General features: G+C 43.6%; 5 protein-coding genes across 8 annotated transcripts in view; 1 reads left to right on the top strand and 4 right to left on the bottom strand.

Moving 5' to 3' along the window:
- LOC110485406 (polymeric immunoglobulin receptor) overlaps positions 1 to 299 on the bottom strand; it is a 6,688-nt gene extending 6,389 nt beyond the window's left edge. Inside the window, exons 1-2 of the mRNA XM_036948975.1 lie at positions 166 to 299; positions 1 to 59 (exon numbers count right to left, since the gene is read on the bottom strand). The exon at positions 1 to 59 is cut by the window's left edge and continues 265 nt beyond it. Coding sequence (XP_036804870.1) covers positions 1 to 59; positions 166 to 208 — 102 coding nt within the window. The 5' untranslated portion in view covers positions 209 to 299. The remainder of the gene's footprint in view (positions 60 to 165) is intronic.
- Positions 300 to 5,467: 5,168 nt separating this feature from the next.
- Positions 5,468 to 10,979, bottom strand: LOC118940279 (CMRF35-like molecule 5). Of its 2 annotated transcripts, XM_036948976.1 has the most exons (6): positions 10,804 to 10,979; positions 10,150 to 10,485; positions 9,325 to 9,432; positions 7,477 to 7,521; positions 6,092 to 6,199; positions 5,468 to 5,993 (listed from the first exon to the last, which is right to left on the bottom strand). In XM_036948976.1, the coding sequence occupies exons 1-6, from the start codon at positions 10,841 to 10,843 to the stop codon at positions 5,749 to 5,751; spliced, it is 882 nt and encodes a 293-aa protein (XP_036804871.1). In that variant the 5' UTR covers positions 10,844 to 10,979; the 3' UTR covers positions 5,468 to 5,748. The 2 variants fall into 2 exon arrangements, 1 of the variants encoding a protein (XP_036804871.1); XR_005036816.1 differs by having other exon boundaries at positions 5,977 to 5,993; positions 6,092 to 7,521.
- Positions 10,980 to 23,360: 12,381 nt separating this feature from the next.
- LOC110485394 (mucin-5AC) lies at positions 23,361 to 29,390 on the bottom strand. The gene is made up of 5 exons (XM_036948974.1): positions 29,073 to 29,390; positions 28,742 to 28,960; positions 25,034 to 25,191; positions 24,337 to 24,550; positions 23,361 to 23,967 (listed from the first exon to the last, which is right to left on the bottom strand). The coding sequence occupies exons 1-5, from the start codon at positions 29,332 to 29,334 to the stop codon at positions 23,654 to 23,656; spliced, it is 1,167 nt and encodes a 388-aa protein (XP_036804869.1). The 5' UTR covers positions 29,335 to 29,390; the 3' UTR covers positions 23,361 to 23,653.
- A 17,064-nt stretch (positions 29,391 to 46,454) lies between these two features.
- Positions 46,455 to 51,011, bottom strand: dnajb1b (DnaJ heat shock protein family (Hsp40) member B1b). The gene is made up of 4 exons (XM_036948969.1): positions 50,483 to 51,011; positions 48,520 to 48,854; positions 48,116 to 48,385; positions 46,455 to 47,889 (listed from the first exon to the last, which is right to left on the bottom strand). The coding sequence occupies exons 1-4, from the start codon at positions 50,700 to 50,702 to the stop codon at positions 47,659 to 47,661; spliced, it is 1,056 nt and encodes a 351-aa protein (XP_036804864.1). The 5' UTR covers positions 50,703 to 51,011; the 3' UTR covers positions 46,455 to 47,658.
- Positions 51,012 to 51,736: 725 nt separating this feature from the next.
- Positions 51,737 to 66,054, top strand: part of tecrb (trans-2,3-enoyl-CoA reductase b) — a 37,354-nt gene continuing 23,036 nt past the window's right edge. For 2 of the 3 annotated variants that reach the window (XM_036948972.1, XM_036948971.1), the window contains exon 1: positions 61,430 to 61,820. In XM_036948972.1, the coding sequence (XP_036804867.1) occupies positions 61,641 to 61,820 (180 nt within the window). In that variant the 5' untranslated portion in view covers positions 61,430 to 61,640. Of the gene's footprint in view, positions 51,871 to 61,429; positions 61,821 to 66,054 lie in introns of those variants that run through there. The other variant, XM_036948973.1, reaches the window with a different exon arrangement.

Raw genomic sequence — 66,054 nt, 5'->3', positions numbered from 1 at the left:
ACAGTAGATGATGACAGTTCCTCCAGAGTATCCTGTCACTGTAAAGGAGCTCAAACAACCTGTCAATCAGACAAGAGAAAGTATATTATCTGTAGTAGCAGCCTTTATAAGAAAACTAACTGGATGTTATTACATTGTTATAGAGAGTTATAACAAGCGTATTACCTGTCATGAAGGAGAGGAGGATGACTATCAGCAGGATCCTCATCTTGATGTGTTCTCTCCAGGTTGGTCCAGGTGTCTATAGGTCCTGATATAATGTTGTGTTCTCTCCAGGTGTCTATAGGTCCTGATATAATGTTGTGTTCTCTCCAGGTGTCTATAGGTCCTGATATAATGTTGTGTTCTCTCCAGGTGTCTATAGGTCCTGATATAATGTTGTGTTCTCTCCAGGTTGGTCCAGGTGTCTATAGGTCCTGATATAATGTTGTGTTCTCTCCAGGTTGGTCCAGGTGTCTATAGGTCCTGATATAATGTTGTGTTCTCTCCAGGTTGGTCCAGGTGTCTATAGGTCCTGATATAATGCTGTGTTCTCTCCAGGTGTCTATAGGTCCTGATATAATGTTGTGTTCTCTCCAGGTGTCTATAGGTCCTGATATAATGTTGTGTTCTCTCCAGGTGTCTATAGGTCCTGATATAATGTTGTGTTCAAGTCTGCAACTCTCTTCTTCTCTACTTTTAATAACTTAAAAATAAACTTTATGTACTTTATGTACTCTCTCTGTCCCTCTCTCTTTCTCTCACTCACTCTATGCACTCTTACTACAATGTACTTCCTATTTCTGCATCTCTCTCTCTCTCTACTAGTTCAAACCCCCCTACCACATGTTATTTCTGACAGCCCCTCCCCCTTCCTCCATAACCAATCACATCCTTGTTTCACAGTAGAGAGAAAGAAAGAAAGAAAGAAAGAAAGAAAGAAAGAAAGAAAGAAAGAAAGAAAGAAAGAAAGAAAGAAAGAAAGAAGAGGGAGGGTGATAGAGAGAGACGAGGGAGAGAGACGAGGGAGAGAGACGAGGGAGAGAGAGGCCTCGATGGATCATGGCACAGAAACACATTCATACGCTCTCATGCTGAATGGAGACTGTCTACAGAGGAGAGAAACAGAGTTATTCTGTCTACAGAGGAGAGAAACAGAGTTATTCTGTCTACAGAGGAGAGAAACAGAGTTATTCTGTCTACAGAGGAGAGAAACAGAGTTATTCTGTCTACAGAGGAGAGAAACAGAGTTATTCTGTCTACAGAGGAGAGAAACAGAGTTATTCTGTCTACAGAGAGAAACAGAGTTATTCTGTCTACAGAGGAGAGAAACAGAGTTATTCTGTCTACAGAGGAGAGAAACAGAGTTATTCTGTCTACAGAGGAGAGAAACAGAGTTATTCTGTCTACAGAGAGAAACAGAGTTATTCTGTCTACAGAGGAGAGAAACAGAGTTATTCAGTCTACAGAGGAGAGAAACAGAGTTATTCTGTCTACAGAGGAGAGAAACAGAGTTATTCTGTCTACAGAGGAGAGAAACAGAGTTATTCTGTCTACAGAGAGAAACAGAGTTATTCTGTCTACAGAGGAGAGAAACAGAGTTATTCTGTCTACAGAGGAGAGAAACAGAGTTATTCTGTCTACAGAGGAGAGAAACAGAGTTATTCTGTCTACAGAGGAGAGAAACATAGTTATTCTGTCTACAGAGGAGAGAAACAGAGTTATTCTGTCTACAGAGGAGAGAAACAGAGTTATTCTGTCTACAGAGGAGAGAAACAGAGTTATTCTGTCTACAGAGGAGAGAAACAGAGTTATTCTGTCTACAGAGGAGAGAAACAGAGTTATTCTGTCTACAGAGGAGAGAAACAGAGTTATTCTGTCTACAGAGGAGAGAAACAGAGTTATTCTGTCTACAGAGGAGAGAAACAGAGTTATTCTGTCTACAGAGGAGAGAAACAGAGTTATTCTGTCTACACAGGAGAGAAACAGAGTTATTCTGTCTACAGAGGAGAGAAACAGAGTTATTCTGTCTACAGAGGAGAGAAACAGAGTTATTCTACCACTGGAGGGCGCTCCCCCCTTTCTCTCTCCTTCCAACTCAGTCTCCATCTCTCTCTCCCTTCATCTGTCCCTCCATCTCAGCTCTGTGTGTCTAGTGACAGTGGTACATGCTGATGAGACAGGTACTGAGTTTACTGACAGCATCAGTGGAGGCTGGTGAGGGGAGGACTACTTATAGTAATGTCTAGAATGGAAGGTATCAAACACATATAAATATATTGGTGCTTTATTGATAAATACACAGAGTCTCATTTCCCATCAAGTGGAGTAAAAAACACAGAATAATCAAAGGTTCCTAAAAGCTACAAACTGTCTCTGTTTGTTCAAGTCAGTGTTACATTCACAGTAGAAACAATGAATGAATGGATGGACGGATGTACAGACGTAACGACCCACAAACAAACAAAATAATGATGTAATGATAATGATGAACAGATGATTGAACTAACGAATGATGAATGAACGAGCAAACAAATAAATGAATGAATATAGGAACAAATAAACAATGAAAATGTTGAATAAAAATGTGAATGAATGAATGAACGAACAAATTAATAAATGATTAAATGAATATATGGACAAATTAAAAAATTATTGATCAAATAAATGAATGAATTAAAAACACAAATTAATGACTAAATGACAACATGAAAACATGAAGACATGAAAACATGAAGATGTGCCATACAGATCAGTGACAGTAACATAGTGGAGACAGGCTGGATCTCTGGGGAAGTTGACAGTAACATAGTGGAGACAGGCTGGATCTCTGGGGAAGTTGACAGTAGCACAGTGGAGACAGGCTGAATCTCTGGGGAAGTTGACAGTAGCATAGTGGAGACAGGCTGGATCTCTGGAGAAGTTGACAGTAGCATAGAGGAGTCAGGCTGGATCTCAGGGGAAGTTGACAGTAACATAGTGGAGACAGGCTGGATCTCTGGGGAAGTTGACAATAGTATAATGGAGACAGGCTGGATCTCTGGGGAAGTTGGCAGTAGCATAGTGGAGACAGGCTGGATCTCTGGGGAAGTTGACAGTAGCATAGTGGAGTCAGGCTGGATCTCTGGTGAAGTTGACAGTAGCATAGTGGAGACAGGCTGGATCTCTGGAGAAGTTGACAGTAGTATAGTGGAGACAGGCTGGATCTCTGGTGAAGTTGACAGTAGCATAGAGGAGTCAGGCTGGATCTCTGGGGAAGTTGACAGTAGCATAGTGGAGACAGGCTGGATCTCAGGGGAAGTTGACAGTAGCATAGAGGAGTCAGGCTGGATCTCAGGGGAAGTTGACAGTAACATAGTGGAGTCAGGCTGGATCTCTGGGGAAGTTGACAGTAACATAGTGGAGACATGCTGGATCTCTGGGGAAGTTGACAGTAACATAGTGGAGACAGGCTGGATCTCTGGGGAAGTTGACAGTAACATAGTGGAGTCAGGCTGGATCTCTGGGGAAGTTGACAGTATCATAGTGGAGACAGGCTGGATCTCTGGGGAAGTTGACAGTAGCAAAGTGGAGTCAGGCTGGATCTCTGGGGAAGTTGACAGTAGCATAGTGGAGACAGGCTGGATCTCAGGGGAAGTTGACAGTAACATAGTGGAGACAGGCTGGATCTCTGGGGAAGTTGACAGTAGCATAGTGGAGACAGGCTGGGTCACGGGTGAAGTTGACAGTAACATAGTGGAGTCAGGCTGGATCTCTGGGGAAGTTGACAGTATCATAGTGGAGACAGGCTGGATCTCTGGGGAAGTTGACAGTAGCAAAGTGGAGTCAGGCTGGATCTCTGGGGAAGTTGACAGTAGCATAGTGGAGACAGGCTGGATCTCAGGGGAAGTTGACAGTAACATAGTGGAGACAGGCTGGATCTCTGGGGAAGTTGACAGTAGCATAGTGGAGACAGGCTGGGTCTCGGGTGAAGTTGACAGTAACATAGTGGAGACAGGCTGGATCTCTGGGGAAGTTGACAGTCGTATAGTGGAGACAGGATGGATCTCTGGGGAAGTTGACAGTAGCATAGTGGAGACAGGATGGATCTCTGGGGAAGTTGACAGTAGCATAGTGGAGACAGGCTGGATCTCAGGGGAAGTTGACAGTAGCATAGTGGAGACAGGCTGGTTCTCTGGGGAAGTTGACAGTAGTATAGTGGAGACAGGCTGGATCTCTGGGGAAGTTAACAGTAGTATAGTGGAGACAGGCTGGGTCTCTGGGGAAGTTGACAGTAGTATAGTGGAGACAGGCTGGATCTCTGGGGAAGTTGACAGTAGCATAGTGGAGACAGGCTGGGTCTCGGGTGAAGTTGACAGTAACATAGTGGAGTCAGGCTGGATCTCTGGGGAAGTTGACAGTATCATAGTGGAGACAGGCTGGATCTCTGGGGAAGTTGACAGTAGCAAAGTGGAGTCAGGCTGGATCTCTGGGGAAGTTGACAGTAGCATAGTGGAGACAGGCTGGATCTCAGGGGAAGTTGACAGTAACATAGTGGAGACAGGCTGGATCTCTGGGGAAGTTGACAGTAGCATAGTGGAGACAGGCTGGGTCTCGGGTGAAGTTGACAGTAACATAGTGGAGACAGGCTGGATCTCTGGGGAAGTTGACAGTAGTATAGTGGAATCAGGCTGGATCTCTGGAGAAGTTGACAGTAGTATAGTGGAATCAGGCTGGATCTCTGGGGAAGTTGACAGTAGTATAGTGGAATCAGGCTGGATCTCTGGGGAAGTTGACAGTAGTATAGTGGAGACAGGCTGGATCTCTGGGGAAGTTGACAGTAGTATAGTGGAGACAGGCTGGATCTCTGGGGAAGTTGACAGTAGCATAGTGGAGACAGGCTGGAACTCTGGGGAAGTTGACAGTCGTATAGGGGAGACAGGCTGGATCTCTGAGGAAGTTGACAGTAGTATAGTGGAGACAGGCTGGATCTCTGAGGAAGTTGACAGTAACATAGTGGAGACAGGCTGGATCTCTGGGGAAGTTGACAATAGTATAGTGGAGACAGGCTGGATCTCTGAGGAAGTTGACAGTAACATAGTGGAGACAGGCTGGATCTCTGAGGAAGTTGACAGTAGTATAGTGGAGACAGGCTGGATCTCTGGGGAAGTTGACAGTAGCATAGTGGAGACAGGATGGATCTCTGGGGAAGTTGACAGTGGCAGAGTGGAGACAGGCTGGATCTCTGAGGAAGTTGACAGTAGTATAGTGGAGACAGGCTGGATCTCTGGGGAAGTTGACAGTAGCATAGTGGAGACAGGCTGGATCTCTGGGGTAGTTGACAGTAGCATAGTGGAGACAGGATGGATCTCTGGGGAAGTTGACAGTAGTATAATGGAGACAGGCTGGATCTCTGGGGAAGTTGACAGTAGTATAATGGAGACAGGCTGGATCTCTGGGGAAGTTGGCAGTAGCATAGTGGAGACAGGCTGGATCTCTGGGGAAGTTGACAGTAGCATAGTGGAGTCAGGCTGGATCTCTGGTGAAGTTGACAGTAGCATAGTGGAGACAGGCTGGATCTCTGGAGAAGTTGACAGTAGTATAGTGGAGACAGGCTGGATCTCTGGTGAAGTTGACAGTATCATAGTGGAGTCAGGCTGGATCTCTGGGGAAGTTGTCAGTAGTATAGTGGAGACAGGCTGGATCTCTGGGGAAGTTGACAGTAGCATAGTGGAGACATGCTGGATCTCTGGGGAAGTTGACAGTAGTATAGTGGAGACAGGCTGGATCTCAGGGGAAGTTGTCAGTAGTATAGGTCACATTGTCTGAAACCTCTGTAGACGGACCAACTTTGAAGTGGATGTCATCTCGACGAGGATTGGTTGCGTTGGTATAGATGGTGGTGATGTCACAGGCTGTATCTGGGTTCTGATTGGTTGCTGTGGCGTAGATGGGGTTAGTGATGGTTCCTGTGTCTGGATCTTGGTTGGTTGTCATGGAGTCAGACACCAACAGTCTGGCAGAGTGTTTGGATGCTGAAGAGGGAAACAAAGATGTTATTTAGAAAAATCTATATTTATTTTTTACATATGTTAATTTTTTTAATAATGATTGTGTGTGACAACTAGTGTACCTGTTGGTCTCCTGTCTCTGTCTCTCCTCTGTATGAAGAACATGAACAGCAGCAGACCCAGCAGTAGTAGAACAACACCCAGAACAACACCAGAGAACATCACAACACCTAGAACACCCAGAACAACACCAGAGAACATCACAACACCTAGAACACCCAGAACAACACCAGAGAACTTCACATCTCCTAGAACACCCAGAGACAGTACTCAGGCATAATGTAACAGTGATGCTACATTTAGCTTGTCTCTACTGTACTGTACCTCTGGGTTTCTACCATTTCAGACGGAGGGAGGAGGGAAGACAACATTAGACAGAGAAACAGGTGGTGTTGAGGAGAGCAGAACATAGAGAGGAAATGTCAATGAGATATCAATAGTCACAGTCAGATCATTCAATCTAATATCAAGTATCAGGCAAAGTCAATGTGTTGTTAATGTGGTTCAATGTTATTCACTGTCTGGAGGTGGAAGATGTCATGACTAGTTTCCACCACAAGGCGGTGTATCTTTAGATTCATATTTGTAGTTTATGAGGACAGGATGCTTGGTAGTTGTAGTCCATGTTACCGTACGGTATTTTTTTAAATGTTACAATATGATTCTTGGTAGTTGTAGTTTATATCTCAGGGTCATGTGGTGCTGAGGGTTCATTATGTTACCGTGATGCTGTTGTTACCTTGTGTTCTAGTCATGTCTGTGGTGGTGATGCTGTTGTTACCTTGTGTTCTAGTCATGTCTGTGGTGGTGATGCTGTTGTTACCTAGTGTTCTAGTCATGTCTGTGGTGGTGATGCTGTTGTTACCTTGTGTTCTAGTCATGTCTGTGGTGGTGATGCTGTTGTTACCTTGTGTTCTAGCCATGTCTGTGGTGGTGATTCTGTTGTTACCTTGTGTTCTAGTCATGTCTGTGGTGATGCTGTTGTTACCTAGTGTTCTAGTCATGTCTGTGGTGGTGATGCTGTTGTTACCTTGTGTTCTAGTCATGTCTGTGGTGGTGATGCTGTTGTTACCTTGTGTTCTAGTCATGTCTGTGGTGATGCTGTTGTTACCTAGTGTTCTAGTCATGTCTGTGGTGGTGATGCTGCTGTTACCTAGTGTTCTAGTCATGTCTGTGGTGGTGATGCTGTTGTTACCTTGTGTTCTAGTCATGTCTGTGGTGGTGATGCTGTTGTTACCTAGTGTTCTAGTCATGTATGTGGTGGTGATGCTGTTGTTACCTTGTGTTCTAGTCATGTCTGTGGTGGTGATGCTGTTGTTACCTTGTGTTCTAGTCATGTCTGTGGTGGTGATGCTGTTGTTACCTAGTGTTCTAGTCATGTCTGTGGTGGTGATGCTGTTGTTACCTTGTGGTCTAGTCATGTCTGTGGTGGTGATGCTGTTGTTACCTTGTGTTCTAGTCATGTCTGTGGATACTGTTCCATTGGTCCTATCTGTTGGAACATAATGAGTCAAATAAATAAGGTAGAGAGAGAGAGAGAGAGAGAGAGAGAGAGAGAGAGAGAGAGAGAGAGAGAGAGAGAGAGAGAGAGAGAGAGAGAGAGAGAGAGAGAGAGAGAGAGAGAGAGAGAGAGAGAGAGAGAGAGAGAGAGAGAGAGAGAGAGAGAGAGAGAGAGAGAGAGAGAGAGAGAGAGAGAGAGAGAGAGAGAGAGAATGCGCCTGCGTACTCGTTTACGTGTGTGGTTTGGGGTGGGTGTTTCTGAGACTGAAAGTAGTACCCACTCTGTGTGTTTCAGAGGAAGTGGTGTGAACCTTGACCTACAATGACTGTAACTACTAGTCTCTCAATACAGAACCTCTCTGAGTAGTTACAATACTAAAGATAATGACTATAACTACTAGTCTCTCAATACAGCACCTCTCTGAGTTCTGTTACAATACTAAAGATAATGACTATAACTACTAGTGTCTCAATACAGAACCTCTCTGAGTATTTACAATACTAAAGATAATGACTATAACTACTAGTCTCTCAATACAGCACCTCTCTGAGTTCTGTTACAATACTAAAGATAATGACTATAACTACTAGTGTCTCAATACAGAACCTCTCTGAGTTCTGTTACAACACTAAAGATAATGACTATAACTACTAGTCTCTCAATACAGAACCTCTCTGAGTAGTTACAATACTAAAGATAATGACTATAACTACTAGTCTCTCAATACAGCACCTCTCTGAGTTCTGTTACAACACTAAAGATAATGACTATAACTACTAGTCTCTCAATACAGAACCTGTCTGAGTAGTTACAATACTAAAGATAATGACTATAACTACTAGTCTCTCAATACAGCACCTTTCTGAGTAGTTACAACACTAAAGATAATGACTATTACTACTAGTCTCTCAATACAGAACCTCTCTTAGTAGTTACAATACTAAAGATAATGACTATAACTACTAGTCTCTCAATACAGCACCTTTCTGAGTAGTTACAACACTAAAGATAATGACTATAACTACTAGTCTCTCAATACAGCACCTTTCTGAGTAGTTACAACACTAAAGATAATAACTATAACTACTAGTGTCTCAATACAGCACCTTTCTGAGTAGTTACAACACTAAAGATAATGACTATAACTACTAGTCTCTCAAAACAGAACCTCTCTTAGTAGTTACAATACTAAAGATAATGACTGAACAGGTTATAGGGACTAAATGACAAGGGTTAATATTAGTGACTTGGGGAGAGGGCGGTGTGGAGATGAGATGTGATAGGGGGAGAGGAGAGGAGGAGGCGTGAGAGGGAGATGTGAGGGGGGGGGGAGAGGGCGGTGTGGAGATGAGATGTGATAGGGGGAGAGGAGAGGAGGAGGCGTGAGAGGGAGATGGGAGAGGGGGGTGTGGAGATGAGATGTGATAGGGGGAGAGGAGAGGAGGAGGCGTGAGAGGGAGATGTGAGGGGTGGAGAGGGCGGTGTGGAGATGAGATGTGATAGGGGGAGAGGAGAGGAGGAGGCGTGAGAGAGGGATGTGAGGGGGGAGAGGGCGGTGTGGAGATGAGATGTGAGGGGGGGAGAGGAGGAGGCGTGAGAGGGAGATGTGAGGGGGGGAGAGGGGGAGAGGAGAAGAGGCGACCTGAGAGGGAGAGGAGGAGATGTGAGGTGGGAGAACAAAAGGAAGACAGTAAGAGAGAGAGACGGAGGAGAGGAGAGGAGGGACAAAGATAAATGGAGAGAGAGAGATAAGCGTGTAGGCTTTAGAGAGCAGTTCTACTGAGGGTAATTTACCTGCTGTGGAGTTTGAGGAGTCAGTTGTCATGGTGATGTGTGTTGATGGGTGTGTCGTGGAGAGGAGAGGTCTGGAGGTGATGGAGCCAGGGTTTGGAGGAACAGTAGCTGTAGAGAGAGATAGAGAGTCATGGAGAGAGAGAGAGTGAGAAAAAGAGAGAGAGAACGAAAGAAAAAGAGAAAGAGAGTGAGGGAGAAAGATAGAGAGTGAGGGAGAAAGGTAGAGAGAGAGTGAGTGAGGGAGAAAGGTAGAGAGTGAGGGAGAAAGGTAGAGAGAGAGTGAGTGAGGGAGAAAGGTAGAGAGAGAGAGTGAGTGAGAAAGATAGAGTGAGTGAGGGAGAAAGGTAGAGAGAGAGTGAGTGAGGGAGAAAGGTAGAGAGTGAGGGAGAAAGGTAGAGAGAGAGTGAGTGAGGGAGAAAGGTAGAGAGAGAGAGTGAGTGAGAAAGATAGAGTGAGTGAGGGAGAAAGGTAGAGAGAGAGTGAGTGAGGGAGAAAGGTAGAGAGAGAGAGTGAGTGAGAAAGATAGAGAGAGAGGGAGAAAGATAGAGAGAGTGAGTGAGGGAGAAAGATAGAGAGAGAGGGAGAAAGATAGAGAGAGTGAGTGAGGGAGAAAGATAGAGAGAGAGGGAGAAAGATAGAGAGAGTGAGTGAGGGAGAAAGATAGAGTGAGAGAGTGAGTGAGAAAGATAGAGTGAGTGAGGGAGAAAGGTAGAGAGAGAGAGCGTGAGGGAGAGACACAGAGATATAATGCATCAACACTAATATATAATGTGTAAAATGTAATACTCCACATAAACACACTGATAGAACATCTTCGACACCAACCTCTGTCCACAGTGATCCTGAATTCAGTCTTGTGATACCACCACCATGTGTTTATTTCACACCAGTAGGTCCCTGAATCCTCTAGGACCAGGTTAGTGATGGTCACAGTGAAGACTCTTCTCTCTGTGTCGTCATACAGAGAGAATCTCCCTTTATGAGTCACCGCTGGGTGCTGATGGGTTTGGGTTTTGATCACATCAACCCGGTAGGCCCAGATCCCTTTAGAGAGGTACTTCTGGTGTGTCTCAAACCCCCGGGCATAAGGACACTGAATGATATCATTTCCTCCTTCTGTCCCTCTCTTTGTGATCACTCCTGACACCACACAGATCACAGCTATGAAACAACCAAAGAAACACATTCACATCATCTCTACAATAACAGTTGCCATAGTCATCATGTTTCACAGACAGTCAGGTAAGGGAGATAGTTGAGTGACAGATAGAGAATGTTAAATAATCTGGGACTGAGTGGTACAGTACATTTATGTGTTCAGGACTACAGCAAAACAGTAAAACAGTGTTGAAGGATAAAGTACAGTATTGATCACTGTAGCGTACAATGATACATGCCAAGAATTATGTGCTGTGTTCAGTGAGTTACACAGTTCAATATGGGGTGTGTATTAATGTAATATATTCTAATAGTACTCACCACAGAGGAGGCTGATGTTGACAGACATCATATTCCTCATTCTTCTCTCTGGCTTCCCTCCTATGTTGTACAAATTATACTGTTCTCCACTCACTCAGACTCTCTCCCAGTCCCTCCTAGTAGCTATGAACACAACTCTAACCATGTTTAAGAGTTCTGGTAGCTGTTTAGTCCAGTCTCTCCCTCTCTCCCTCCCTCCCTCCCTCCCTCCCTCCCTCCCTCCCTCGATTGTAATCGTCAGTTCCTCTTTCTCTACTGTATGTTGATATCTGGGGTTTTCTTTCATGTCAGTGTTTTTTTTAGACAAACATTCTCACACACACTTATATTTGGGTGTTTGTTTGAATAAATATACATGAATATGGACACTTGGTTAAGTTTATCTTAAATTATACAATGGGTGGGTATAATCCTTGATGCTGATTGGTTAAAACCTCATTCCAGCCGGTGTCTATTTCACAAGTTACCACCAGCTAAAGCTCTGATGTTGAAATGCCTATTTACGCTCTTCCGTCTCACTGCGCAATTCACTATCTCATCAGCCCAGCCAGGCAATTTATAAACTTGACCTCCACTGTAAAAAGCATCTAGACATTATTTCACATTTGTTTTAGACTAGCAATTGGTTTTCAACAGTGGAGATGTGCATAAACCTTGCTGTCTGTCTCTCTGACATTTCCAACATTGTTTCAATATTGAAATTCGATCTCCAGCTGTAACGATCTGGGTGTAGTGGGTGCGAAGTCAGGCGCAGGAAACAGAGAGTTCAGTAGTAGTGCTATTTAATGCACAAACGGCAAACATAAGCCACCCCACGAAAACACAGGGCGCACACAAAAACAAATGCCCCAAACACGGGGACTAAAACAGTCCAGCAAAACCCACGAACAGGAAACACGTTCACCTCAAACGTGCACAAATGTCACCCAAACAATCCCGCACAAAGAGCAGGCGGGCCGGCTGGCTAATAAAACCCAACTAATCACCACATAAACAACAGGTGTAACCAATAAACACATAAGGAGGGGGAGGAAAGAATCAGTGGCAGCTAGTAGGCCGGTGACGACAACCGCCGAGCGCCACCCGAACGGGAAGGGGAGCCACCTTCGGTAGGCGTCGTGACACCAGCTGTCACATCATAATGAACGTGTAGCAGTTGGGAGTCGGGACAAGACAGGCAGGCGGGCATCTATTCTCAGACGGTCAAAATCATGAATTTGCATCATGTTCATGGATATTTACAAATAAATGTCAATAGAAAACTGGTCAAAAGAAATACAGATCGTTTGCAGTCTTTCCAGCTTCAGTTTGAAGTGATTGTGTTATCTGTGTGGTTGGCTAGCCCCTCTGAACAACAGTGTCCTGATGAGAGAGCACATGTTCTATGCCAGGAGAAATCCTGCCTCATTAGATCATTGTTATGGATGTATCCAAATAAATGTCACTAGAAAACAGCTTAAACAAATGCAGCTACTCTGCTGCTATTCTGGCTGCACTGCTCGACGTGACTGTAGTTGGCTAGCTACCAAGTTGGCTAGCTACCAAGCAACCATAGTTGGCTAGCTACCAAGGAAGGGATCAGAACGTTACCAGCCAGTATGGCAATAGAACATTTAGAACCAATGACTGGGTCACGTCCATAGATACAGAACAAGAACACTGAATGACTGGGTCGCGTCCATAGATAAAGAACAAGAACACTGAATGACTGGGTCGCGTCCATAGATAAAGAACAAGAACACTGAATGACTGGGTCGCGTCCATAGATAAAGAACAAGAACACTGAACGACTGTGTCGCGTCCATAGATACAGAGCAAGAACACTGAACGACTGTGTCGTGTCAATAGATACAGAACATAAAGACTGAACGACTGGGTCAAACGACCGATAGAACAAACGACCAGCTGGCTTGGGTAGCAACCCTAGATTTGTGTCTGGACTATTATCTTGAGGAAGGATGAAATAGTATAAATTAATTCATCAAAATAATTTTTTTAATTAAACCATGTAAATCATTATTTGTTTAACAACACCCATGGCAGTATATCCTCAGACCTAACAACACCCATGGCAGTATATCCTCAGACCAAACAACACCCATGGCAGTATATCCTCAGACCAAACAACACCCATGGCAGTATATCCTCAGACCTAACAACACCCATGGCAGTATATCCTCAGACCAAACAACACCCATGGCAGTATATCCTCAGATCTAACAACACCCATGGCAGTATATCCTCAGACCTAACAACACCCATGGCAGTATATCCTCAGACCTAACAACACCCATGGCAGTATATCCTCAGACCAAACAACACCCATGGCAGTATACCCTCAGACCAAACAACACCCATGGCAGTATATCCTCAGACCAAACAACACCCATGGCAGTATATCCTCAGACCTAACAACACCCATGGCAGTATATCCACAGACCAAACAACACCCATGGCAGTATATCCTCAGACCAAACAACACCCATGGCAGTATATCCTCAGACCAAACAACACCCATGGCAGTATATCCTCAGACCTAACAACACCCATGGCAGTATATCCTCAGACCAAACAACACCCATGGCAGTATATCCTCAGACCAAACAACACCCATGGCAGTATATCCTCAGACCAAACAACACCCATGGCAGTATATCATCAGACCAAACAACACCCATGGCAGTATATCCTCAGACCAAACAACACCCATGGCAGTATATCCTCAGACCAAACAACACCCATGGCAGTATATCCTCAGACCAAACAACACCCATGGCAGTATATCCTCAGACCAAACAACACCCATGGCAGTATATCCTCAGACCAAACAACACCCATGGCAGTATATCCTCAGACCTAACAACACCCATGGCAGTATATTCTCAGACCTAACAACACCCATGGCAGTATATCCTCAGACCTAACAACACCCATGGCAGTATATCCTCAGACCAAACAACACCCATGGCAGAATATCCTCAGACCAAAAAACACCCATGGTAGTATATCCTCAGACCTAACAACACCCATGGCAGTATATCCTCAGACCTAACAACACCCATGGCAGTATATCCTCAGACCTAACAACACCCATGGCAGCATATCCTCAGACCAAACAACACACATGGCAGTATATCCTCAGACCAAACAACACCCATGACAGTATATCCTCAGACCAAACAACACCCATGACAGTATATCCTCAGACCAAACAACACCCATGGCAGTATATCCTCAGACCAAAGAACACCCATGGCAGTATATCCTCAGACCTAACAACACCCATGGCAGTATATCCTCAGACCAAACAACACCCATGACAGTATATCCTCAGACCTAACAACACCCATGGCAGTATATCCTCATGACATCCTCCAAACACCGGCTACTCGGGCATTATCAATTAAAAAGTGTGAGCGCGCAAACACACACACACACAGACACACACACACACACACACACACACACACACAGACACACAACCACACAGACACAGACACACACAGACACACACACAGACACACACAGACACACACAGACACACAGACACACACAGACACACACACACAGACACACACAGACACACACACACACACACTCACACACAGACACACACACACACACAGACACACACACACACACACACACACACAAACTGGGGAGGTTGCTAACAATGGAGTATATAACAGAGTCTGGGGGGTTACTAACACTGAAGTATATAACAGAGTCTGGGGGGGTTACTAACACTGGAGTGTATAATAGAGTCTGGGGGGGGGGTTACTAACACTGGAGTATATAACAGGGTCTGGAGGGGTTACTAATACTGGAGTATATAACAGAGTCTGGGGGGGTTACTAACACTGGAGTATATAACAGAGTCTGGGGGAGTTACTAACACTGGAGTATATAACAGAGTCTGGGGGGGGTACTAACACTGGAGTATATAACAGAGTCTGGGGGGGTTACTAACACTGGAGTATATACCAGAGTCTGGGGGGGTTACTAACACTGGAGTATATAACAGAGTCTGGGGGGGTTACTAACACTGGAGTATATACCAGAGTCTGGGGGGGTTACTAACACTGGAGTATATAACAGAGTCTGGGGGGGTACTAACACTGGAGTATATAACAGAGTCTGGGGGGGTTACTAACACTGGAGTATATAACAGAGTCTGGGGGGGGTTACTAACACTGGAGTATATAACAGAGTCTGGGAGGGTTACTAACACTGGAGTATATAACAGAGTCTGGGGGGGGTTACTAACACTGGAGTATATAACATAGTCTGGGGGGTTACTAACACTGGAGTATATAACAGAGTCTGGGGGGTGGGGGGGGGTTACTAACACTGGAGTATATAACAGAGTCTGGGGGGGGTTACTAACACTGGAGTATATAACAGAGTCTGGGGGGTTACTAACACTGGAGTATATAACAGAGTCTGGGGGGTGGGGGGGGTTACTAACACTGGAGTATATAACAGAGTCTGGGGGGGGTTACTAACACTGGAGTATATAACAGAGTCTGGGGGGGGTTACTAACACTGGAGTATATAACAGAGTCTGGGGGGTTACTAACACTGGAGAATATAACAGAGTCTGGGGGGTGGGGGGGTTACTAACACTGGAGTATATAACAGAGTCTGGGGGGGGTTACTAACACTGGAGTATATAACAGAGTCTGGGGGGGGTTACTAACACTGGAGTATATTACAGAGTTTGAGGGGGGGGGGTTACTAACACTGGAGTATATAACAGAGTCTGGGGGGGGTTACTAACACTGGAGTATATAACAGAGTCTGGGGGGGGTTACTAACACTGGAGTATATAACAGAGTCTGGGGGGGGGGGGGGTTACTAACACTGGAGTATATATCAGAGTCTGGGGGGGTTACTAACACTGGAGTATATATCGGAGTCTGGGGGGGTTACTAACACTGGAGTATATAACAGAGTCTGGGGGGGTTACTAACACTGGAGTATATATCGGAGTCTGGGGGGGTTACTAACACTGGAGTATATAACAGAGTCTGGGGGGGTTACTAACACTGGAGTATATAACAGAGTCTGGGGGGGGTAATAACACTGGAGTATATATCGGAGTCTGGGGGGGGGGGGGGGGTTACTAACATTGGAGTATATAACAGAGTCTGGGGGGGTTACTAACATTGGAGTATATAACAGAGTCTGGGGGGGTTACTAACATTGGAGTATATAACAGAGTCTGTGGGGGGGGGGGGGGTTACTAACATTGGAGTATATAACAGAGTCTGGGGGGGTTACTAACATTGGAGTATATAACAGAGTCTGGGGGGGTTACTAACATTGGAGTATATAACAGAGGCTGTGGGGGGGGGGGGGGGGGGGGGTTACTAACACTGGAGTATATAACAGAGTCTGGGGGGGTTACTAATACTGGAGTATATAACAGAGTCTGGGGGGTGGGGGGGGGGTTACTAACACTGGAGTATATAACAGAGTCTGGGGGGGGGGGGGTTACTAACACTGGAGTATATAACAGAGTCTGGGGGGGGTACTAACACTGGAGTATATATCAGAGTCTGGGGGGGGGGGGGTTACTAACACTGGAGTATATACCAGAGTCTGGGGGGGTTACTAACACTGGAGTATATACCAGAGTCTGGGGGGGTTACTAACACTGGAGTATATACCAGAGTCTGGGGGGGGTTACTAACACTGGAGTATATAACAGAGTCTGGGGGGGGGGGGGGTTACTAACACTGGAGTATATACCAGAGTCTGGCGGGTTACTAACACTGGAGTATATAACAGAGTCTGGGGGGGGGTTACTAACACTGGAGTATATAACAGAGTCTGTGGGGGGGGGGGGGTTACTAACACTGGAGTATATAACAGAGTCTGGCGGGTTACTAACACTGGAGTATATAACAGAGTCTGGGGGGGGGTTACTAACACTGGAGTATATAACAGAGTCTGGTGGGGTTACTAACACTGGAGTATATAACAGAGTCTGGGTGGTTACTAACACTGGAGTATATAACAGAGTCTGGGTGGTTACTAACACTGGAGTATATAACAGAGTCTGGGTGGTTACTAACACTGGAGTATATATCAGAGTCTGGGTGGTTACTAACACTGGAGTATATAACAGAGTCTGGGGGGGGGGTTACTAACACTGGAGTATATAACAGAGTCTGTGGGGGGGGGGGGGGGTTACTAACACTGGAGTATATAACAGAGTCTGTGGGGGGGGGGGGGGTTACTAACACTGGAGTATATAACAGAGTCTGTGGGGGGTTACTAACACTGGAGTATATAACAGAGTCTGTGGGGGGGGGGGGGGGTTACTAACACTGGAGTATATAACAGAGTCTGTGGGGTTACTAACACTGGAGTATATAACAGAGTCTGTGGGGGGGGGGGGGGGTTACTAACACTGGAGTATATAACAGAGTCTGTGGGGGGGGGGGGGGTTACTAACACTGGAGTATATAACAGAGTCTGTGGGGGGTTACTAACACTGGAGTATATAACAGAGTCTGTGGGGGGTTACTAACACTGGAGTATATAACAGAGTCTGTGGGGGGGGGGGGGGGTTACTAACACTGGAGTATATAACAGAGTCTGTGGGGGGGGGGGGGGGGTTACTAACATTGGAGTATATAACAGAGTCTGTGGGGGGGGGGGGGGTTACTAACACTGGAGTATATAACAGAGTCTGTGGGGGGGGGGGGTTACTAACACTGGAGTATATAACAGAGTCTGGGGGGTTACTAACACTGGAGTATATAACAGAGTCTGGGGGTTTACTAACATTGGAGTATATAACAGAGTCTGTGGGGGGGGTACTAACACTGGAGTATATAACAGAGTCTGTGGGGGGGGGGGGGTTACTAACACTGGAGTATATAACAGAGTCTGGGGGGTTACTAACACTGGAGTATATAACAGAGTCTGGGGGGTTACTAACATTGGAGTATATAACAGAGTCTGTGGGGGGGGTACTAACACTGGAGTATATAACAGAGTCTGTGGGGGGGGGGGGGTTACTAACATTGGAGTATGTAACAGAGTCTGGGGGGTTACTAACACTGGAGTATATAACAGAGTCTGGGGGGGTTACTAACACTGGAGTATATAACAGAGTCTGGGGGGGTTACTAACACTGGAGTATATAACAGAGTCTGGGGGGGGTTACTAACACTGGAGTATATAACAGAGTCTGGGGGGGTTACTAACACTGGAGTATATAACAGAGTCTGGGGGGGTTACTAACACTGGAGTATATAACAGAGTCTGGGGGGGGTTACTAACACTGGAGTATATAACAGAGTCTGTGGGGGGGGGGGGGGGGGGGGGGTTACTATCACTGGAGTATATAACAGAGTCTGGGGGGGGGGGGGGGTTACTAACACTGGAGTATATAACAGAGTCTGGGGGGGGGTTACTAACACTGGAGTATATAACAGAGTCTGGGGGGGTTACTAACACTGGAGTATATAACAGAGTCTGTGGGGGGGGGGGGGGGTTACTATCACTGGAGTATATATCAGAGTCTGGGGGGGGGGGGGGGGGTACTAACACTGGAGTATATACCCACACACTTTCCCTCACACACACACTCTCGCTCTCTCTGTTTCTCTCTGTCTCACACACATACACACTCTCTTTCTGTTTCTCTCTGTCTCACACACATACACACACACTCTCCCTCACACACACTCTCTCTCTCTCTCTGTCACGCTCTCCCTCACACACACACTCTCTCTCTCTCTGTCTCTCTCTGTCTCACACACATACACACACACTCTCCTTCACACACACATACTCTCTCTCTCTGTTTCTCTCTGTCTCACACACATACACACACACTCTCCTTCACACTGTGGCAAAATGCAAAAAATATCGGACCCCTCCCTCAGTGGCCGGTCCAGTTCCAGGGCCACATTCATGGACTCTAAGGCCATCTGTTGACTGGGGGATAAAATAAGACATCGCCACAACAGCAGGTGACCAGCAGAGGGAGCCAAATGCATGTGAAATACAAGTACTGGGAATTAAACAAGAACCAACCTATAGGAAGACTGAGGAGGCGTGTTATGAACCGACCAACCAAGACGACGCCCCAATCAGTGCTAGAGGACCTAACTTTGGACTAAGTGCAACCATACGTAATGCAATGGCACTCTGTGTTGAGATGCACTCCCGAACATCTTTCCCCAAACTGAGTGTCTAGAAGAGGTATAAAAGGAGGAGAGATCAGTGCCTAGGCATGATCCTCTACCCATGTGATTTGGACATCATAGAGAATCATCAGACCAGGTAAATTACTTTTACTATACTCTGTTTGTATTGACTACTTTGAACTCAAGGCGCGAGCATACTATAGACTGGTATTTCTTAAAGAATTGTGTTGTACTACGCATCTCGATAAAAATAATAAGTGAACAAGATTGTGCACGAGAGAACTTCGCCCCTCAACAATGCGAGGTGAGGAGAACTCTTGATAGCAACAACGTTCCATCTCTGGTGTGTCAGTAACAATCGCAGTTCGGCAAGAGTGAAAAAGCCCAGGAATAGTTAAAGCCTCGTAGCAGCCAAAGGTCGATAAGAAGGAATCAATATCTAAACAGTAGGCAGTAAAAACCGTAGGACATTCAGACTAAATAAGAAGATTATAGTAGTATAAACAGCAGAAGGCTGCAGAAATATTACTACTCTTATAGAGACCAGTGGAAGGACCGAGGGAATAGAGCGTCAAGGTAAATATTACTAGTCTTATAGAGACCAGTTCCGGGAAGGACCGAGGGAATAGAGCGTCAAGGTAAATATATGGGTGTTTGCTTTGCTTAAAGAGTCAGAAAGAAGTGTGTTGAGCTTTTTAAAAATATGACGTGGCATAGCATAGCGCATTAAGGATTGATTGAGCATTATTGATGTATTGGGACTGTAGAACCATTGAATTGTAATATTGTGTATAAAGACCAAAAAAGATTGACTTAATAAAAGCTTGAGACTTTGACAACTAGGCCAGATTAACGGTCTGGAGAGCAAACGCCTTTGACACTCTCACGGAACAGAAAGTGACCCTGGTTATAGGTTAAAGTGATTGCACTAAAGAATATTTCATTGTGTGGACAATAATATATCTTTGGACAAGTCAATGCATATAACAATACTAGTTTCCCAGTGACTACTAGCTGACGAGCATAATAACTAACAGAAGATTAGTTATTAGGTATTGATATATAAAGAGAAGAGGACCCAGGGTTAGGGAGTATAGGAAGAGTCTATAAACATAAAGTAATAAAGTCCTCATCTATCCAAGACCCCACACTAGACCGGGAAATAAGGGAGTGACAACGTGAACGAAGGAACAAACCCAACTCACGCGAAGGGCCATTACGAATACATAGAAGAGTTGGTGGGGCCGCTGTTACACCGAAGTGACTAAAATCCTAAAGTACTCTGCCCAGCCAAAGGCCCCTGTTACACCGAAGTGACTAAAATCCTAAAGTACTCTGCCCAGCCAGAGGCCCCTGTTACACCGAAGTGACTAAAATCCTAAAGTACTCTGCCCAGCCAGAGGCCCCTGTTACACCGAAGTGACTAAAATCCTAAAGTACTCTGCCCAGCCAGAGGCCCCTGTTACACCGAAGTGACTAAAATCCTAAAGTACTCTGCCCAGCCAGAGGCCCCTGTTACACCGAAGTGACTAAAATCCTAAAGTACTCTGCCCAGCCAGAGGCCCCTGTTACACCGAAGTGACTAAAATCCTAAAGTACTCTGCCCAGCCAGAGGCCCCTGTTACACCGAAGTGACTAAAATCCTAAAGTACTCTGCCCAGCCAGAGGCCCCTGTTACACCGAAGTGACTAAAATCCTAAAGTACTCTGCCCAGCCAAAGGCCCCTGTTACACCGAAGTGACTAAAATCCTAAAGTACTCTGCCCAGCCAGAGGCCCCTGTTACACCGAAGTGACTAAAATCCTAAAGTACTCTGCCCAGCCAAAGGCCCCTGTTACACCGAAGTGACTAAAATCCTAAAGTACTCTGCCCAGCCAGAGGCCCCTGTTACACCGAAGTGACTAAAATCCTAAAGTACTCTGCCCAGCCAGAGGCCCCTGTTACACCGAAGTGACTAAAATCCTAAAGTACTCTGCCCAGCCAGAGGCCCCTGTTACACCGAAGTGACTAAAATCCTAAAGTACTCTGCCCAGCCAGAGGCCCCTGTTACACCGAAGTGACTAAAATCCTAAAGTACTCTGCCCAGCCAGAGGCCCCTGTTACACCGAAGTGACTAAAATCCTAAAGTACTCTGCCCAGCCAGAGGCCCCTGTTACACCGAAGTGACTAAAATCCTAAAGTACTCTGCCCAGCCAGAGGCCCCTGTTACACCGAAGTGACTAAAATCCTAAAGTACTCTGCCCAGCCAGAGGACGGGATAGAGGCTTTTGCTGCAGGTGACGGGCAAAAGTCAGCACCGTGACAACACTCACTCTCTCTGTTTCTCTCTGTCTCACACATATAGGAATTATGAAATTCCCGTGACAAGTACCTTCACTACACCCTACACTGCTCCTGTTACAGTACCTTCCCTACACCCTACACTGCTCCTGTTACAGTACCTTCACTACACCCTACACTACTCCTGTTACAGTACCTTCACTACACCCTAACCTACTCCTGTTACAGTACCTTCCCTACACCGTACAGTACTGCTGTCACACTACGAGTCTGCTCTCTCTGTGGTGTGTCAGTCTGGCGGTTCAAGTCTAGAAGACTCTTCCTCTTTCTTTACATGTGCACAAACACACTGACAAACACACACTACAAACACACACTACAAACACAATACAAACACACACTACAAACACACTACAAACACACACTACGAACACACACACACACATAAACACGCACTTTACTATTTTGATAAAATGCACAGTGTACAGTGCCTTGCGAAAGTATTCGGCCCCCTTGAACTTTGCGACCTTTTGCCACATTTCAGGCTTCAAACATAAAGATATAAAACTGTATTTGTGAAGAATCAACAACAAGTGGGACACAATCATGAAGTGGAACGACATTTCTTGGATATTTCAAACTTTTTTAACAAATCAAAAACTGAAAAATTGGGCGTGCAAAATTATTCAGCCCCTTTACTTTCAGTGCAGCAAACTCTCTCCAGAAGTTCAGTGAGGATCTCTGAATGATCCAATGTTGACCTAAATGACTAATGATGATAAATACAATCCACCTGTGTGTAATCAAGTCTCCGTATAAATGCACCTGCACTGTGATAGTCTCAGAGGTCCGTTAAAAGCGCAGAGAGCATCATGAAGAACAAGGAACACACCAGGCAGGTCCGAGATACTGTTGTGAAGAAGTTTAAAGCCGGATTTGGATACAAAAAGATTTCCCAAGCTTTAAACATCCCAAGGAGCACTGTGCAAGCGATAATATTGAAATGGATGGAGTATCAGACCACTGCAAATCTACCAAGACCTGGCTGTCCCTCTAAACTTTCAGCTCATACAAGGAGAAGACTGATCAGAGATGCAGCCAAGAGGCCCATGATCACTCTGGATGAACTGCAGAGATCTACAGCTGAGGTGGGAGACTCTGTCCATAGGACAACAATCAGTCGTATATTGCACAAATCTGGCCTTTATGGAAAAGTGGCAAGAAGAAAGCCATTTCTTAAAGATATCCATAACACAGCTCATCACCCTGAACACACCATCCCCACTGTCAAACATGGTGGTGGCAGCATCATGGTTTGGGCCTGCTTTTCTTCAGCAGGGACAGGGAAGATGGTTCAAATTGATGGGAAGATGGATGGAGCCAAATACAGGACCATTCTGGAAGAACCTGATGGAGTCTGCAAAAGACCTGAGACTGGGACGGAGATTTGTCTTCCAACAAGACAATGATCCAAAACATAAAGCAAAATCTACATTGGAATGGTTCAAAAATAAACATATCCAGGTGTTAGAATGGCCAAGTCAAAGTCCAGACCTGAATCCAATCGAGAATCTGTGGAAAGAACTGAAAACTGCTGTTCACAAATGCTCTCCATCCAACCTCACTGAGCTCGAGCTGTTTTGCAAGGAGGAATGGGAAAAAATGTCAGTCTCTCGATGTGCAAAACTGATAGAGACATACCCCAAGCGACTTACAGCTGTAATAGCAGCAAAAGGTGGCGCTACAAAGTATTAACTTAAGGGGGCTGAATAATTTTGCACGCCCAATTTTTCAGTTTGTGATTTGTTAAAAAAGTTTGAAATATCCAATAAATGTCGTTCCACTTCATGATTGTGTCCCACTTGTTGTTGATTCTTCACAAAAAAATACAGTTTTATATCTTTATGTTTGAAGCCTGAAATGTGGCAAAAGGTCGCAAAGTTCAAGGGGGCCAAATACTTTCGCAAGGCACTGTACACAATAGATATGTAAATCTCAAAGGTAGAACTGACTATTATGGTATTACTGTCTTCATTATTATAACAGACTAAATGAAGACAAGATTTGACAAAACACATAGTTCATATTTACACAAATATTTACAATAATGTTGGTTGACTTTCACAAAATCATATTTTATATAGATTATATACAGTAAAACCACATGAGCTGTTTTAATACAATGTGTCAAGGAGGATTTGAAACAGGAAAGGGATTGTTTTTTTTATGTCGTTCCAAGATGGTGGCTCTGTGGTGACAACCCTTTATCTCTCTACAGGGAGCTTCCCTTCATCCCAGATGGCAACTTGTTCTCTATAGAGCACTGCCTTTGACCAGAGTCCATATGGGGGATAGATAATAGGGTGTCATTTGGGACACATCCCTTGTATATATTCTGTAGTGCTACATTATTTTGGGTAGCTGAGCTGTAGAGTAGATGGCGTCTTCTGGGGTGTCTTTAGAGAGGTGTACAGCAGGGTATCTTGTAGATTCTACAGTATCTTTGGGTAGCTGGGCTGTAGAGTAGAGGGCGTCTTCTGGAGTGTCTTTAGAGAGGTGTACAGCAGGGTATCTTGTAGATTCTACAGTATCTTTGGGTAGCTGGGCAGTAGAATAGATGGAATCATCCTGGGTTCCACTGGCTGTTGGAGGACTTGAAGAGACTCTAGAATCTGTAGGTAGATCCCCACTGGAGTAGATGAGAGAAGCTGGGTGATCTGCAGTAGAATATGGATTTATATTATCTTTGGGAAGTCACAGTAGAATAACATGGCAGGTTAGGATAATTAACGTGGGAGGTTAGTAGAAATAAAATAGCAGGTTAGGAAAATGTACATTGCCATTCAGGATAACTAACGTGGCAGGTTAGGAAAATCAGGTTAAGGTTAGGAAAAGAGTTAGGGTTAGCTAAAATGCTACAAGGAAGCAGCAAGCAGCCACTCAAACAGACATTAAGTGGCCAACAAACTGCCCAATTAGCTGTTAGGTTTCCATAGACCCATTTATGTTACTCCTCCCACTTATTTGTCAACGCCCACTTTCAAACACACTCCACCTATGCAGTTACACATGAATCTGTGGAATACCTGTGGCAGAGCTAGCAGGGTAGGTTGTAGAGGCTTGGCCAGCAGGGTAGGTTGTAGAGGCTTGGCCAGCAGGGTGGGTTGTAGAGGAATGACCAGCAGGGTGGGTTGTAGAGTTGGTAGGTGATTTGACAGTAGAGTAGACTACAGAGATGACCACAGGAAGTGTGTCTGTCTGTCTGTCTGCCTCTCTGATCTCCTCGTACACACAGTCAACCTGCATAGAGAACCAATGACAATTACTACATACATGGTCAATATGGAAAAGAGTGGAGGGCCCTCAGCCAATGTGAGTCAAGGTTCAAACCAAAAAATGTAAATGAAGAACTACATTGTTAATATGGCTGCATTTACACAGGCAGCCCTTTAATTGGCTAAATATATAATCTGATTGGTCAAAAGACCAGTCAAAAGACCAATCATTAAGATCAGAATTGGGCTGCCTGTGTAAACGCAGCCTATGAGTCTGAGAATCCATCATGTGTTGAAACTGAGCTGTTTAATGAACAAGTGTTGTTTGTTGGAGGTTCTTCCTGTTGACAGATCGAGGAATGATAAGAGACTACAGTAGAAACCCACTAGAGGCTGTCGACTCACACACTCAACCCTTAATGTTTAGTTTACCACCTCCCTGTCTATCACCTCTACACTACAAGTTATCATGGACACAAACACACACACACACCCTTGTGTCTCTCACCTCTCCAGTAGGGGCAGGTTGAGTGTTGGATGAGACTGGTGGTGGTGGTGGTGGGGGTGTTCTCCTGGTTCCTCTCCTCTGTCTGTAGAACAGGAGCAGGACCAGTCCTAACACTGTCACCATGACTACCAGACCAGCACTGGTCCACACCATCAGACCTGACCACAGACAGGAGGAGAGACTTTACAGAGTACTGTATATATCATAGATACCATCAGACCTGACCACAGACAGGAGGAGAGACTTTACAGAGTACTTTATATATCATAGATACCATCAGACCTGACCAAGGACAGGAGGAGAGACTTTACAGAGTACTGTATATATCATAGATACCATCAGACCTGACCACAGACAGGAGGAGAGACTTTACAGAGTACTGTATATATCATAGATACCATCAGACCTGACCACAGACAGGAGGAGAGACTTTACAGAGTACTGTATATATCATAGATACCATCAGACCTGACCACAGACAGGAGGAGAGACTTTACAGAGTACTGTATATATCATAGATACCATCAAACCTGACCACAGACAGGAGGAGAGACTTTACAGAGTACTGTATATATCACAGATACCATCAGGCCTGACCACAGACAGGAGGAGAGACTTTACAGAGTACTGTATATATCATAGATACCATCAGACCTGACCACAGACAGGAGGAGAGACTTTACAGAGTACTGTATATATCATAGATACCATCAGACCTGACCACAGACAGGAGGAGAGACTTTGGTGAGTTTGCTAAAATTACCAGATTTTGGCAAACCAGATGCTTTCCAGACTATAAATATCATAGATGGATGGATACAACTGTCATTTGGTCGGTTGGATGGTAGACTGGTGGATATATCAGTCAATAAGATAAGGTAGGTTGGATGGTAGACAGATCAGTCAATAAGATATGGTAGGTTGGATGGTAGACAGATCAGTCAATAAGATATGGTAGGTTGGATGGTAGACAGATCAGTCAATAAGATATGGTAGGTTGGATGGTAGACAGATCAGTCAATAAGATATGGTAGGTTGGATGGTAGACAGATCAGTCAATAAGATATGGTAGGCTGGATGGTAGACAGATCAGTCAATAAGATATGGTAGGTTGGATGGTAGACAGATCAGTCAATAAGATATGGTAGGTTGGATGGTAGACAGATCAGTCAATAAGATATGGTAGGTTGGATGGTAGACAGATCAGTCAATAAGATATGGTAGGTTGGATGGTAGACAGATCAGTCAATAAGATATGGTAGGTTGGATGGTAGTCAGTTGTACAGACAGACAGACAGACAGACAGACAGACAGACAGACAGACAGACAGACAGACAGACAGACAGACAGACAGACAGACAGACAGACAGACAGACAGACAGACAGACAGACAGACAGACAGACAGACAGACAGAGCAGTGAAAATAAAGGTGTGATAAAGGAAGAGACTTCACTATCTTGCTAGTTATGGGATGATAAATATAAAGGAAGAGACTTCACTATCTTGTTAGTTATGGGATGATAAATATAAAGGAAGAGACTTCACTATCTTGCTAGTTATGGGATGATAAATATAAAGGAAGAGACTTCACTATCTTGCTAGTTATGGGATGATAAATATAAAGGAAGAGACTTCACTATCTTGCTAGTTATGGGATGATAAATATAAAGGAAGAGACGTCACTATCTTGCTAGTTATGGGATGATAAATATAAAGGAAGAGACTTCACTATCTTGCTAGTTATGGGATGAGAAATATAAGGGAAGAGACGTCACTATCTTGCTAGTTATGGGATGATAAATATAAAGGAAGAGACTTAAAACCTCTACTGACTCCCCATCCCGCATGCGGGAGCGTAATCATCGCCTGACACTAATTATCCTAACGCAACGGACATAAATATCCCTAGAAAATATTCCTATTCATGAAAATCACAAATGAAATATATTGAGACACAGCTTAGCCTTTTGTTAATCACCCTGTCATCTCAGATTTTCAAAATATGCTTTACAGCCAAAGCTAGACAAGCATTTGTGTAAGTTAAATCGATAGACTAGCATAGCATTTTGTCCAGCTAGCAGCAGGTAACTTGGTCACAGAAATCAGAAAAGCAATCTAATTAAATTGTTTACCTTTGAGCTTCGGATGTTTTCACTCACGAGACTCCCAGTTAGATAGCAAATGTTCCTTTTTTCCAAAAATATTATTTTTGTAGGCGAAATAGCTCTGTTTGTTCTTCACGTTTGGCTGAGAAATCGCCCGGAAATTGCAGTCACGAAAACGGCGAAAAATATTTCAAATTAGCTCCATAATATCGACAGAAACATGGCAAACGTTGTTTATAATCAATCCTCAAGGTGTTTTTCAAATATCTATTCGATAATATATCCATCGGGACAATTCGTTTCTCAGTAGGACCGATTGGAGTAATGGACGGCTATTCTTCAACATAAATGTGTAAAACTACGTCACAATGCTGTAGACACCTTGGGGAATACGTAGAAAGCGTAAGCTGGTTGATAGCACATTCACAGCTCAATAGGGACTCATTGGAACGCAGCGCTTTCAAAACCTGGGGCACTTCCGGATTGGATTTTTCTCAGGCTTTTGCCTGCAACATCAGTTCTATTATACTCACAGACAATATTTTTACAGTTTTGGAAACATGTTTTATATCCTAAGCTGTCAATTATATGCATATTCTAGCATCTTGTCCTGACAAAATATCCCGTTTAAAACGGGAAAGTTTTTTTTCCAAAAATGAAAATACTCCCCCTAGAGTCGCAACTGCATTGCTTTGGGATGACAAATATAAAGGAAGAGACTGAGTAAGATAGTGATCAGAGTAACCATAGCAACAGAGGTCATGGTGTCAGCAGCTGCTTTCCACAAAACCTCAAGTGTTACATCACTTCCTGCATCCCCATGACAACATTAGTCCCTGCTACCACATAATAGAACACCATTATATATTAGGCACCACTGAAATCAGTATACATGAAACTTAACAGCACTCTGTCCTGCAAGAGAGTATTCCTTTTGAGGAGAATCTAGATGAGAGAGAGAGAGTGACAGAGACAGAGACAGCGAGTGAAAAAAGAACGAGAGAGAGAAACAGACAGAGAGAGGTGGGGTGTCAGAGAGAGAGACAGAGACAGAGACAGAGAGAGAAAAAAAGAGAGAGAGACAGAGATAGGGAGGGAGAGTAAAAAAAAGAAAACGAGAGAGAGAGAGAGATACAGACAGAGAGAGGTGGGATGTCAGAGAGAGAGAAAGAAGAGAGAGACAGATAGAGAGAGATAAAGAGAGAGAGAGGTGGGGTGTCAGAGAGAGAGAGAGAGAGAAACAGACAGACAGAGAGAGGTGGGGTGTCAGAGAGAGAGAGAGAGAGGTGGGGTGTCAGAGAGAGAGAGAGAGAGAGAGGTTAGGAAAGAGAGAAAGAGAGAGAGAGAGAGAGAGAGAGGTGGGGTGTCAGAGAGAGAGAGAGAGGTGGGGTGTCAGAGAGAGAGAGAGGCAGAGAGATAGAGACAGAGACATAGAGATAAAGAGAGAGACAGAGAGAGAGATTGAGTGAATAAAGAGAGCAACAGAGAGAGAGAAGTAGTGACATTTGTCCAATGCTTGAACAGGAACAATTGATTTTCAGCATTACAGTATTTCATATCACAACTTATTAGTTAATGTCTAAGATGAGAGATTCATCATACCATCTCTTGATAGGCGACCACTGACGTGGTTTGGGAGGGTTGAGGAGGTGTTTGGGGATGTTGTAGAGAGGTTTGGGATGGTTGAGGAGGTGTTTGGGGATGTTGTAGAGAGGTCTGGGAGGGTTGTGGAGAGATTAGAGGATGTTGTAGAGAGGTCTGGGAGGGTTGTGGAGACATGGCGTCGGGAGGTGACAGTTGAGGTTGTAGAAGTGGGAGGAGCTGTGAGTCAATAGAAAGTACAGATAAACACCAATACTGAAACAACTTCATGTCAGGAAATAAGTCAGGAAGTGAATTACTAGATAACAATTCATCTGGAGTGTTAACTTACCACCTGTAACTGTGAGATTCACATCTTGGAATGTGTCCTTTATCGTTCGTTCCACACCACACCAGTAGGTCCCAGAGTCTGACTTCCTCAGGTTCTTGATGGTCACATAGAAGACTCCATCTCTGTTGTCTTCTATACTGTATCTACCTTGAGATACAGTCTTGCTCCTCTTAGTTTCAACCAGAATGTCTCTACCAGAACATGTCCCCTTGCAGAAGTATTTGTTGTTGTTCCCTGCCAACGTGAACGAGCAGCCGAACATGACATGTCCTCCCACCACTTCCTTCACATTAATGACATCTGACTCCACAACACACAGAGCTGTCAAACAGAAACACACAGTACAGTCACAACTGATGACCTGTGAGATCAATTTTAACCCTGCTCAAATCTAACATTAACCCTGCTCAAATCTAACTTTAACCCTGCTCACATCTAACTTTAACTCTGCTCAAATCTAACTTTAACCCTGCTCAAATCTAACTTTAACCCTGCTCAAATCTAACTTTAACCCTGCTCAAATCTAACTTTAACCTTGCTCAAATCTTACTTTAACCCTGCTCAAATCTAACTTTAACCCTACTCAAATCCTACTTTAACCCTGGATAAATCTTATTTTAACCCTGGATAAACACAGGTAATAGACCAACATGTCAAATCATAGTCTATATTTCACATGCACCGAATACAACAGGTGTAGAACTTACAGTGAAATGCTGAATACAACAGGTGTAGTAGACCTTACAGTGAGATGCTGAATACAACAGGTGTAGTAGACCTTACAGTGAAATGCTGAATACAACAGGTGTAGTAGACCTTACAGTGAAATGCTGAATACAACAGGTGTAGTAGACCTTACAGTGAAATGCTGAATACAACAGGTGTAGTAGACCTTACAGTGAGATGCTGAATACAACAGGTGTAGTAGACCTTACAGTGAAATGCTGAATACAACAGGTGTAGTAGACCTTACAGTGAGATGCTGAATACAACAGCTGTAGTAGACCTTACAGTGAGATGCCGAATACAACAGGTGTAGTAGACCTTACAGTGAGATGCTGAATACAACAGGTGTAGTAGACCTTACAGTGAGATGCTGAATACAACAGCTGTAGTAGACCTTACAGTGAGATGCTGAATACAACAGCTGTAGTAGACCTTACAGTGAAATGCTGAATACAACAGCTGTAGTAGACCTTACAGTGAGATGCTGAATACAACAGCTGTAGTAGACCTTACAGTGAGATGCTGAATACAACAGCTGTAGTAGACCTTACATTGAAATGCTGAATACAACAGGTGTAGAACTTACAGTGAAATGCTGAATACAACAGGTGTAGTAGACCTTACAGTGAAATGCTGAATACAACAGGTGTAGTAGACCTTACAGTGAGATGCTGAATACAACAGGTGTAGTAGACCTTACAGTGAAATGCTGAATACAACAGGTGTAGTAGACCTTACAGTGAGATGCTGAATACAACAGGTGTAGTAGACCTTACAGTGAAATGCTGAATACAACAGCTGTATTAGACCTTACAGTGAAATGCTGAATACAACAGGTGTAGTAGACCTTACAGTGAAATGCTGAATACAACAGGTGTAGTAGACCTTACAGTGAAATGCTGAATACAACAGGTGTAGTAGACCTTACAGTGAAATGCTGAATACAACAGGTGTAGTAGACCTTACTGTGAAATGCTGAATACAACAGGTGTAGTAGAACTTACAGTGAAATTCTGAATACAACAGGTGTAGTAGACCTTACAGTGAAATGCTGAATACAACAGGTGTAGAACTTACAGTGAAATGCTGAATACAACAGGTGTAGAACTTACAGTGAAATGCTGAATACAACATGTGTAGTAGACCTTACAGTGAAATGCTGAATACAACAGGTGTAGTAGACCTTACAGTGAAATGCTGAATACAACAGGTGTAGAACTTACAGTGAAATGCTGAATACAACAGGTGTAGTAGACCTTACAGTGAAATGCTGAATACAACAGGTGTAGTAGACCTTACAGTGAAATGCTGAATACAACAGGTGTAGTAGACCTTACTGTGAAATGCTGAATACAACAGGTGTAGTAGACCTTACAGTGAAATGCTGAATACAACAGGTGTAGTAGACCTTACAGTGAAATGCTGAATACAACAGGTGTAGTAGACCTTACTGTGAAATGCTGAATACAACAGGTGTAGTAGACCTTACAGTGAAATGCTGAATACAACAGGTGTAGTAGACCTTACAGTGAAATGCTGAATACAACAGGTGTAGAACTTACAGTGAAATGCTGAATAAAACAGGTGTAGAACTTACAGTGAAATGCTGAATACAACAGGTGTAGTAGACCTTACAGTGAAATGCTGAATACAACAGGTGTAGTAGACCTTACAGTGAAATGCTGAATACAACAGGTGTAGTAGACCTTACAGTGAAATGCTGAATACAACAGGTGTAGTAGACCTTACAGTGAAATGCTGAATACAACAGCTGTAGTAGACCTTACAGTGAAATGCTGAATACAACAGGTGTAGTAGACCTTACAGTGAAATGCTGAATACAACAGGTGTAGAACTTACAGTGAAATGCTGAATACAACAGGTGTAGTAGACCTTACAGTGAAATGCTGAATACAACAGGTGTAGTAGACCTTACAGTGAAATGCTGAATACAACAGGTGTAGTAGACCTTACTGTGAAATGCTGAATACAACAGGTGTAGTAGACCTTACAGTGAAATGCTGAATACAACAGGTGTAGTAGACCTTACAGTGAAATGCTGAATACAACAGGTGTAGTAGACCTTACTGTGAAATGCTGAATACAACAGGTGTAGTAGACCTTACAGTGAAATGCTGAATACAACAGGTGTAGTAGACCTTACAGTGAAATGCTGAATACAACAGGTGTAGAACTTACAGTGAAATGCTGAATAAAACAGGTGTAGAACTTACAGTGAAATGCTGAATACAACATGTGTAGTAGACCTTACAGTGAAATGCTGAATACAACAGGTGTAGTAGACCTTACAGTGAAATGCTGAATACAACAGGTGTAGAACTTACAGTGAAATGCTGAATACAACAGGTGTAGTAGACCTTACAGTGAAATGCTGAATACAACAGGTGTAGTAGACCTTACAGTGAAATGCTGAATACAACAGGTGTAGTAGACCTTACAGTGAAATGCTGAATACAACAGGTGTAGTAGACCTTACAGTGAAATGCTGAATACAACAGGTGTAGAACTTACAGTGAAATGCTGAATACAACAGGTGTAGTAGACCTTACAGTGAAATGCTGAATACAACAGGTGTAGTAGACCTTACAGTGAAATGCTGAATACAACAGGTGTAGAACTTACAGTGAAATGCTGAATACAACAGCTGTAGTAGACCTCACAGTGAAATGCTGAATACAACAGGTGTAGTAGACCTTACAGTGAAATGCTGAATACAACAGGTGTAGTAGACCTCACAGTGAAATGCTGAATACAACAGGTGTAGTAGACCTTACAGTGAAATGCTGAATACAACAGGTGTAGTAGACCTTACAGTGAAATGCTGAATACAACAGGTGTAGTAGACCTTACAGTGAAATGCTGAATACAACAGGTGTAGTAGACCTTACTGTGAAATGCTGAATACAACAGGTGTAGTAGAACTTACAGTGAAATTCTGAATACAACAGGTGTAGTAGACCTTACAGTGAAATGCTGAATACAACAGGTGTAGAACTTACAGTGAAATGCTGAATACAACAGGTGTAGAACTTACAGTGAAATGCTGAATACAACATGTGTAGTAGACCTTACAGTGAAATGCTGAATACAACAGGTGTAGTAGACCTTACAGTGAAATGCTGAATACAACAGGTGTAGAACTTACAGTGAAATGCTGAATACAACAGGTGTAGTAGACCTTACAGTGAAATGCTGAATACAACAGGTGTAGTAGACCTTACAGTGAAATGCTGAATACAACAGGTGTAGTAGACCTTACTGTGAAATGCTGAATACAACAGGTGTAGTAGACCTTACAGTGAAATGCTGAATACAACAGGTGTAGTAGACCTTACAGTGAAATGCTGAATACAACAGGTGTAGTAGACCTTACTGTGAAATGCTGAATACAACAGGTGTAGTAGACCTTACAGTGAAATGCTGAATACAACAGGTGTAGTAGACCTTACAGTGAAATGCTGAATACAACAGGTGTAGAACTTACAGTGAAATGCTGAATAAAACAGGTGTAGAACTTACAGTGAAATGCTGAATACAACAGGTGTAGTAGACCTTACAGTGAAATGCTGAATACAACAGGTGTAGTAGACCTTACAGTGAAATGCTGAATACAACAGGTGTAGTAGACCTTACAGTGAAATGCTGAATACAACAGCTGTAGTAGACCTTACAGTGAAATGCTGAATACAACAGGTGTAGTAGACCTTACAGTGAAATGCTGAATACAACAGGTGTAGAACTTACAGTGAAATGCTGAATACAACAGGTGTAGTAGACCTTACAGTGAAATGCTGAATACAACAGGTGTAGTAGACCTTACAGTGAAATGCTGAATACAACAGGTGTAGTAGACCTTACATGTGAAATGCTGAATACAACAGGTGTAGTAGACCTTACAGTGAAATGCTGAATACAACAGGTGTAGTAGACCTTACATGTGAAATGCTGAATACAACAGGTGTAGTAGACCTTACTGTGAAATGCTGAATACAACAGGTGTAGTAGACCTTACAGTGAAATGCTGAATACAACAGGTGTAGTAGACCTTACAGTGAAATGCTGAATACAACAGGTGTAGAACTTACAGTGAAATGCTGAATAAAACAGGTGTAGAACTTACAGTGAAATGCTGAATACAACATGTGTAGTAGACCTTACAGTGAAATGCTGAATACAACAGGTGTAGTAGACCTTACAGTGAAATGCTGAATACAACAGGTGTAGAACTTACAGTGAAATGCTGAATACAACAGGTGTAGTAGACCTTACAGTGAAATGCTGAATACAACAGGTGTAGTAGACCTTACAGTGAAATGCTGAATACAACAGGTGTAGTAGACCTTACAGTGAAATGCTGAATACAACAGGTGTAGTAGACCTTACAGTGAAATGCTGAATACAACAGGTGTAGTAGACCTTACAGTGAAATGCTGAATACAACAGGTGTAGTAGACCTTACAGTGAGATGCTGAATACAACAGGTGTAGTAGACCTTACAGTGAAATGCTGAATACAACAGCTGTATTAGACCTTACAGTGAAATGCTGAATACAACAGGTGTAGTAGACCTTACAGTGAGATGCTGAATACAACAGGTGTAGTAGACCTTACAGTGAGATGCTGAATACAACAGCTGTAGTAGACCTTACAGTGAGATGCTGAATACAACAGCTGTAGTAGACCTTACTGTGAAATGCTGAATACAACAGGTGTAGTAGACCTTACAGTGAAATGCTGAATACAACAGGTGTAGTAGACCTTACAGTGAAATGCTGAATACAACAGCTGTAGTAGACCTTACAGTGAAATGCTGAATACAACAGGTGTAGTAGACCTTACAGTGAAATGCTGAATACAACAGGTGTAGAACTTACAGTGAAATGCTGAATACAACAGGTGTAGTAGACCTTACAGTGAAATGCTGAATACAACAGGTGTAGTAGACCTTACAGTGAAATGCTGAATACAACAGGTGTAGAACTTACAGTGAAATGCTGAATACAACAGGTGTAGTAGACCTTACAGTGAAATGCTGAATACAACAGGTGTAGTAGACCTCACAGTGAAATGCTGAATACAACAGGTGTAGTAGACCTTACAGTGTGATGCTGAATACAACAGCTGTAGTAGACCTCACAGTGAAATGCTGAATACAACAGGTGTAGTAGACCTTACAGTGAAATGCTGAATACAACAGGTGTAGTAGACCTTACAGTGAAATGCTGACTTACAGGCTCTAACCAATAGTGAAAAATAACAGTAGGGAGGCTACATACAGTAGAGGCTACATACAGTAGGGAGGCTATATACAGTAGGGAGGCTACATACAGTAGGGAGGCTACATACAGTAGGGAGGCTATATACAGTAGGGAGGCTACATACAGTAGAGGCTACATACAGTAGGGAGGCTACATACAGTAGGGAGGCTACATACAGTAGGGAGGCTATATACAGTAGGGAGGCTACATACAGTAGAGGCTACATACAGTAGGGAGGCTACATACAGTAGGGAGGCTACATACAGTAGAGAGGCTATATACAGTAGAGAGGCTATATACAGTAGGGAGGCTATATACAGTAGGGAGGCTACATACAGACACCGGTTAGTCGGGCTGATTGAGGTAGTATGTACATGTAGATATGGTTAAAGTGACTATACATATATGATGAACAGGAAGTAGCAGTAGTGTCAAACATTCTAAGTGCAGTTCATTATCATGAGGTACATGTGAAAAACCAACTATCTGGCTCCTTATAGACAAATACATATCTTATTCCTTCTGTACTATATCATACAGACAGACAGACAGACAGACAGACAGACAGACAGACAGACAGACAGACAGACAGAACTCACCTGAGAGGAGACAGCAGGAGACAACATGGAGTATCTTCATTCTGGACAGTTACTACCACAGTTACTATACTGTTAAAGTTACTTTACTACCACAGTTACTATACTGTTAAAGTTACTTTACTACCACAGTTACTATACTGTTAAAGTTACTTTACTACCACAGTTACTATACTGTTAAAGTTACTTTACTACCACAGTTACTATACTGTTAAAGTTACTTTACCACCACAGTTACTATACTGTTAAAGTTACTTTACTACCACAGTTACTATACTGTTAAAGTTACTTTACTACCACAGTTACTATACTGTTAAAGTTACTTTACTACCACAGTTACTATACTGTTAAAGTTACTTTACCATCACAGTTACTATACTGTTAAAGTTACTTTACTACCACAGTTACTATACTGTTAAAGTTACTTTACTACCACAGTTACTATACTGTTAAAGTTACTTTACTACCACAGTTACTATACTGTTAAAGTTACTTTACTACCACAGTTACTATACTGTTAAAGTTACTTTACTACCACAGTTACTATACTGTTAAAGTTACTTTACTACCACAGTTACTATACTGTTAAAGTTACTTTACCATCACAGTTACTATACTGTTAAAGTTACTTTACTACCACAGTTACTATACTGTTAAAGTTACTTTACTACCACAGTTACTATACTGTTAAAGTTACTTTACTACCACAGTTACTATACTGTTAAAGTTACTTTACTACCACAGTTACTATACTGTTACAGTTATTTTACTATACTACCTGCTAGCCCAGGTCCACAACAGAGTCTCTGTCAGCTACACACTTGACAGCAGGGTGTTTCTGAAACGCTCCTACTTCCTTAATTGAAAGCTCCTCCCTCATCTGACACCCCTCCCCTCTGTCTCTCTCTTTCTCTTTATCTCTCTCTCTGTCTTTAAATCAAATTAAATTCAAAGGGTTTATTGGCATGGGAAACATGCTTACATTGCCAAAGCAGTCTGTCTGTCTGTCTGTCTGTCTGTCTGTCTGTCTGTCTGTCTGTCTCTCTCTCTCTCTCGAAGGGCTTTATTGGCATGGGAAACATCTGTGGTGGGCATTAGCCTGCACATCCTGTTGATTTCCATGTAGTGACCTCAGTGTCTGCAGGTCTATGTGCTGCAGAGTGAAACTGGTACAAACCGGCCGGAGGTTAGACTTCTAAACCACCAGAGATCTCAGCTATCTGTGGTGACTAAGTGTTAAAACTGTCAACTTCTCTGTTCTGAAGTTACCATGGTTATTTCAGCAGAGGAGGAACACAATGTTGAGATGATGACAATATAGTTAAAGTATACATCAATATATTTTATAACTTTTTTCTGACATTTAATTGATCCAAATACAGTCTTTGTAAGTTATAAACTCAACAGATGAGTTTCTGAACAGAAGAAACATCCCTCCTCTACAACCCAACTCCCCCTTAATGAATGACGTCATCACATAACAGACAAGCTACTGAGATCTCAGTAAACCAACAGAACGACCTCCACATCGCCCCCTACAGAATGTTATCAGTACTGATGAATAAATCTACTATAATCTCCACCACCAGTCGTCTCTCTATTGATCCTGGGGGACGAGGTTACAGTCTAATAAACTACATGTTTCAACTCGGTCAATTCAGGAAGTGAAGTGACATTCCATTCATGGATTGAAAAGTCCACATGGAAAATGATGGTCATCGATGATAAATTGAATTGTGATTATTTTAATGAATTTAATTGAATTCTATTCAAGTGGACCCCAGCTCTGGTAACGATAACACTTCAGGTGACCTCTTCTCTTTAGAATGCAGACCATAGAATTACATAATAGAACTGAATTCCTTAATAGAACTTCATTACATAATAGAACTTCATTACATAATAGAACTTCATTACATACAGTGCCTTGCGAAAGTATTCGGCCCCCTTGAACTTTGCGACCTTTTGCCACATTTCAGGCTTCAAACATAAAGATATAAAACTGTATTTTTTTGTGAAGAATCAACAACAAGTGGGACACAATCATGAAGTGGAACGACATTTATTGGATATTTCAAACTTTTTTAACAAATCAAAAACTGAAAAATTGGGCGTGCAAAATTATTCAGCCCCCTTAAGTTAATACTTTGTAGCGCCACCTTTTGCTGCGATTACAGCTGTAAGTCGCTTGGGGTATGTCTCTATCAGTTTTGCACATCGAGAGACTGAATTTTTTTCCCATTCCTCCTTGCAAAACAGCTCGAGCTCAGTGAGGTTGGATGGAGAGCATTTGTGAACAGCAGTTTTCAGTTCTTTCCACAGATTCTCGATTGGATTCAGGTCTGGACTTTGACTTGGAAATTCTAACACCTGGATATGTTTATTTTTGAAACATTCCATTGTAGAGTTTGCTTTATGTTTTGAATCATTGTCTTGTTGGAAGACAAATCTCCGTCCCAGTCTCAGGTCTTTTGCAGACTCCATCAGGTTTTCTTCCAGAATGGTCCTGTATTTGGCTCCATCCATCTTCCCATCAATTTTAACCATCTTCCCTGTCCCTGCTGAAGAAAAGCAGGCCCAAACCATGATGTTGCCACCACCATGTTTGACAGTGGGGATGGTGTGTTCAGCTGTGTTGCTTTTACGCCAAACTTAACGTTTTGCATTGTTGCCAAAAAGTTCAATTTTGGTTTCATCTGACCAGAGCACCTTCTTCCACATGTTTGGTGTGTCTCCCAGGTGGCTTGTGGCAAACTTTAAACAACACTTTTTATGGATATCTTTAAGAAATGGCTTTCTTCTTGCCACTCTTCCATAAAGGCCAGATTTGTGCAATATACGACTGATTGTTGTCCTATGGACAGAGTCTCCCACCTCAGCTGTAGATCTCTGCAGTTCATCCAGAGTGATCATGGGCCTCTTGGCTGCATCTCTGATCAGTCTTCTCCTTGTATGAGCTGAAAGTTTAGAGGGACGGCCAGGTCTTGGTAGATTTGCAGTGGTCTGATACTCCTTCCATTTCAATATTATCGCTTGCACAGTGCTCCTTGGGATGTTTAAAGCTTGGGAAATATTTTTGTATCCAAATCCGGCTTTAAACTTCTTCACAACAGTATCTCGGACCTGCCTGGTGTGTTCCTTGTTCTTCATGATGCTCTCTGCGCTTTTAACGGACCTCTGAGACTATCACAGTGCAGGTGCATTTATACGGAGACTTGATTACACACAGGTGGATTGTATTTATCATCATTAGTCATTTAGGTCAACATTGGATCATTCAGAGATCCTCACTGAACTTCTGGAGAGAGTTTGCTGCACTGAAAGTAAAGGGGCTGAATAATTTTGCACGCCCAATTTTTCAGTTTTTGATTTGTTAAAAAAGTTTGAAATATCCAATAAATGTCGTTCCACTTCATGATTGTGTCCCACTTGTTGTTGATTCTTCACAAAAAAAGACAGTTTTATATCTTTATGTTTGAAGCCTGAAATGTGGCAAAAGGTCGCAAAGTTCAAGGGGGCCGAATACTTTCGCAAGGCACTGTAATAGAACTGAATTCCTTAATAGAACTTCATTACATAATATAACTTCATTACATAATAGAACTGAATTCCTTAATAGAACTTCATTACATAATAGAACTGAATTCCTTAATAGAACTTCATTACATAATATAACTGAATTCCTTAATAGAACTTCATTACATAATAGAACTGAATTCCTTAATAGAACTTCATTACATAATAGAACTGAATTCCTTAATAGAACTTCATTACATAATAGAACTGAATTCCTTAATAGAACTTCATTACATATTCAAATGTAATTCCAACGTTAGTCAGATTTTAATAGGATCTCTGTGCTACAGAGTCTATCAGGAGTCAGTAGTTGTGATATTGTTGAGGTTCTGGTCCAATGCTATAGGGTTGAGTGCTTAAAAGGCTGATTGGTCGAGGGCGGGGTCATGAGCAATGCATTCTGGGTCAGCGGTAGACACGGGCTGAGGGGCCACTGCATTGTGGGTGGAAGTTATATTTTCTTCATCCTTACCATCTAAACTCCAAGTACACCAACTGTAAACTCTAAAGTACACCAACTGTAAACTCTAAAGTACACCAACTGTAAACTCTAGTACAATCAATCAATCAATCAATCAATCAAATTTATTTTATATAGCCCTTCGTACATCAGCTGATATCTCAAAGTGCTGTACAGAAACCCAGCCTAAAACCCCAAACAGCAAGCAATGCAGGTGAAGAATCACGGTGGCTAGGAAAAACTCCCTAGAAAGGCCAAAACCTAGGAAGAAACCTAGAGAGGAACCAGGCTATGTGGGGTGGCCAGTCCTCTTCTGGCTGTGCCGGGTGGAGATTATAACAAAACATGGTCAAGATGTTCAAATGTTCATAAATGACCAGCATGGTCGAATAATAATAAGGCAGAATAGTTGAAACTGGAGCAGCAGCACAGTCAGGTGGACTGGGGACAGCAAGGAGTCATCATGTCAGGTATTCCTGGGGCATGGTCCTAGGGCTCAGGTCCTCCGAGAGAGAGAAAGAAAGAGAGAATTAGAGAGAGCATATGTGGGATGGCCAGTCCTCTTCTGGCTGTGCCGGGTGGAGATTATAACAGAACATGGCCAAGATGTTCAAATGTTCATAAATGATCAGCATGGTCGAATAATAATAAGGCAGAACAGTTGAAACTGGAGCAGCAGCACAGCCAGGTGGACTGGGGACAGCAAGGAGTCATCATGTCAGGTAGTCCTGGGGCATGGTCCTAGGGCTCAGGTCCTCCGAGAGAGAGAAAGAGAGAAGGAGAGAATTAGAGAACGCACACTTAGATTCACACAGGACACCGAATAGGACAGGAGAAGTACTCCAGATATAACAAACTGACCCTAGCCCCCCGACACATAAACTACTGCAGCATAAATACTGTACACATACTGTAAACTCTAGTACACATACTGTAAACTCTAAAGTACACCAACTGTAAACTCTAAAGTACACCTACTGTAAACTCTAAAGTACACCAACTGTAAACTCTAAAGTACACCTACTGTTACCACAATAGCAATCTCGTTTAACCCAGAAATAAAATGTTGTGTAATTTGTTGTGTAATTTCTCTCTCTCTTTCTCTCGTTATTTTCTGCCTCATCTGTTGTCACATACATATGCGCAGTAGCAGACACACACACGCGCACACGCACACACACGCACACACACACACACACACAAGCTAATTTAGAAAGGAGGTACCACTCTCACCTTCCTCACCACTCTCACCTGTTGTAGGACAGCAAGTAAAAGGGAGACAGACCTCTTCTCCATTTCCTCCTTCAGGGTTGCCACAGCAACCACCAGCACAGAGTTGAACAACATGTATTTGTATTAGTGTTTATTATGGATCCTCATTGGGTTCCTGCCAAGGCAGCAGCTACTCTCCCTGGGGATTATTATGGATCCTCATTAGTTCCTGCCAAGGCAGCAGCTACTCTCCCTGGGGTTTATTATGGATCCTCATTGGGTTCCTGCCAAGGCAGCAGCTACTCTCCCTGGGGATTATTATGGATCCTCATTAGTTCCTGCCAAGGCAGCAGCTACTCTCCCTGGGGATTATTATGGATCCTCATTAGTTCCTGCCAAGGCAGCAGCTACTCTCCCTGGGGTTTATTATGGATCCTCATTAGTTCCTGCCAAGGCAGCAGCTACTCTCCCTGGGGTTTATTATGGATCCTCATTAGTTCCTGCCAAGGCAGCAGCTACTCTCCCTGGGGTTTATTATGGATCCTCATTGGGTTCCTGCCAAGGCAGCAGCTACTCTCCCTGGGGTTTATTATGGATCCTCATTGGGTTCCTGCCAAGGCAGCAGCTACTCTCCCTGGGGTTTATTATGGATCCTCATTAGTTCCTGCCAAGGCAGCAGCTACTCTCCCTGGGGTTTATTATGGATCCTCATTAGTTCCTGCCAAGGCAGCAGCTACTCTCCCTGGGGTTTATTATGGATCCTCATTGGGTTCCTGCTAAGGCAGCAGCTACTCTCCCTGGGGTTTATTATGGATCCTCATTGGGTTCCTGCCAAGGCAGCAGCTACTCTCCCTGGGGTTTATTATGGATCCTCATTAGTTCCTGCCAAGGCAGCAGCTACTCTCCCTGGGGTTTATTATGGATCCTCATTGGGTTCCTGCCAAGGCAGCAGCTACTCTCCCTGGGGTTTATTATGGATCCTCATTGGGTTCCTGCCAAGGCAGCAGCTACTCTCCCTGGGGTTTATTATGGATCCTCATTGGGTTCCTGCCAAGGCAGCAGCTACTCTTCCTGGGGTTTATTATGGATCCTCATTAGTTCCTGCCAAGGCAGCAGCTACTCTCCCTGGGGTTTATTATGGATCCTCATTGGGTTCCTGCCAAGGCAGCAGCTACTCTCCCTGGGGTTTATTATGGATCCTCATTAGTTCCTGCCAAGGCAGCAGCTACTCTCCCTGGGGTTTATTATGGATCCTCATTAGTTCCTGCCAAGGCAGCAGCTACTCTCCCTGGGGTTTATTATGGATCCTCATTAGTTCCTGCCAAGGCAGCAGCTACTCTTCCTGGGGTTTATTATGGATCCTCATTAGTTCCTGCCAAGGCAGCAGCTACTCTTCCTGGGGTTTATTATGGATCCTCATTAGTTCCTGCCAAGGCAGCAGCTACTCTCCCTGGGGTTTATTATGGATCCTCATTAGTTCCTGCCAAGGCAGCAGCTACTCTTCCTGGGTTCCAGCAACAATAAGGAAGTTATATAAAATTCTAAAAACATTACATTTCACAACACAGTGTGTTCCCTCAGGCCACTACTCTACTACCACATATCTACAGCACAATATCCATGTGTCCTGTACGTGTGTGTGGAGTGTGTATGTTATCATGTGTGTGTATGCATATGTGTGTCTCTTCACAGCCCCTGCTGTTCCATAAGGTGTAGTTTTGTCTAGATTTTAAATCTGATTTTACTGCTTGCATCAGTTACTTAATGTGGAATAGAGTTCCATGTAGTCATGGCTCTATGTAGTACTGTGGAATAGAGTTCCATGTAGTCATGGCTCTATGTAGTACTGTGGAATAGAGTTCCATGTAGTCATGGCTCTATGTAGTACTGTGGAATAGAGTTCCATGTAGTCATGGCTCTATGTAGTACTGTGGAATAGAGTTCCATGTAGTCATGGCTCTATGTAGTACTGTGGAATAGAGTTCCATGTAGTCATGGCTCTATGTAGTACTGTGGAATAGAGTTCCATGTAGTCATGGCTCTATGTAGTACTGTGGAATAGAGTTCCATGTAGTCATGGCTCTATGTAGTACTGTGGAATAGAGTTCCATGTGTAGTCATGGCTCTATGTAGTACTGTGCGCCTCCCATAGTCTCTTCTGGACCTCCGGTGGCATGTCTTGTGGGGTATGTATGGGTGTCTGAGCTGTGTGCTAGTAGTTTAAACAGACAGCTTGCTGCATTCAACAATACTTTTCACAAATAAAAGTATTGATGAAGTCAAACTCTCCTCCACTTTGAGCCGTGAGAGATTGACATGCATAGTATTAAGGTTGGCTCTCGGTGTACATTTAAGAGCCAGCCAGCCAGCCAGCTGTGCAACACATAGACACAGGCAGCGAAGAGGCCCCGGCGCGTCTCCAGCCAGGAGACGTCTTCATACCAGATTACACTGTCATAACACGTTCATTACATCTTTCTACAGAGACAAACAGGGATCCGTTTATCTAGAAGAAAAACATACTTTATTTACCTAGGAAAGTTATTCACGTAGAAAATACATTCTGTGTGTAGCAAACTGTTCAGAAATATAATACACACATGACAAATGTGTAGCAAACTGTTCAGAAATATAATACACACATGACAAATGTGTAGCAAACTGTTCAGAAATATAATACACACATGACAAATGTGTAGCAAACTGTTCAGAAATATAATACACACATGACAAATGTGTAGCAAACTGTTCAGAAATATAATACACACATGACAAATGTGTAGCAAACTGTTCAGAAATATAATACACACATGACAAATGTGTAGCAAACTGTTCACAAATATAACACACACATGACAAATGTGTAGCAAACTGTTCAGAAATATAATACACACATGACAAATGTGTAGCAAACTGTTCAGAAATATAATACACACATGACAAATGTGTAGCAAACTGTTCACAAATATAACACACACATGACAAATGTGTAGCAAACTGTTCAGAAATATAACACACACATGACAAATGTGTAGCAAACTGTTCAGAAATATAATACACACATGACAAATGTATAGCAAACTGTTCAGTAATATAATACACACATGACAAATGTGTAGCAAACTGTTCAGAAATATAACACACACATGACAAATGTGTAGCAAACTGTTCAGAAATATAATACACACATGACAAATGTATAGCAAACTGTTCAGTAATATAATACACACATGACAAATGTGTAGCAAACTGTTCAGAAATATAACACACACATGACAAATGTGTAGCAAACTGTTCAGTAATATAATACACACATGACAAATGTATAGCAAACTAAGTCTGGTTGTAGTTGTAGAAGATTCTGTCCAGGGTTAACGTTTTTCTTAAAAGTATTCCTTGAATATAAAACGACATGATTTAAACATAAAACTAGTTCCTGTTGTGAAGGAGAAATAATGGTCCCTATATTGAGGTGAGTGATCTTCCATTTAAATGGATAAATAATTACAAAGCTAAAGTTGATATTCTTTGCTCAATAAAACAGCTTTATATCAGTTTCTGGACAGTTTTCACTTACTGCATCAACAACAGGTAGCACCGATACATGTTGTGTATAATATTGAGTAAAGAGGAGTACTATGGGTTTAACATGAAAGCCTATATCTCCCATGGTTACTGTGCTAACATCCTATCTCATGATAGGAGCCAATCCAACAGTTACACCATACATAGCCCAGATCCTACAGCAAGTCATACGTTCCAAACCATTTCTGTACAAAAAGTTCACCTAGTTAGCTACACACTAGCTGAAACACACTCCTCTCACTCACACTTCCCTCCACCCTGTCACTGTAGGCATTCTGGAAAAGTAAAGACCATTCAAGCATAGAAATGGAATCAGCATTGACTTGAATGGGAAGGTCCGTTCTATAGATTATATTTCTATACATTCCAATAGCGTTGTTTCTCTTCTAAACCGATGACTACTGGTATTATCACACTATGGGCATTATCACACTATGGGCATTATCACACTATGGGCATTATCACACTATGGGCATTATCACACTATGGGCATTATCACACTATGGGCATTATCACACTATGGGCATTATCACACTATGGGCATTATCACACTATGGGCATTATCACACTATGGGCATTGATCAGTGATCAGTGGCAATACTTTCTATTGATTTGATCAGAATCCAAAACCATGAAAACAACCCATGATACCTAAACCCCTAGAATAGATACATGAAAACAACCCATGATACCTAAACCCCTAGAATAGATACATGAAAACAACCCATGATACCTAAACACTAGAATAGATACATGAAAACAACCCATGATACCTAAACACTAGAATAGATACATGAAAACAACCCATGATACCTAAACCCCTAGAATAGATACATGAAAACAACCCATGATACCTAAACCCCTAGAATAGATACATGAAACCAACCCATGATACCTAAACACTAGAATAGATACATGAAAACAACCCATGATACCTAAACCCATAGAATAGATACATGAAACCAACCCATGATACCTAAACCCCTAGAATAGATACATGAAAACAACCCAATATCCCTAAACCCCTAGAATAGATACATGAAAAGACGCCATCTGCAAAGACATGCCACCAAGAGATACAAATCTAATCCCCCAAAACAGGAGTTTTCAGACCTCTCCTGGGGGACCCGCAGACGAATGGATTTCATCTACTCAAGAGCTAGAACACCTGATTACATTAGTCAACCAATCGACAAGATGAATCATGATGAATCTCTTACTCCAACAGTCTCTCTGGCACTAAATGTCTTGGAGAGGGAGTCAAATAGAATCCATTCATTCTCACCCTAATCTCCCCTCTCTCATATCAACTAATCATCAAGCCCTTGACTAGGTGAACCAGGTGAGCCAGTTCAAGCCCTTGACTAGGTGAACCAGGTGAGCCAGTTCAAGCCCTTGACTAGGTGAACCGGGTGAGCCAGTTCAAGCCCTTGACTAGGTGAACCGGGTGAGCCAGTTCAAGCCCTTGACTAGGTGAACCGGGTGAGCCAGTTCAAGCCCTTGACTAGGTGAACCAGGTGAGCCAGTTCAAGCCCTTGACTAGGTGAACCAGGTGAGCCAGTTCAAGCCCTTGACTAGGTGAACCAGGTGAGCCAGTTCAAGCCCTTGACTAGGTGAACCAGGTGAGCCAGTTCAAGCCCTTGACTAGGTGAACCAGGTGAGCCAGTTCAAGCCCTTGACTAGGTGAACCGGGTGAGCCAGTTCAAGCCCTTGACTAGGTGAACCAGGTGAGCCAGTTCAAGCCCTTGACTAGGTGAACCAGGTGAGCCAGTTCAAGCCCTTGACTAGGTGAACCAGGTGAGCCAGTTCAGGGCTACAACAATGTTGTGTTAAATGTCTGAGGGTCCCAGAGGAGAGGTTTGGGAACCACTGCTAACAAGCCAATGGCTCTAGTCTGTACATGGCAACATTCCCCAGTGGGGAAGTACAGCTAAAAAGAGGCTCATACTAAAGGAAGCCAAACAACATTTATTTGATGGTCTCTGGTTCTACAGTGCAGTAGTGCTGATCTGGGATCAGGTGCCCCCCTGTCCATGTAGTCACATGTATTATTAGCATAACTACTCTAAGATGCTTTTTGAATAATATGGGTTGCAAGTTTTCCTCAGTTCACTAGTGGTTCTGAAGTGGACTCACGAGGTCCAGAGTGACAGTTTCCTCAGTTCACTAGTGGTTCTGAAGTGGACTCACGAGGTCCAGAGTGACAGTTTCCTCAGTTCACTAGTGGTTCTGAAGTGGACTCACGAGGTCCAGAGTGACAGTTTCCTCAGTTCACTAGTGGTTCTGAAGTGGACTCACGAGGTCCAGAGTGACAGTTTCCTCAGTTCACTAGTGGTTCTGAAGTGGACTCACGAGGTCCAGAGTGACAGTTTCCTCAGTTCACTAGTGGTTCTGAAGTGGACTCACGAGGTCCAGAGTGACAGTTTCCTCAGTTCACTAGTGGTTCTGAAGTGGACTCACGAGGTCCAGAGTGACAGTTTCCTCAGTTCACTAGTGGTTCTGAAGTGGACTCACGAGGTCCAGAGTGACAGTTTCCTCAGTTCACAAGTGGTTCTGAAGTGGACTCACGAGGTCCAGAGTGACAGTTTCCTCAGTTCACTAGTGGTTCTGAAGTGGACTCACGAGGTCCAGAGTGACAGTTTCCTCAGTTCACTAGTGGTTCTGAAGTGGACTCACGAGGTCCAGAGTGACAGTTTCCTCAGTTCACAAGTGGTTCTGAAGTGGACTCACGAGGTCCAGAGTGACAGTTTCCTCAGTTCACTAGTGGTTCTGAAGTGGACTCACGAGGTCCAGAGTGACAGTTTCCTCAGTTCACAAGTGGTTCTGAAGTGGACTCACGAGGTCCAAAGTGAGTTTCCTCAGTTCACTAGTGGTTCTGAAGTGGACTCACGAGGTCCAGAGTGACAGTTTCCTCAACTAAAGGACAAGAGACACCGTAACGAAAGTTGGCCGTGCGCAGTAGGTCACCTGATGGGTGTCGACGAACGATGGCGATTCAACACTCAACAATCGTCTGGAAAGGAACAGAAAATGGCGGCGATAAATGTTCTTTGGTCAGAGGCGATAGGGAGGAGAGCCACATGTTGCTTTTCACTGTTCGTCTGCTCCGTCCGTTTTGTCCTGAAGACGTTCATAGTTTATAGCTATCAGGACTAGGGTGGAAGCACCTGTGCGATGGTCTCCTTGGCACTCTGACTCAGTCTCTCCGGAAACGCAACCTCGTACTCCACCAGCAGGTCACCGCGGCGATCGGGCCGCTTGGGCAGAGGAAGCCCCTCCCCCGTGATGCGGCGTTTCATCCCCGGACGCACCACGTCCCCTGTCGTCACGGTTACTGTCCTGCCGTCCAACGTGGGGACGATGACCGTGCATCCGCACAGCGCCTGAAGAGGAAGGAGAGAGAGAGAGAGAGAGAGAGAGAGAGAGAGAGAGAGAGAGAGCGAGAGAGAGATTACACTTCATCACTCTAGTCTACATACAAACAGTTGTCTGTAGGTTCAAGAATGAGTCATTCTAAGTACTATCAATTTGTTTAGGCAGCACTTGGAGAGGATCGTGTAAAAACAAAGTATATTTAGTTTAGTTAAAGTTCAGATCACTCTGCCTTACCTCTCTGAGGGAGACCTTGGCGGGGTAAACGATGTCAGAGCCGTCTCGCCGGAACACCGGGTGTGGCTTATCCTTGACCACGAACACCACGTCTGCCGGGATGTTAGTCGACGTCTCGTCCCCCTCTTTAGGGAAGGTGACCTTCGTCCCCTCCTTCCATCCCCTCTTTATCTCCACCTCCAGGATCTTGTCCTCCATCCGGAGGGTCCGTCTGTCTGCGTTCAGCCGCTTGTGGGATATCTTCATTCTCTTAGTGCAGCCTGAGAGCACCTTTAAAAAAGACCAGGATGGAAACGAGGCATCGACTTTATGGTGTTATCCTACACAACTTTTTAAAATTGTATGATGTGCTGTGTGTATATGGATACCTTGAATGGTCAAATAACATAAGTCAACCAACCAACCTCCTCTAAGGTCACCCTGAGGTCGTGGAGCACGGGTGGGTCCTGGTGCTTCTCAACCATCTGCCCCCCCATCCCCCCTCCTCCCATCCCTGTGCTGAAGGAACGGGGGAACCCCCCCATGCCACCGCCCCCCATCCCAAAACGGGCGAAGGGATCGTCAGTGTCCATGTTGTCCCCATCTGGGCCCCCACCGTTTCGGGGGAAGAACTGGTCGAAGGGGCTCCGGCCCCCGAAGAACTCGGCGAAGATGGCGTGGGGGTCGCCTTGGAAGGAGTAGCTGAAACTAGGGCCCCCGGGAACACCCCCTCCTCCTGGGGTGCCTCCTCCTTTCAACCCTGGAGAGGAGAGGGAGGAAGGAAGGGAGGGGGGGTGGGAGGGGAGAGAGAGAGAGGGAGAGTTAAACATTTGTGGCTCTGGTCCAGACTTCTTTCAATATAAGTTGTGTAAACATTTCCTATCTGCAGTGGCACCCATGGTTGTGGAAACAATGAGTCTGTGTGGAGGGCTAGATGGGAGGAACGCTCTGTGTGGAGGGCTAGAAGGGAGGAACGCTCTGTGTGTAGGGCTAGAAGGGAGGAACGCTCTGTGTGTAGGGCTAGAAGGGAGGAACGCTCTGTGTGTAGGGCTAGAAGGGAGGAACGCTCTGTGTGTAGGGCTAGAAGGGAGGAACGCTCTGTGTGTAGGGCTAGAAGGGAGGAACGCTCTGTGTGTAGGGCTAGAAGGGAGGAACGCTCTGTGTGTAGAGATAGAAGGGAGGCTGACTCATAATAATGGCCAGAACAGAGCAAATGGAACACAGACTCCTGGAAACAATGTGTCTGATGTATTTGATACTTCCGCTCCAGTCATAACCATGAGCCCATCCTCCCCAATTAAGGTGCCACCAACCTCCTGTGGTCTACAGTGTCTGTTGCTATACACAGAATAATGCAGCTTGGCCGTTGAGTTATCTAGACTAGTCTTTAAAGACAACTGATAAGAACACAGCAGCACCGTTGTAACCTAGTGTAACAGTATAATTTTAGTCCGTCCCCTCGCCCCTAACGGGCTCGAACCAGGGACCCTCTGCACACATCAACAGTCACCACAAAGCACCGTTACCCATCACTCCACAAAAGCCGCGGCCCTTGCAGAGCAAGGAACCACTACTTCAAGGTCTCAAAGCGAGTGACGTCACCAATTGAAACGCAATTAGCGCGCACCACTAGCTAGCCATTTCACATACTAAGGAGTACACAGCCACACTATCTGTCGTTTGAGAAACTTGCTGACAGGCTAGCGCCAAACTGTCAAAGTCTCCGCCCCGCTGTGACGTCAGCGCCCGAACCTTCCAGTAGTGGGCGCGCACCTCTCCCTCTCCGCTCCGCTCTTGGCGTGCAGTGTTATTGTATCTATCAGTTTTTTTTCCCCTCCTCCATTCTTATGATTGTGCTGCAAGGGATTCTTGTTGGAACTCGCGAATCTCTTGCAGCACAATCATAAGAATGGACAACGGGGGAAAACTGATAGATGCTATAGGCCTGCTGTGTCTTGCCCTTTCTCGTTATAAAATATAGCTCACATAGGCTAAGAAATGTAGACGTATAAACTGTTGCTCACACAGTCCAAGAAGGGAAGGCTTATGAGCTATTGCTTGGTTTGTTATAAGCATATAGCGTTTGTTTTTGGAACTTCTGTGGCCCAAAGCGTTAGAACACTAGAAATACAACGATTTCAGCAACACTGAAGAATAGTAGATTATCAGAGGAAAAGAGGCAGGTTCTTGAGACAGATCTTGAAATTCCTTTTCGCCTTAATACGCATCCAAATATCCAGCGACAATAATTCAGCTTTACATCTTTATAATCGCAGCTTTGAAATCGTTTCCGAAAGGCCTACCCAACTAAAGTACTTCGGAAAACAACGTGTATTTATTCATCACTTTTAATAACAACATGTTGTGTCTGGTCAACAGAACACGTACCTTCTTCGCCGAATCGGTCGTAAACGTCTTTTTTCTTTGGGTCGCTCAGGACGTCATAAGCTTCAGCTATTTCTTTAAACTTGTCCTCGGCTTTGGGAGACTTGTTTTTATCCGGGTGGTAACGCAGAGCCTGCTTGCGATAAGCCTTCTTGATCTCGTCCTCCGTCGCCCCTTTCTGTATGCCCAGAACATTATAGTAGTCTTTACCCATTTTGACCATTTAGCTGTCGGTGTGTTAATACCGAATAGCTGCGAGAAATAGTTTAAAGTTCCCTTGCTTGAGCCTGTGCTGACTGCCAATCAAATTCACAAGGTAGACGGGTAGTTCTCTTTAAATGCGCTGGTCCGGTTGCCTAACCTGAACTGCACACTTACTGTTGAAGAACGCTACCGTTCTGTCAGCTCCGCTTGGGACCCATTCTAGTTTATACCCGCGCAGAAAGTTCGAGAATTTTCTAGCAGCATCAGGATGAGTCTGAACGCAGCTCAACTCCTGTCGGACGAAAGTTCCTGGGACCGATCACGCCTAGTGGAGCGTCACTGAGTTTGACAGTTCGACAGGACACGCCTCTGTAGTCGAGCCGAAACTCAACCACGCCTTCTTTGTAGAAATCTCACCCCTGTGTGTGTGGTGTCAGATACAGTGTTGACTCACTGGATGTATCAAACGTACTAAGAATCGTGTTAGTGAACAGAATGTATGACAATGTGTCTGCAAACTGCGCAGAGGAAAACCTATATGGATCCCCGGAACAAAACTGATTCCCTCATAATGTGGTTTGTCTGTCGCGTTTGTTGGGACTATAGGTTTAGTCCTCGCTATGCTTCAGGTTTATTGGTACTATGCGTTAGGTTGAGCCCTGTCCTTTCTCAATTTAAATAATTACGTTATTTCAACTTTTACTAGCCTCTTCTTGGTCAAATGCCCACAAAGAGGTCCAGGCCTGTCCTTGGCAAACAGCCTTGCTGCTTTTGAAAACCATCGCTGACACATTACGCCCAATATAACAGTCGGTAATCTACGAACTAAAATTGCTGATCTGTAAAGTCAGTATGTAGTTTGCCCTGGTGTTGATAACGTAAGATTTACTAACATAATCACCCGCTAATACAATTTACCCCGCATCTCCATTTGTCCAAACGAATCACTCCATTTTTTAATCTACTCCCCCATTGGCTACAGTACGGGAAGTACGGCATATCTACTTAGCTTTCCGATACATTGATTGGACGTGATAGTAAAGAGGTAACCATTGGACTTCCCAATCATTGGACCAATTGGGGACCTGAAAGCCATCAATGCTTCCTCTTGCTCTGATTGGAAGGCACGACCCGTCGCTCACCTTGGATGAGAGCGAGCACAAACTGCCAAGATGAAGCATTACGAGGTAAGATAGTATCCGCTGTAACTCGAAACCTTTCATCGGGATTCTGTACATTATTTCTAGCTGTTTCATTACCGGTGTTGTAAGATTGTCAGTCAGTTTCCCGACGGTCAGATTTAGGATGGTAGGACACGCTGGAGAACAGAGACGAGCTAACTCGGATGTCAAAGCCTCCAGCCCGGGTGGTGTGCTTGTTTGACTCTCTGGTCGAAGTTGTAGTCTACTTGCCTGCAATTCACATATCATGGACATAGCCTATCACTTCTACTTTCACAATAAACAGCAATCCAACCAACCAAACAGATAGGTTACTAGTTTATGTATCTATATACCAGCCGTTGTTTTCTCACAATGCATACACTAGGCTGCGCCACCGCTGGTTGATTGGAACGCTGAAGAGTTCTTATCTCGGCATTGTTGCTTCACTGCAGGGCAGCGAGACTATCATTGCAGGTGAACAGTCAAGTGCGCATCAAATCTAACCTTGTGGGGAGTGTCGTGTCGTACAATAATGTAGCCTCTCGGGTAGAAATGTTGACCGTTACACTACTTTACTGTATGAACATAAGAGGCCACTGCGTCTCATATCAGACTGATTTGACAGTCTGTTGATTTGTTGATCTGCATATAGGAGAGTAAAGTGATGACACAACTAGGCCTAGCTTAAATCTAAACTCCTATTGCACATAGCCTCGTCAACTTAGGTTTTTCAATCACAAATACGAGACAAAGTTATATGGTGAGCAGGAAAGGCTGCATGCAAGGATGTATATGTAATCATATCAAACCCCACTGGCTACTGTGTTAAATTCATAGCAAACAGGCAATAATGGTAGTTACTATGTCCTCTGAAACACATGACCACCTTCACTCTGATGGCTGTATAGGGAGACAGACCTATAGACATTTACCTCTACATGTGTTGTCCTTGTGGCTCTCTCAGACCCAATACACACAGATCTAGGACCAGATTAACCCCCACTAAACCTAACCTTAGCCATTTGGGGGTAATCGCATACAAACTGATCTTATATCAGTGTCTAGAGGGGAGTTAATCCTCCTACAGTCAGATTTTAAAACCGCTTTCTAGACTGCAGGCGAGCTAGCTACAGCAGGTGTTGTCATGGCTACCAGGACTGAAGCTACAGCAGGTGTTGTCATGGCTACCAGGACTGAAGCTACAGCATGTGTGCCGACCAAACCCAAACGACAGGATGTGAAGGAGCCAGTTTGGGGAGTTGTGTAGAGTTAGAAGTGCCCCGACCAATGGGTTCCCACCCCTCCCCCATGTCTCCTCCTCCTCGTACAAGATATTTGAACTCGATCCAATACTGTGAGAGTTTGCCCTCTAGCCTATCTAGAGTTGTAGATGGGTTAACGTTTGCAGCTATTGGACTATTCCATTGGTCTGTGTTAAAGCCATGGAAAGATCAATCAAGCAAATGATGCATTTCAAATAGTACTTCAACCCAGGTCTGTCTGATGCCTCTATGCACAGGGAGGTTTTCATTCCAAGATCGTTTTCTCTTTCTAATGTAGTAACTGAGGGACAGAACAGCTATAGAGGAGCTGGGACCCGCTCGCCTGCTACAATGTAACCTAGTGTTCTGCCGGAAAGGTCCAGAACTCTTGGAGGCCGTAGTAAAGCTAACATACCAGCAGGCTACAGTGATATCTAGATTAGTCTGCAGGAAGCCCAATATAGACATGTTATTGCACTGGTAAGATGTGCATTTGACTATAGAATAAATGTTGGGCCCGTATCAATGCGTCATTGGCCATCAGGGAAGGATTGCTAACAATCAACCAGATTACTGTCTGCATTACTGTCTGCAGCACTGTCTGCATTACTGTCTGCATTACTGTCTGCATTACTGTCTGCATTACTGTCTGCATTACTGTCTGCATCACTGTCTGCATCACTGTCTGCATCACTGTCTGCGTTACTGTCTGCATTCATCTTGAATCCAAATGATCTCCAATGAATACATTCATCACAACAGAAAATCACTGCTGATGTAGTTATAACACATATCCACAAGGTGGAGCCAAAGCACTGTAATAGTAAATATAGACCGAGGCATGACACCTGCTGCCTCGCTGCACTGACAACAACACACAGGTGAAGATGGACACTCAATCCACCATACCACAGATCTAGGATCAGATTACCATATGCACAATGCTAATATTAACCATTTGGGTGGTAGAATATACCTGACTGTAGATCAGTTGCTAGTCCACTACATCATCATCAGGTCTGTCCGTAGAGAACGTTGTGCTAAGCTCACAGTGCATTTCTGTGCTTAAACAACCAGTAAATAACATTAATCATTAACACTGACCTGTGTGTCAGTGCGAAGAACGGTGTGGAGATGCCAGAGTCCAGTAGACTAGAGATACACCGTCTGTCAACCTGTAGAGAGGGAGGGAACCTATCAGTGCACTATAATGAGCTGGAGTGTTCTACGAATCCCTCTGTCTTCCCCACTCAGTCATGGCAGCACAGCACTCCTCCAACCTGCACTACTACCCGAGTCTTGAATTTAGCTAGTTCCAATGCTGTCCTACTCTAGAGCTCCACGTTTTACCCCTTCCTGACCCTAACACCTCCCTACCCTTAACACTACCCCAGCACTACCATAACACTACCCCAGCCCTACCATAACACTACCCCAGCCCTACCATAACACTACCCCAGCCCTACCATAACACTACCCCAGCCCTACCATAACACTACCCCAGCCCTACCATAACACTACCATAACACTACCATAACACTACCCCAGCCCTACCTACCATAACACTACCATAACACTACCCCAGCCCTACCATAACACTACCATAACACTACCCCAGCTATGACAGTTGTCTATCCTGTACTGCTTTAGACCTCCAGCACAAGAAAAGGCTGTTATCCCAGGGGGGTCTTTATATAGACGGGGGTAGATGGAATGGGGGGGTTTAAATAGCTAGAGAAATCCTAGCCATGCCTGGCTTGGTGTGTGTGTGTGTGTGTGTGTGTGTGGACTACAAAGCATCATTTTATTGTCAGATCTACAGTAATGGAATTGCGTAGACTCAGATGTTTCACTTTAAAATGTATATCAAACAAAAAGCATTGATTTCACAGTTTATAAAACCATACAACTCTACAGTGCCTTGCAAAAGTATTCACCCCCTTGACGTTTTTCCTATTTTGTTGCCTTACAACCTGTAATTTAAATATATTTTTATTTGGATTTCATGTAATGGACATAGTCCAAATTGGTGAAGTGAAATGAAAAAATTACTTGTTTAAAAAAATTCAAAAAAAATTAAGTGGTGCGTGTACAGTGCCTTGCGAAAGTATTCGGCCCCCTTGAACTTTGCGACCTTTTGCCACATTTTAGGCTTCAAACATAAAGATATAAAACTGTATTTTTTTTTGTGAAGAATCAACAACAAGTGGGACACAATCATGAAGTGGAACGACATTTATTGGATATTTCAAACTTTTTTAACAAATCAAAAACTGAAAAATTGGGTGTGCAAAATTATTCAGCCCCTTTACTTTCAGTGCAGCAAAGTCTCTCCAGAAGTTCAGTGAGGATCTCTGAATGATCCAATGTTGACCTAAATGACTAATGACGATAAATACAATCCACCTGTGTGTAATCAAGTCTCCGTATAAATGCACCTGCACTGTGATAGTCTCAGAGGTCCGTTAAAAGCGCAGAGAGCATCATGAAGAACAAGGAACACACCAGGCAGGTCCGAGATACTGTTGTGAAGAAGTTTAAAGCCGGATTTGGATACAAAAAGATTTCCCAAGCTTTAAACATCCCAAGGAGCACTGTGCAAGCGATAATATTGAAATGGAAGGAGTATCAGACCACTGCAAATCTACCAAGACCTGGCCGTCCCTCTAAACTTTCAGCTCATACAAGGCGAAAACTGATCAGAGATGCAGCCAAGAGGCCCATGATCACTCTGGATGAACTGCAGAGATCTACAGCTGAGGTGGGAGACTCTGTCCATAGGACAACAATCAGTCGTATATTGCACAAATCTGGCCTTTATGGAAGAGTGGCAAGAAGAAAGCCATTTCTTAAAGATATCCATAAAAAGTGTCGTTTAAAGTTTGCCACAAGCCACCTGGGAGACACACCAAACATGTGGAAGAAGGTTCTCTGGTCAGATGAAACCAAAATTTAACTATTTGGCAACAATGCAAGACGTTATGTTTAGTGTAAAAGCAACACAGCTCATCACCCTGAACACACCATCCCCACTGTCAAACATGGTGGTGGCAGCATCATGGTTTGGGCCTGCTTTTCTTCAGCAGGGACAGGGAAGATGGTTAAAATTGATGGGAAGATGGATGGAGCCAAATACAGGACCATTCTGGAAGAAAACCTGATGGAGTCTGCAAAAGACCTGAGACTGGGACGGAGATTTGTCTTCCAACAAGACAATGATCCAAAACATAAAGCAAAATCTACAATGGAATGGTTCAAAAATAAACATATCCAGGTGTTAGAATGGCCAAGTCAAAGTCCAGACCTGAATCCAATCGAGAATCTGTGGAAAGAACTGAAAACTGCTGTTCACAAATGCTCTCCATCCAACCTCACTGAGCTTGAGCTGTTTTGCAAGGAGGAATGGGAAAAAATGTCAGTCTCTCGATGTGCAAAACTGATAGAGACATACCCCAAGCGACTTACAGCTGTAATCGCAGCAAAAGGTGGCGCTACAAAGTATTAACTTAAGGGGGCCGAATACTTTCGCAAGGCACTGTATGTATTCACCCCCTTTACTATGAAGCCCCTCAATAAGATCTGGTGCCACTGATCACCTTCAGAAGTCACATAATTAGTTTAATCAAGTCTACCTGTGTGCAGTCTAAGTGTCACATGATCTCAGTGTGTGTATGTGTGTATATATATATCTGTTCTGAAAGGCCCCAGAGTCTGCAACACCACTAAGTAAGGAACGGCACCATGAAGACCAAGGTTCTCTCCAAACAGGTCAGGGACAAAGTGGTTTAGAAGTACAGATCAGGGTTGGGGTATAAAAAAAAATATCAAAAACTTTGAACATCCACACAGAGCACCATTTTAAATTAGTTATTAACAAATTGAAAGAATATGGCACCACAACAAACCTGCCAAGAGAGGGCATGGACCAGGCAAGGAGGGCATTAACCAGAGAGGCAACAAAGAGACAAAAGATAACCCTGAAGGAGCTGCAAAACTCCACAGAGGAGATTGTAGTATCTGTCCGTAGGACCACTTTAAGCTGTACACTCCACAGAGAGGGGCTTCAAGGAAGAGTGGCCAGAAGAAAATAAGCAACATGTTTGACCCTCCCCAAAAAGCATATGGGAGACTCCCCAAACATATGGAAGAAGGTACTCTGGTCAGATGAAACTAAATGGAGCTTTTTGGCCATCAAGGAGAACGCTATGTCTGGCGCAAACCCAGCACCTCTCGTCACCCCGAGAACACATACTTTCACAAGGCACTGTGTGCACAAGGACTACTTTGACTAATTTACACAGTAAATAAAATAAGTATTTGCTGGAAAAACTGTACATATGCAAAGTTTGGTAACAGAATTGGAGTAAAATCTCCCTCAGTTTTATTCTGTTACCAAACACTGTATCTGCACAGTTCTTCCTGTAAAGGGGTTCTGTAACATCTGCACAGTTCTTCCTGTAAAGGGGTTCTGTAACATCTGCACAGTTCTTCCTGTAAAGGGGTTCTGTAACATCTGCACAGTTCTTCCTGTAAAGGGGTTCTGTAACATCTGCACAGTTCTTCCTGTAAAGGGGTTCTGTAACATCTACACAGTTCTTCCTGTAAAGGGGTTCTGTAACATCTACACAGTTCTTCCTGTAAAGGGGTTCTGTAACATCTACACAGTTCTTCCTGTAAAGGGGTTCTGTAACATCTGCACAGTTCTTCCTGTAAAGGGGTTCTGTAACATCTGCACAGTTCTTCCTGTAAAGGGGTTCTGTAACATCTGCACAGTTCTTCCTGTAAAGGGGTTCTGTAACATCTGCACAGTTCTTCCTGTAAAGGGGTTCTGTAACATCTGCACAGTTCTTCCTGTAAAGGGGTTCTGTAACATCTACACAGTTCTTCCTGTAAAGGGGTTCTGTAACATCTACACAGTTCTTCCTGTAAAGGGGTTCTGTAACATCTGCACAGTTCTTCCTGTAAAGGGGTTCTGTAACATCTGCACAGTTCTTCCTGTAAAGGGGTTCTGTAACATCTGCACAGTTCTTCCTGTAAAGGGGTTCTGTAACATCTACACAGTTCTTCCTGTAAAGGGGTTCTGTAACATCTGCACAGTTCTTCCTGTAAAGGGGTTCTGTAACATCTGCACAGTTCTTCCTGTAAAGGGGTTCTGTAACATCTGCACAGTTCTTCCTGTAAAGGGGTTCTGTAACATCTACACAGTTCTTCCTGTAAAGGGGTTCTGTAACATCTACACAGTTCTTCCTGTAAAGGGGTTCTGTAACATCTGCACAGTTCTTCCTGTAAAGGGGTTCTGTAACATCTGCACAGTTCTTCCTGTAAAGGGGTTCTGTAACATCTACACAGTTCTTCCTGTAAAGGGGTTCTGTAACATTTGCACAGTTCTTCCTGTAAAGGGGTTCTGTAACATCTGCACAGTTCTTCCTGTAAAGGGGTTCTGTAACATCTACACAGTTCTTCCTGTAAAGGGGTTCTGTAACATCTGCACAGTTCTTCCTGTAAAGGGGTTCTGTAACATCTACACAGTTCTTCCTGTAAAGGGGTTCTGTAACATCTGCACAGTTCTTCCTGTAAAGGGGTTCTGTAACATCTACACAGTTCTTCCTGTAAAGGGGTTCTGTAACATCTGCACAGTTCTTCCAGTAAAGGGGTTCTGTAACATCTACACAGTTCTTCCTGTAAAGGGGTTCTGTAACATCTACACAGTTCTTCCTGTAAAGGGGTTCTGTAACATCTGCACAGTTCTTCCTGTAAAGGGGTTCTGTAACATCTGCACAGTTCTTCCTGCAAAGGGGTTCTGTAACATCTGCACAGTTCTTCCTGTAAAGGGGTTCTGTAACATCTGCACAGTTCTTCCTGTAAAGGGGTTCTGTAACATCTGCACAGTTATTCCTGTAAAGGGGTTCTGTAACATCTACACAGTTCTTCCTGTAAAGGGGTTCTGTAACATCTGCACAGTTCTTCCTGTAAAGGGGTTCTGTAACATCTGCACAGTTCTTCCTGTAAAGGGGTTCTGTAACATCTGCACAGTTCTTCCTGTAAAGGGGTTCTGTAACATCTACACAGTTCTTCCTGTAAAGGGGTTCTGTAACATCTGCACAGTTCTTCCTGTAAAGGGGTTCTGTAACATCTACACAGTTCTTCCTGTAAAGGGGTTCTGTAACATCTACACAGTTCTTCCTGTAAAGGGGTTCTGTAACATCTACACAGTTCTTCCTGTAAAGGGGTTCTGTAACATCTACACAGTTCTTCCTGTAAAGGGGTTCTGTAACATCTACACAGTTCTTCCTGTAAAGGGGTTCTGTAACATCTACACAGTTCTTCCTGTAAAGGGGTTCTGTAACATCTACACAGTTCTTCCTGTAAAGGGGTTCTGTAACATCTGCACAGTTCTTCCTGTAAAGGGGTTCTGTAACATCTACACAGTTCTTCCTGTAAAGGGGTTCTGTAACATCTACACAGTTCTTCCTGTAAAGGGGTTCTGTAACATCTACACAGTTCTTCCTGTAAAGGGGTTCTGTAACATCTGCACAGTTCTTCCTGTAAAGGGGTTCTGTAACATCTGCACAGTTCTTCCTGTAAAGGGGTTCTGTACCATCTACACAGTTCTTCCTGTAAAGGGGTTCTGTAACATCTACACAGTTCTTCCTGTAAAGGGGTTCTGTAACATCTACACAGTTCTTCCTGTAAAGGGGTTCTGTAACATCTGCACAGTTCTTCCTGTAAAGGGGTTCTGTAACATCTACACAGTTCTTCCTGTAAAGGGGTTCTGTAACATCTGCACAGTTCTTCCTGTAAAGGGGTTCTGTAACATCTGCACAGTTCTTCCTGTAAAGGGGTTCTGTAACATCTACACAGTTCTTCCTGTAAAGGGGTTCTGTAACATCTGCACAGTTCTTCCTGTAAAGGGGTTCTGTAACATCTGCACAGTTCTTCCTGTAAAGGGGTTCTGTAACATCTACACAGTTCTTCCTGTAAAGGGGTTCTGTAACATCTACACAGTTCTTCCTGTAAAGGGGTTCTGTAACATCTACACAGTTCTTCCTGTAAAGGGGTTCTGTAACATCTACACAGTTCTTCCTGTAAAGGGGTTCTGTAACATCTACACAGTTCTTCCTGTAAAGGGGTTCTGTAACATCTACACAGTTCTTCCTGTAAAGGGGTTCTGTAACATCTACACAGTTCTTCCTGTAAAGGGGTTCTGTAACATCTACACAGTTCTTCCTGTAAAGGGGTTCTGTAACATCTACACAGTTCTTCCTGTAAAGGGGTTCTGTAACATCTACACAGTTCTTCCTGTAAAGGGGTTCTGTAACATCTACACAGTTCTTCCTGTAAAGGGGTTCTGTAACATCTACACAGTTCTTCCTGTAAAGGGGTTCTGTAACATCTACACAGTTCTTCCTGTAAAGGGGTTCTGTAACATCTACACAGTTCTTCCTGTAAAGGGGTTCTGTAACATCTACACAGTTCTTCATGTAAAGGGGTTCTGTAACATCTGCACAGTTCTTCCTGTAAAGGGGTTCTGTAACATCTGCACAGTTCTTCCTGTAAAGGGGTTCTGTAACAGCTGCACAGTTCTTCCTGTAAAGGGGTTCTGTAACATCTACACAGTTCTTCCTGTAAAGGGGTTCTGTAACATCTGCACAGTTCTTCCTGTAAAGGGGTTCTGTAACATCTAAAAGTGGTCCTTTGTGCATCGTGTTCTACAGTTTGTTATCTTTGAGATCGATGGTTTTGTTTGGATGTGAGGGTTCAGGGTATAGGGTGATGTTTCCAGACATTATGAGAAATCCCCTAACTAAACCGGGAGGAGAGGGGAGGGGGGTAGGGAAGGTGGAGGGTGTGGCCGGAGGTTTGTTATCTTTGAGATCGATGGTTTTGTTTGGATGTGAGGGTTCAGGGTATAGGGTGATGTTTCTGAACATTATGAGAAATCCCCTAACTAAACCGGGAGGAGAGGGGAGGGGGGTAGGGAAGGTGTGGCCGGAGGAGAAATCCCCTAACTAAGCCGGGGGGGGGGGGGGGGGGGGGGGGGTAGTAGAGGTGTTGAGGGCAGAGAGAGGGTTGCTTACACAGAACTTTTTATTTAGCTGTGGGGGGGGGGGACTGATGACACACACTTCCTTCTAGACTGGGGAGGGGGGTGCTCGGGTATCTTAGTTGGGGGGGGGGTTCAAAATCAACTCAACACAAGAATGCATCAACTTTTCTTACTGTTCTATAAACCTTGCTCCCTGCTGTACATGACTTCACAGGGGAGCAGGGCTGTGTGGGGGTGGGGTTAAATAAAGCAGCCAGTGTGCCAGGGAAGAAGGAATGAGAGGGGGGGTGACAGAATGATAGAAAGGAAGGAGGGAGGGATGGGAGGGAAAACGACAGAGCGAACGAGGGGGAGAGATTTATTTCCACAGCTGAAACCAGGCGCCCCCGTTCTCCTCTCTTTGCTCAAACTGAGGGACTTGAGAAAACTGTATTTTTTCAGACAAAGGGATTAAATAGAGAGGCTAGTGGTGGAGGAGTGTGGATATGGATACCGTAGTACTAGAGGGGGCTACCCACAAAAAGGCTGGTCCGGGGAGTGTCCCAGGGGTGCCAGCACCCCCCGTTAAACGGCCCAAAGCTAAGAAGGCTAAGAAAGCTGTGGTTTTCTTTGAGGTGGAGATTCTGGATGCCAAGACCAAGGACAAACTCTGCTTCCTGGACAAGGTAAGACCTCTTCACAAATACTGTGTGTGTGTGTGTGTGTGTGTGTGGGGGGGGCACACGTCTATATCTGTGTGTGTCTCTGTGTTAAATGGTACAACAGGTGCAGGCTAGATAGGACTATTAGTCTAATGTAGGACGTTCCACTGTACTCAGGTCAGAAGTGCTGTCTGTCTGAGCCCAGTCAGTCTGTATAGTGTTGTCTGTCTGTCTGTCTGAGCCCAGTCAGTCTGTATAGTGCTGTTTGTCTGTCTGTCTGTCTGAGCCCAGTCAGTCTGTATAGTGCTGTCTGTCTGTCTGTCTGAGCCCAGTCAGTCTGTATAGTGCTGTCTGTCTGTCTGTCTTAGCCCAGTCAGTCTGTATAGTGCTGTCTGTCTGTCTGTCTGAGCCCAGTCAGTCTGTATAGTGCTGTCTGTCTGTCTGTCTGAGCCCAGTCAGTCTGTATAGTGCTGTCTGTCTGTCTGTCTGAGCCCAGTCAGTCTGTATAGTGCTGTCTGTCTGTCTGTCTGAGCCCAGTCAGTCTGTATAGTGCTGTTTGTCTGTCTGTCTGAGCCCAGTCAGTCTGTATAGTGCTGTTTGTCTGTCTGTCTGAGCCCAGTCAGTCTGTATAGTGCTGTTTGTCTGTCTGTCTGAGCCCAGTCAGTCTGTATAGTGCTGTGTAGCTCCAGATACAACCTGAAGTAGTTAAGCCTTGTCTGAGCAAGAACGGCCCCGAGTGATCAGTACTACCTAGGACTGTAGTAAACTATCGTTATTATGGCTTAGAGGTTAAAACTCCTGTCTATTATCATGGTGTTATAGTCTGATGGTTAGATGACAGGTGTAACACCTAGCTAGGTTTATCATGGTGTTATAGTCTGATGGTTAGATGACAGGTGTAACACCTAGCTAGGTTTATCATGGTGTTATAGTCTGATGGTTAGATGACAGGTGTAACACCTAGCTAGGTTTATCATGGTGTTATAGACTGTGACAGGTGTAACACCTAGCTAGGTTTATCATGGTGTTATAGTCTGATGGTTAGATGACAGGTGTAACACCTAGCTAGGTTTATCATGGTGTTATAGTCTGATGGTTAGATGACAGGTGTAACACCTAGCTAGGTTTATCATGGTGTTATAGTCTGATGGTTAGATGACAGGTGTAACACCTAGCTAGGTTTATCATGGTGTTATAGTCTGATGGTTAGATGACAGGTGTAACACCTAGCTAGGTTTATCATGGTGTTATAGTCTGATGGTTAGATGACAGGTGTAACACCTAGCTAGGTTTATCATGGTGTTATAGTCTGATGGTTAGATGACAGGTGTAACACCTAGCTAGGTTTATCATGGTGTTATAGTCTGATGGGTAAATGACAGGTGTAACACCTAGCTAGGTTTATCATGGTGTTATAGACTGTGACAGGTGTAACACCTAGCTAGGTTTATCATGGTGTTATAGTCTGTGACAGGTGTAACACCTAGCTAGGTTTATCATGGTGTTATAGTCTGATGGTTAGATGACAGGTGTAACACCTAGCTAGGTTTATCATGGTGTTATAGACTGTGACAGGTGTAACACCTAGCTAGGTTTATCATGGTGTTATAGTCTGATGGTTAGATGACAGGTGTAACACCTAGCTAGGTTTATCATGGTGTTATAGTCTGATGGTTAGATGACAGGTGTAACACCTAGCTAGGTTTATCATGGTGTTATAGTCTGATGGTTAGATGACAGGTGTAACACCTAGCTAGGTTTATCATGGTGTTATAGTCTGATGGTTAGATGACAGGTGTAACACCTAGCTAGGTTTATCATGGTGTTATAGACTGTGACAGGTGTAACACCTAGCTAGGTTTATCATGGTGTTATAGTCTGATGGTTAGATGACAGGTGTAACACCTAGCTAGGTTTATCATGGTGTTATAGACTGTGACAGGTGTAACACCTAGCTAGGTTTATCATGGTGTTATAGTCTGATGGGTAGATGACAGGTGTAACACCTAGCTAGGTTTATCATGGTGTTATAGTCTGATGGTTAGATGACAGGTGTAACACCTAGCTAGGTTTATCATGGTGTTATAGTCTGATGGTTAGATGACAGGTGTAACACCTAGCTAGGTTTATCATGGTGTTATAGTCTGATGGTTAGATGACAGGTGTAACACCTAGCTAGGTTTATCATGGTGTTATAGTCTGATGGGTAGATGACAGGTGTAACACCTAGCTAGGTTTATCATGGTGTTATAGTCTGATGGTTAGATGACAGGTGTAACACCTAGCTAGGTTTATCATGGTGTTATAGTCTGATGGTTAGATGACAGGTGTAACACCTAGCTAGGTTTATCATGGTGTTATAGTCTGATGGTTAGATGACAGGTGTAACACCTAGCTAGGTTTATCATGGTGTTATAGTCTGATGGTTAGATGACAGGTGTAACACCTAGCTAGGTTTATCATGGTGTTATAGTCTGATGGTTAGATGACAGGTGTAACACCTAGCTAGGTTTATCATGGTGTTATAGTCTGATGGTTAGATGACAGGTGTAACACCTAGCTAGGTTTATCATGGTGTTATAGACTGTGACAGGTGTAACACCTAGCTAGGTTTATCATGGTGTTATAGTCTGATGGTTAGATGACAGGTGTAACACCTAGCTAGGTTTATCATGGTGTTATAGTCTGATGGTTAGATGACAGGTGTAACACCTAGCTAGGTTTATCATGGTGTTATAGTCTGATGGTTAGATGACAGGTGTAACACCTAGCTAGGTTTATCATGGTGTTATAGTCTGATGGTTAGATGACAGGTGTAACACCTAGCTAGGTTTATCATGGTGTTATAGTCTGATGGTTAGATGACAGGTGTAACACCTAGCTAGGTTTATCATGGTGTTATAGACTGTGACAGGTGTAACACCTAGCTAGGTTTATCATGGTGTTATAGACTGTGACAGGTGTAACACCTAGCTAGGTTTATCATGGTGTTATAGACTGTGACAGGTGTAACACCTAGCTAGGTTTATCATGGTGTTATAGTCTGATGGTTAGATGACAGGTGTAACACCTAGCTAGGTTTATCATGGTGTTATAGTCTGATGGTTAGATGACAGGTGTAACACCTAGCTAGGTTTATCATGGTGTTATAGTCTGATGGTTAGATGACAGGTGTAACACCTAGCTAGGTTTATCATGGTGTTATAGTCTGATGGTTAGATGACAGGTGTAACACCTAGCTAGGTTTATCATGGTGTTATAGTCTGATGGTTAGATGACAGGTGTAACACCTAGCTAGGTTTATCATGGTGTTATAGTCTGATGGTTAGATGACAGGTGTAACACCTAGCTAGGTTTATCATGGTGTTATAGTCTGATGGTTAGATGACAGGTGTAACACCTAGCTAGGTTTATCATGGTGTTATAGTCTGATGGTTAGATGACAGGTGTAACACCTAGCTAGGTTTATCATGGTGTTATAGACTGTGACAGGTGTAACACCTAGCTAGGTTTATCATGGTGTTATAGTCTGATGGTTAGATGACAGGTGTAACACCTAGCTAGGTTTATCATGGTGTTATAGTCTGATGGTTAGATGACAGGTGTAACACCTAGCTAGGTTTATCATGGTGTTATAGTCTGATGGTTAGATGACAGGTGTAACACCTAGCTAGGTTTATCATGGTGTTATAGTCTGATGGTTAGATGACAGGTGTAACACCTAGCTAGGTTTATCATGGTGTTATAGTCTGTGACAGGTGTAACACCTAGCTAGGTTTATCATGGTGTTATAGTCTGATGGTTAGATGACAGGTGTAACACCTAGCTAGGTTTATCATGGTGTTATAGACTGTGACAGGTGTAACACCTAGCTAGGTTTATCATGGTGTTATAGTCTGATGGTTAGATGACAGGTGTAACACCTAGCTAGGTTTATCATGGTGTTATAGTCTGATGGTTAGATGACAGGTGTAACACCTAGCTAGGTTTATCATGGTGTTATAGTCTGATGGTTAGATGACAGGTGTAACACCTAGCTAGGTTTATCATGGTGTTATAGTCTGATGGTTAGATGACAGGTGTAACACCTAGCTAGGTTTATCATGGTGTTATAGTCTGATGGTTAGATGACAGGTGTAACACCTAGCTAGGTTTATCATGGTGTTATAGTCTGATGGTTAGATGACAGGTGTAACACCTAGCTAGGTTTATCATGGTGTTATAGTCTGATGGTTAGATGACAGGTGTAACACCTAGC

The sequence above is a fragment of the Oncorhynchus mykiss genome, chromosome 17 (assembly GCF_013265735.2).
Source record: "Oncorhynchus mykiss isolate Arlee chromosome 17, USDA_OmykA_1.1, whole genome shotgun sequence".
Classification (NCBI taxonomy): Eukaryota; Metazoa; Chordata; class Actinopteri; order Salmoniformes; family Salmonidae; genus Oncorhynchus; species Oncorhynchus mykiss.
Note: the sequence above shows the minus strand (reverse complement) of the source record. Positions and strands in the feature narration are given on the sequence as shown.

Coding starts and splice junctions, on each gene's coding strand:
- LOC118940279 (XM_036948976.1), bottom strand. CDS start 10,843: ATGAGGAATATGATGTCTGTCAACATCAGCCTCCTCTGTG. Junction 10,486..10,803: donor CAACATCAGCCTCCTCTGTG/GTGAGTACTATT, acceptor GTTGTTTCATAG/CTGTGATCTGTGTGGTGTCA. Junction 7,522..9,324: donor CTCCTCAAACTCCACAGCAG/GTAAATTACCCT, acceptor ATGTTCCAACAG/ATAGGACCAATGGAACAGTA.
- LOC110485394 (XM_036948974.1), bottom strand. CDS start 29,334: ATGTTCGGCTGCTCGTTCACGTTGGCAGGGAACAACAACAAATACTTC. Junction 28,961..29,072: donor GAATCTCACAGTTACAGGTG/GTAAGTTAACAC, acceptor ATTGACTCACAG/CTCCTCCCACTTCTACAACC. Junction 25,192..28,741: donor TGGTCGCCTATCAAGAGATG/GTATGATGAATC, acceptor GTCTGTGGTCAG/GTCTGATGGTGTGGACCAGT.
- dnajb1b (XM_036948969.1), bottom strand. CDS start 50,702: ATGGTCAAAATGGGTAAAGACTACTATAATGTTCTGGGCATACAGAAA. Junction 48,855..50,482: donor CGACCGATTCGGCGAAGAAG/GTACGTGTTCTG, acceptor TCTCCTCTCCAG/GGTTGAAAGGAGGAGGCACC. Junction 48,386..48,519: donor TCAGGGTGACCTTAGAGGAG/GTTGGTTGGTTG, acceptor TCTTTTTTAAAG/GTGCTCTCAGGCTGCACTAA.